This window comes from Balaenoptera physalus, assembly GCF_965194825.1.
Source record: "Balaenoptera physalus genome assembly, chromosome: 6".
In the NCBI taxonomy this organism is placed as follows: Eukaryota; Metazoa; Chordata; class Mammalia; order Artiodactyla; family Balaenopteridae; genus Balaenoptera; species Balaenoptera physalus.
The window spans coordinates 15,219,627-15,291,715 of NC_138885.1; the positions used below are offsets into that span (position 1 = coordinate 15,219,627).

The window sequence follows — 72,089 nt, forward strand, 5'->3', positions numbered from 1 at the left end:
GTCATAGAGTGTTCTGCCTATGGTTTCCTCTAAGAGTTTGATGGTGTCTGGCCTTACATTTAGGTCTTTTATCCATTTTGAGTTTATTTTTGTGCATGGTGTTAGGGAGTGTTCTAATTTCGTACTTTTACATGTACCTGTCCAGTTTTCGCAGCACCACTTATTGAAGAGGCTGTCTTTTCTCCACTGTATATTCTTGCCTCTTTTATCAAAGATAAGGTGACCATATGTGCGTGGGTTTATCTCTGGGCTTTCTATCCTGTTCCATTGATCTATATTTCTGTTTTTGTGCCAGTACCATACTGTCTTGATTACTGTAGCTTTGTAGTATAGTCTGAAGTCAAGGAGACTGATTCCTCCAGCTCCATTTTTCGTTCTCAAGATTGCTTTGGCTATTCGGGGTCTTTTGTGTTTCCATACAAATTGTGAAATTTTTTGTTCTAGTTCTGTGAAAAATGCCAGTGGGAGTTTGATAGGGATTGCATTAAATCTGTAGATTGCTTTGGGTAGTAGAGTCATTTTCACAATGTTGATTCTTCCAATCCAAGAACATGGTATATCTCTCCATCTATTTGTATCATCTTTAATTTCTTTCATCAGTGTCATAATTTTCTGCATACAGGTCTTTTGTCTCCTTAGGCAGGTTTATTCCTAGATATTTTATTCTTTTTGTTGCAGTGGTAAATGGGAGTGTTTTCTTAATTTCACTTTCAGATTTTTCATCATTAGTGTATAGGAATGCCAGAGATTTCTGTGCATTAATTTTGTATCCTACTACTTTACCAAATTCATTGATTAGCTCTAGTAGTTTTCTGGTAGCATCTCTAGGATTCTCTATGTATAGTATCATGTCATCTGCAAACAGTGACAGCTTTACTTCTTCTTTTCCAATTTGGATTCCTTTTATGTCTTTTTCTTCTCTAATTACTGTGGCTAAAACTTCCAAAACTATGTTGAATAATAGTGGTGAGAGTGGGCAACCTTTTCTTGTTCCTGATCTTAGTGAAAATGGTTTCAATTTTTCACCATTGAGGACGATGTTGGATGTGGGTTTGTCATATATGGCCTTTATTATGTTGAGGAAAGTTCCCTCTATGCCTACTTTCTGCCGGGTTTTTATCATAAATCGGCGTTGAAATTTGTCGAAAGCTTTCTCTGCATCGATTGAGATGATCATATGGTTTTTCTCCTTCAGTTTGTTAATATGGTATATCACGTTGATTGATTTGCATATATTGAAGAATCCTTGCATTCCTGGAATAAACCCCACTTGATCATGGTGTATGATCCTTTTAATGTTCTGTTGGGTTCTGTTTGCTAGTATTTTGTTGAGGATTTTTGCAGCTATGTTCATCAGTGATATTGGCCTGTGGTTTTCTTTCTTTGTGACATCTTTGTCTGGTTTTGGTATCAGGGTGATGGTGGCCTCATAGAATGAGTTGGGGTGTGTTCCTCTCTCTGCTATATTTTGAGAGAGTTTGAGAAGGATAGGTGTTAGCTCTTCTCTAAATGTTTGATAGAATTCACCTGTGAAGCCATCTGGTCTTCGGCTTTTTTGTTGTTGGAAGATTTTTAATCACAGTCTCAATTTCAGTGCTTGTGATTGGTCAGTTTATATTTTCTATTTCTTCCTGGTTCAGTCACAGAAGTTTGTGCTTTTCTAAGAATTTGTCCATTTCTTCCAGGTTGTCCATTTTATTGGCATATAGTTGCTTGTAGCAATCTCTCAAGATCCTCTGTATTTCTGCAGTGTCAATTGTTACTTCTCCTTTTTCATTTCTAAGTCTGTTGATTTGAGTCTTCTCCCTATTTTTCTTCATAAGTCTGGCTAATGGTTTATCAATTTTGTTTATCTTCTCAAAGAACAAGCTTTTAGTTTTATTGATCTTTGTTATTGTTTCCTTCATTTCTTTTTCATTTATTTCTGACCTGATTTTTATGATATCTTTCCTTCTGCTAACTTGGGGGTTTTTTGTTCGTCTTTCTCTAAATGTATCAGGGTTAAGGTTAGGTTGTTTATTTGAGATGTTTCTTGTTTCTTGAGGTAGGATTGCATTGCTATAAACTTCCCTCTTAGAACTGCTTTTGGTGCATCCCATAGGTTTTGGGTCATTGTGTTTTCATTGTCATTTGTTTCTAGGTATTTTTTAATTTCCTCTTTGATATCTTCAGCGATTTCTTGGTTATTAATAGTGTACTGTTTAGCCTCCATGTGTTTGTATTTTTTACAGTTTTTTTTTTTCTTCCTGTAATTGATATCTAGTCTCATAGCATTGTGGTTGCAAAAGATACTTGATAAGAGTTCAGTTTTCTTAAATTTACCAATGCTTGATCTGTGATCCAAGATGTGATCTATCCTGGAGAATGTTCCATGAGCACTTGAGAAGAAAGTGTATTCAGTTGTTTTTGGATGGAATGTCCTATAAATATCAATTAAGTCCATCTTGTTTCATGTATCATTTAAAGCTTGTGTTTCCTTATTGATTTTCATATTGGATGATCTGTCCATTGGTGAATGTGGGCTGTTAAAGTCCCCTACTATGATTGTGTTACTGTTGATTTCCCCTTTTATGGCTGTTAGCATCTGCCTTATGTATTGAGGTGTTCCTCTGTTGAGTGCATAATTATTTACAATTGTTATATCTTCTTCTTAGATTGGTCCCTTGATCATTATGTAGTGTCCTTCTTTGTCTCTTGTAATAGTCTTTATTTTAAAGTCTATTTTATCTGATATGAGAATTGCTACTCCAGCTTTCTTTTGATTTCCATTTGCATGGAATATTTTTTTCCAGCCCCTCACTTTCAGTCTGTATGTGTCCCTAGGTATCAAGTGGGTCTCTTGTAGACAACATATATATGGGTCTTGTTTTGGTATCCATTCAGCCAGCCTATGTCTTTTGGTTGGAGCATTTAATCCATTTACATTTAAGGTAGTTATTGATATGTATGTTCCTAGTACCATTTTCTTAATTTTTGGGGGGTTTTTTATTGTAGGTCTTTTCCTTCTCTTGTGTTTCCTGCCTAGAGAAGTTCTTTTAGCATTTGTTGTAAAGCTGGTTTGGTGGGGCTGATTTCTCTTAGCTTTTGCTTGTCTGTAAAGCTTTTAAATTCTCCATCGAATCTGAATAAGATCCTTGCTGGGTAGAGTAAACTTGGTTTTAGGTTTTTCCCTTCCTTCACTTTAAATATGTCCTGCCACTCCCTTCTGGCTTAGAGTTTGTGCTGAAAGATCAGCTGTTAACGTTATGGGGATTCTCTTGTATGTTATATGTTGTTTTTCCCTTGCTCCTTTTAATATTTTTTCCTTGTATTTAATTTTTGATATTTGATTAACATGTGTCTTCACGTGTTTCTCCTTGGATTTATCCTGTATGGGACTCTCTGCACTTCCTGAACTTGATTAACTATTTCCTTTCCCATATGAGGGAAGTTTTCAACTATAATCTCTTCAAATATTTTCTCAGTCCCTTTCTTTTTTCTCTTCTTCTTCTGGGACGCCTATAATTCGAATGTTCGTGCATTAATGTTGTCCCAGATGTCTTTGAGACTGTCCTCGAGTTTTTTCATTCTTTTTTCTTTATTCTTCTCTGCTATAGTTATTTGCACTCTTTTATCTTCCAGGTCACTTATCCATTCTTCTGACTCAGTTATTCTGCTATTGTTTCCTTCTAGAGAATTTTAAATTTCATTCATTTGTTGTTCATCATTGTTTGTGTGCTTTTTAGTTCTTCTAGGTCTTTGTTAAACGTTTCTTGTATTTTCTCCATCCTATTTCCAAGATTTTGGATAATCTTTACTCCCATTACTCTGAATTCTTTTTCAGGTAGACTGCCTATTTCTTCTTCATTTATTTGGGATGGTGGGTTTTTACCTTGCTCCTTCATCTGCTGTGTGTTTCTTTGTCATCTCATTTTGTTTAACGTACTGTGCTTGGGGTCTCCTTTTTGCATTCTGCAGGTTTGTAGTTCCCGTTGTTTTTGGTGTCTGCCCCCAGTGGCTATGGTTTGTTCAGTGGATTGTGTAGGCTTCCTGGTGGAGGGGACTGGTGTCTGTGTTCTGGTGGATGAGGCTGGATCTTGTCTTTCTGGTGGCAGGTCCATGTCTGGTGGTGTGTTTTGGGGTATCTATGACTTTATTAAGATTTTAGGCCGCCTATCTGCTCATGGGTGGGGTTATGTTCCTGTGCTGTTAGTTGTTTGGCATAGGGTGTCCAGCACTGTAGCTTGCTGGTTGTTGATTGGAGCTGGGTCTTAGTTTTGAGATGGGAATCTTTGGGAGAGCTTTCACCGTTTGATATTTTGTGGAGCCGGGAGGTCTCTGATGGACTAGTGCCCTGAACTTGACTCTCCCACCTCAGAGGCACAGGCCTGACACCTGGTCTGTCAGCCACACGGCTCAGAGGAAAAGGGAGAAAGAAAGAAGAAAGAAAGAAAGAAAGAAAGAAAGAAAGAAAGAAAGAAAGAAAGAAAGGAAGAAAGGAAGGAAGGAAGGAAGGAAGGAAGGAAGGAAGGAAGGAAGGAAGGAAGGAAGGGAGGAGAGAGAGAGAGAGAAAGAAAGAGAGAGAGAGAGAAAGAAAGAAAGAAAGAAAAAGGAAGAAAGAGGGAGAGAAAGAAAGAAAAGAAAAGTTATTAAAATAAAAAATTTTTAAAAATATTAAAAATTAATTTAAAAAAAGAAAGAAAGAGGAGAGCAACCAGACCCAGAAACAAATCCACCAGTGATAACAACTGCCAAAAACTATACTGAAAACAAAAACAAAAACAAAAACAAAAAACAGACAGAACCCTAGGACAAATTGTGAAAGCAAAGCTATACACAAAATCTCACACAGAAGCATACACATACACACTCATAAAAAGAGGAAAAGGGGAAAAAATAATATATCCTGCTCCCAAAGTCCACCTCCTGAATTTGGGATGATTCGTTGTCTATTCAGGTATCCAACAGATGCAGGCACATCAAGTTGTTTGTGGAGCTTTAATCCGCTGCTCCTGAGGCTGCTGGGAGACATTTCCCTTTCTCTTCTTTGTTCGTACAGCTCCCGGGGTTCAGCTTTGGATTTGGACCCGCCTCTGTGTGTAGGTCGCCTGAGGGTGTCTGTTCTTCGCTCAGACAGGAGGGGGTTAAAGGAGCAGCTGCTTCGGGGGCTCTGGCTCACTCAGGCCGGGGCGGGGGAGGGAGGGGTACAGAGGAGGCGGGGCGAGCCTGCGGCGGCAGAGGCGGCGTCGTGACGTTGCACCAGCCCGAGGCGTGCCGTGCGTTCTCCCGGGGAAGTTGTGTCCAGATCACGGGACCCTGGCCGTGGCGGGCTGCACAGGCTCCCGGGAGGGGCGGTGTGGAGAGTGACCTGTGCTCGCACACAGGCTTCTTGGTGGCGGCAGCAGCAGCCTTAGCGTCTCATGCCCGCCTCTGGGGTCCGCGCTGATCGCCGCGGCTCGCACCCATCTCTGGAGCTCGTTTAGGCGGCGCTCTGAATCCCCTCTCCTCGCGCACCAGGAAACAAAGAGGCAAGAAAAAGTCTCTTGCCTTTTCGGCAGCTGCAGACTTTTTCCTGGACTCCCTCCCGGCTAGCTGTGGCGCACTAACCCCTTCAGGCTGTGTTCACGCCGCCAGCCCCAGTCCTCTCCCCGGGATCCGACGGAAGCCCGAGCCTCAGCTCCCAGGCCCGCCCGCCCCGGCGGGGGAGCAGACAAGCCTCTCGGGCTGGTGAGTGCTGCTCGGCGCCGAGCCTCTGTGCGGGAATCTCTCCGCTTTGCCCTCCGCACCCCTGTGGCTGCGCTCTCCTCCGTGGCTCTGAAGCTCCCCCTCCGCCACCCGCAGTCTCCGCCCGCGAAGGGGCTCCTAGTGTGTGGAGACCTTTCCTCCTTCATGGCTCCCTCCCACTGGTGCAGGTCCCATCCCTATTCTTTTGTCTCTGTTTTTTCTTTTTTCTTTTGCCCTACCCAGGTACGTGGGGGAGTTTCTTGCCTTTCGGGAAGTCTGAGGTCTTCTGCCAGCATTCAGTAGTTGTTCTGTAGGAGTTGTTCCACATGTAGATGTATTTCTGATGTATTTGTGGGTAGGAGATTGATCTCCATGTCTTACTCTTCAACCATCTTGAAGGTCTCTCTCTATCATTAACTTTTCCATGCACTTTCTTATGAGAACGTTTCAGATCCTACAATAATAATATGGTCATATAGGGCAGGTAATATGATCTCTATAGAAAAGATAAGGCTACTATGTGTCAGGGCGATTAAATAAATTTAAGATCATACATAGAATAAGAATTTTGGACTCCTTGAGTCTAGTGTTCTGTCTCAAATCATTGCCATGAATCAGTGTTCCCAGGCTGACTTTACAAAGGAAAGGCCCTCTAACCCACTGGCAGCAAAAACTTCTGCTTAAGGATTAATTTTATATGGGAAGGACACTCCTTCTCATTCTTATAATATGAGATATGTATTATAGGGAAACTGAGAAAGAAAACCAACAATATGGAATTGAGTAGCTAAGAGAGGAGGTTATTTGAGAAAGGTGATTTTATCAATTATAAAATCATCCTGGAGTGTAAAAATCTACTCCATTATAATTCAACTCATTAAAATAATGACATATACCACTGAACACCATTAATTGAATTCATAACATTTTTCCTCACACAAAAGTGCCACACTCCAAAAATTCCATTGTGATAGGACCAACATATGAGATCATTTTTAGGCTTGTTGCATAAGTGTTAGAGCAGGAAGACCATTGTTTAATAAATATTTTGTTCTTTGCCTTTGGAAATATCCAAGTGCCATAGCTTTGATTCTTAGAAGAGGCTGAGATAGATTCTATTTTGCCTGTCAGAGCTGTCCTGTAACAAGAAAAATGGCTGAGACTTTACACCTATTTAGCTCAGTTACCAGATGTGAGTTTTCATGGGAAGTCCATGCCCATGGGTGAGGTAGCTTGGGTCTGCATTTGGGGCAGATCCTAAAGGAGCTAAGAACTGGGGGCTCCTGACTGCACTCTCTGCAACCTCATGGTCCATATTTCCTGGAAGGAGGATCTGGATAAAAAAAAAAATAACATTTTTTTTTTGCCTATCACATCCCATCCCTCTCAATATTTAGATCTCCTTCTCCATATACCTTCAGAAAGCAGCTTTTTTAGGAGACCAGTGAACTTCTGTCCCTTATGGGAAACAAAACATGTAAGAGAGTCTCAGGGCTACAATTAATAGCTATTTTCTCTTTTCTCCACCGTCCATTCTAGGTTCTCCTCACCTTCCACTACCACCTCTGCTGGCTTCTGTGATTTACTAATACTGTGATTTACAGCCTCATATATGAGGAGTCTAAGCCCCTGTTCCCAACAGCCAAGGACCCCCGAACTCCAATATGAGATCAGGGGTACTATACTTGTTCATTTACCGTCCCAACGGAGAAAAGCAGTACTAAGAGCTGCCCAAGTAGATCCTGTGGATTTACCTATTTTCTTCCCTGCTTTTCTAGTGTATCAGCAAACTTCCCTCCTCCTGATAATCCAGGTCTCTTGCTCTTGCTAAGACAGTTATTCCTCTTCTTGCCATTGATTCCTAGATCCAAGGGGTCGTCAGTGCCTGGTCAACAGCTGTAGCTTACAAATCAATGGTGCTCTTGCTTTGTTCCTCCTGAGAGTGTGTCCCCTTTGAGTATGAGAGCTTCGGACTCTGAGGAAACTAGAGTTGCAGGAACAAGAAGTACGTGGCTCACAGTGGAATATTGAGAAGAATGGTGAGTGGGGTCATTCTTGCTCCCACTTTCTGGTTTTTGGACCCCTCTACTCTTCCCATTGTGGACACACTGCCATATGGAGATCTTTGAATCAGCACATATACTGCATTCTGGAGGAGGGCACTGTATTTGCATGTATTGCCTTCAAACTATGGAGTACTTCAGCTATGCCTTCAGCAGGAAACACTCTACCAGGTCAGCAGCTTTCGGGTGCAGTGTATTAATATGACCAGGGAGTCCCATAGTTATGGTTCCATTCTTACACTGCCTTTGCTTTGGAGTAGGTTCCCTGGCCTGTTAAATACCAAGTGAGATTCCATGCTGGTAAGTAAAATATGGCACAGGCCTTTGGAAAATGATGGTGCTGACACCTTGTGGGCAGGAAAAGTGAAATTGTACCCAGAACAGTTATCTATATCCATGAGGAAAAACTGTTGTCCCTTTCAGAATGAAGAGGGCCTGGTGCAGTCAAGGGGGTTGGTGTCAGCAAGAAATAGTGCTTTATGAACCATGGTCAAGAATTCTGTCTCTATGAGGGCAGGGACTGTTTTTTAAAAGGTTTTAAGAGATGTCGTGGTTTTATTTTAGAACACCAAATTTACTGTGATTCTCCCACTGGGGCTTGTCACAAACCTCAGACCACGTCTTTTTCTACCATTGATACATCCCACACCATATAATCTGCTCTGCTGTGTGTCCCATGCCAGAGGACTGCCTACATGTTAGTTTGGACCATTCCCAGAGCTCTTTCCTGCTCCAGGACCTAAATCAAAGTTGGAAGATTTTCATCACCCAATATACGAACTCTAGTCCAGTATCACTAGATGTGGACTTCACAGTCTCCAGAACCCAAAGAGTCCCACCAGGTCTCTGAAACTTCATAGGGTTTATCTCCCACCCTCTGGAGCTCTTGTGCTTTACAAAGCCTTATAACATGCTGGCTTCCTTGTGTTATCTGGCCTGATTAATGTAAAGTTATCAATGTAATAGATTAATGTGATATTTTATGGGATGCCCAGATCTCTAGACTATAATATAGGTAAGATAGTTAATTTAGCCCTAGGGAAAACTGAAAATATACTTTTTTGTCCATTCTATGTAAATAAAAGCTGTTTATGATTCTCTTTTCTGATCAAGAGAAAATAACGCATTCACCAGATAATGGCTGCTGACCACATATCTTAGGCCGTGTTACTCAGCTGTTGCAAAGATATTACACCTGGCACTGTGATTGCAATAATAGGGGACATTACTTGCTTGAGTATGTGATCATTTACTATCACCTGCCAGGATATGTCTGGTTTCTTCAGGAGCCGGCCTTGTGAAATAAATGGGGATATAATAGGTTCCTCCTCATCACTTTTTAGATATTTAGGGTGGCACTAATTTCTTTTTACCAGTGATATACTTATGGTCTTAATAAATGAAGGAACTTGGTCCTTCCCAAGAACCAAGCCTTTCATTGCCTTTCTCCAGTGTCTGCCAGAGCAATTCTGGCATTTCAGCTTCACTTAGAATGAGCCATCACTTTTCCCATGCTGTGAGGAGTCTTACTAAATCACTGTTTAAGGTATGTTTATTGTAAACAGCAAATAAATAGGTTTTCCTTTGTAAGTGAATTTGAAAATAATTTTTCTTTTAATAGGTCGATTAAATGTAATCACATTTCTTGATATGATTGATATGTTTGGTGCCAACTCTGTTATTCTGTTTTATAATTAATGTGTTAATTACAGTTAATTTACTATATTTCTTTTCCTATTTGCTGGATCTTATTATCTAAAACTTTATTTTGGAAGTTTGCATTTTGGTTCTAAAGTATATTGTACTTTTACACCTCATACTGTCATCAATTCCTTTTTTTCTTACTTGATGTTTTACTATATAGCGTGTCAGTTTTAAATGGTAATCCTTGATTCCACCTATTTCCTCCACAACAATCAGTTAACTTATTCTACTTTTCTTTCTTCCTATTCCCCCTATTTTTGACTTGTGGTCTTTCTACTTTTTCAGAATATAGGCTTTAGATATGATCCTTTTCCTCCCATGAGGAAATGTCTGAGAACTGATCCTTTCTGGTCAATGTTGACAGGTACATCGTGGAACATTTCAATATAAAGATTTACATTTTTCTCTTATTTCTGTAACACATCCTTTAATTATTTTTTTTTCCTGTTCTTTTACTACTGCACACTTTTTTGGAAACTGTAATATATGTATGTTGGATATTTTTGGTTTGTCTTCCATTTTAACAACTTTCTCTGTGATCCTCATTCCTTTTTCTTATTTTCATTTTCTCGTGTGTGTGTGTTTTAATTTTCTTTAAAGCACTCTATTAAATTTTAACTCAGATTTATTATTCCTTGTCAATTTGTAATTTATTCTTTATTTCTTAGATGAGTTTGCCTTTTTCTCAGTTTCTCTTCTAAGTTTAATAAATATCATTAAATTTGTTCCTTTTTTGTATGGATCAGTTTTTGTTCTTAATTTTCAAATTTTCGATTCTAGTTTTATCTTTCCTTTTAAATAAATATATATCTCCAAATGTTTGAGGATATTTAGTTCAGTTTGGAGTGCCATTTTACAATGTTCTTCTGCTTCAGAGTTGTTTTTTAGGGTAGAATATTCATTAAATGAGATGGGTTTTTTTTCTTACATTAGATTATGAAACCTAGAAGTAGAGTGTCCATCCATCTTACCTATACTTCCTGGGTGTAGGTGAGAGTTTATTTAATTTTTTAAAATTTATAAATGTCTAACTGTATTGGAAATTATGATTGCCTGAGCAGATGAATTAATCAAATGATGACAGAATGTCTTCAGTCAGAATTCCTCTCTGAATCAGAATTGGAATTTTTCTCCAAAGGAGAAAGCTCTCAAATCAATAAACTACTTTCCACCTTGAGGAAGTAGAAAAACCAGAGCAAAGTAGGCCTAAATCTAGTAGAAGGAAGAACATGATAAAAGATTAGAGTGGAGATAAATAAAATACAGAACAGAAAAACAATAAAAAATCAATAAAACCAAAAGTTCATTCTTTTAAAAGATAAACAAAATTGGCAAACCTTTAGCTAAACTGACAAAGAAAGAAAGAGAGAAGATGCAATTATTAAAGTCAGAAATGTTCATTTTCGTTGTTTGGCTCATCTTTTATTTAGTGATAAGGAAAATATGGCCAATTGTGCTATGTTCTTATGAACAAATTGTTTACACTAAAACAAAACAAACAAAACAATTCTTCCTCTCCGGAGGAACAAGATTTTAATGAGGACCCAGGACATTCAACAGGGACACCAGAAGTTTTACACCTTATTAGTAGTGTTAAACAAGCCACTGAGTGAAGTCTGCTATAGATCTTGCCTACCAAAGCTTAAGAAACAAGATGTAAAAGGATTAAGCTGAAATACAAGTAACTTAATTGTTTACCAAAACAAAATCTGATAATGCATAAAGATATAAAACAAAATGCAGAAAACTCAACATTCTAATATTCTCACTATTCAATATCCAATTAAAAAATTGAGATATGTGAAACAAGTAGAAAAATGTGACTCATAGTCAGGAAAAAAACTTGAACAATGGAAACAAACTCAGAAATGACAGAGATGATGGAACTGGCAGACAAAGGCTTTAAAACAGTTATGAATATGCACAAAGACTTAGAGGAAAGTTGGAAGATAATAAATATTTTCTCTTATTACATGGGTTGTCTTTTCACTTTTTTGATAATATCCTTTGATGCACAAAAGTTTTTAATTTTGATGAAATCAAATTTATCTATTTTTTCTTGTTTTTGTTGTTTTTGTTGCTCCTGCTAAGAATCCATTACCTAATCCAAGGCCATGAAGATTTTATCCTATGCTTTATTCTAAAAGATTTATGGTTTTAGCTCTTATATTTAGGTCATTGATTATTTTCAGTACTTTTTTGTATATGATGTGAGTTAGGGGGCCAAACTTTATTCTGTTGATTGTGAGACTCCAGCTGTCCCAGAAACATCTTTTGAAGAGTCTATTCTTTTCCCATTGAATGGACTTGGAACTCTGGTAAAAAATTAACTGCCCCTATATTTAAGGATTTATTTCTGGACTCTCAAGTCTATTCGGTTAGTGTATGTGCCTACCATTACCACACTGTTTTGATTACTATAGGTTTGGAGTAAGTTTTGAAATCAGAAATTGTGAGTCCTCCAGCTTTGTTCTTTTTCAATGTTGTTTTCGCTATTCAGGGCTCTTTGCAATTCTATATATAAATTTGAAGATTGGCTTTTCTATTTCTGGGAAAAATACCTTTGGAATTTTGATAAAGATCATATGGAATCTGTAGATCTCTAGAAGTTTTTTAATTTACCGCTGTCTAGAAGTTGTTCCATCCTCAGACTTAAAGATTCAAGATAAACCTGATGGAGATTCCTGTACTTTTGTGGGTGTTTGTCCTATATACTTATCTATTTTCCAGTAGTCTGCCTCACAATTATCAGCTGGATCCACTTCCCCGAACACTGACATCTGTTTTTTAATCTCATTGTAACTGCCAGTGTCTGTTTTGTTCTGTATCTTACACTGTGGTCCAGAAAGTAACTCCTGGCAGAAACCTGGAGCCATCGTAGGGCTCAACTTATTTGTCTCCCTTGTCTCAGGGATCACAGCCCTATATCGCGTGTTGTCTAATGTTTAAAAAAAAAAAAAAAAAAGATGCTTTGTACATTCTTTATAGTTTTTTGGGTTTTTTTTTAAACGACCATAGTGAAAATCTGGTACTGATTATTTCATTAAGGCTACAAATGTGTTTAATTTTTAAATATTACTATAAAAATTATTCTGTTTTGTTTTCTAATTTGTGGTTTATTCTGACTTTTATAATAGAAATGACCTGAAGATTCTCGAGAATATAGATTACATTTTATTCATCATTTTATTCCTGATGCCTAGTATAGGAATTGACACATATTATGTTCCCAATTAATATCTGTTGAATTGTTAAACCAGATGTTTTATCTGCCACACGTATGCAATATCTTATTGTCTTTAATAGTATTGCTTCATGTTTGTCTCCTTGAACTCAAGTTTGGTAGCCTATGGGTTTAATCTGATGTGTAAGAGAGAGGTTTTGCTTTTAGTATAAAGCCTTGTGTGTTATTGCTGATTCTTCCACAAGCTTGAAGCAACTTGGGAAAGTCATAATCATCTAGTTTTTTTATGTCTATGAAAAGAGAGAATTCCTGCACTGCTTACCACAAAAGATCCAAAGACCTTTAGGACTAAAGGACCAAAATAGATGATGGATATGGCTTACCTTTGAGTAGTAAAGTACAGAAAATTATAATTTCATTGAAACTTGAACCCTATGCTTTAATTTTGCTATCTTCCACATCATTCTATTCCAGAGTTTCCCTGTGAGATCATTATACATATGAAGTGCTCAATAAATGTTGAGTTAATTTGAATGTATAGACAGACCTCAATGAGAGTCAGATGGGGTTTATTTGTTTCATATTATTAGGGACAATAATGCTGAAACTAATACATAAATTTTCAGGGCTATAGAGAGAGATACTGGAAACTTAGATATCTACTCAGATTCAGTTTCAGAAACAATCTCAACAGCAGCAAATACCAAAAATACCTGGCATGTGTATTTTTGTTTTGTTTGTTTTATTTTGATATAAAGAGTTTGCTAATAAAAACATTGCACAATTGGCCGTATTATCCCCATCTCTAAATGAAGGAAGAGTCAAACAATGAAAATGAACATTGTGAAAATAGATGATACTTTTCATTTAAACTTTGTAGCCAAGTCAGAGGAACTTAGAGTATCCAAAGTGAAGAGTAATTAGATCTAATGTGGGAGGTATATGTTTCAGAGACAAAGCTGAAATGGCAAAGACCATCAGGGTGACTGCTCAGAAATGTCTGATGGAGGATAATTGTTTCTTATTTTACCCAAAAGGGTATTTCCACATTGCTGACTTGACACTTTTCTTTGTTGGAACATTTCAGTGACTCTTTACTCTTCAAACTATGCACTGTTCTCTGGAAACCTGGCACCCTTTTGTCTTTTATCAACCTTCCAGCTGGTACTATGGGGACATTTATCAAATGCCTGCTGTTGCAGAAATTACTTTAAAATCATAGGAGTTCAACACTAGGAGGAGACTTGGAGAAGAAGTAGAGCTGCTTGCTCATTTTCAGTTAAGGAAATAGATACCTAGAAAAGGATACTGACTTACAATGTCTTAGACTTAGTTAGTGGCATAAGGAAGACCTAGTGTTTTCACTGTGTTACACTATCTTTTATTTGATAACGGATGTCATTGGGTCAGCTATGCAAACACAAAGATTATTATTTTATCCCCTTTCCTTTTTTCCCTCTTTTCTTTCTTCCCTCTGTTCTTTCCTTCTTCTTTTTTTCCTCTTCCCTCTAAAATATTTATGAGAATATTTTACGTGTGTGTGTGTGTGTGTGTGTGTGTGTTAAACCCATTGCTGAATTTTTGTGGTGTCATTATAAGTAGCACTGTTTTGGGAATGGGAAAGGTAGAAACTGTCATCCCATTTAGCATCTGCTTTTTCTTTTTTTCATGGAGCAAGCCTCTGAAGCAAAAATTCATAATGGATGTCTAAAGGACCAGTTGACTTGAAAAGTGAAGTACGCTTTTCTATTTTCAAATTCACTTTACTCTGATATCAAATGAAACCCATTCAGTGTAGAAAATTAAAGTAGCTGAATTTTTCCTCAGCACAGAGAAATCTTTTATTTGCCTCTAACCCTTTCCATTTTTCATAACAGTCACTGCATTTTCTTCTCTAAAACACAAACAAATCAGTGTAAGCATGGCTGACAGGCTAAAATGATTATGGGATAATTTGTGTTTGCCAGACCAAACAAAATCAATCACCATTGTTTAGAGACCCACAATATTAAATGGCTATGATATTTCTGGACTTTTACAAAATAGGTTTTTCAAACACAGATAAGGGAGCAGCCCTTCATATACCATCAGGTGTGGTTTGTAATTTTCAAATTTGCACCAAAAACATGAACTACACATATGGTGGCTCAACTCCATTGGATTAATGCAAACTAAAGGCAGCTGTGGAAATGATCATTTCAGTTATAGGTTCCCAATGGGCAAGAATGTTTAATGAATGTTTATGTTAAGCTTGAAATAACAATTCCAGAAATGTGACTTGGAGGCTTATAAGGATGGATGGAAGGTAATTTCACAATGGAATGGGAATCAGAAGAGAATTGATGGAAATGACTATACACTGTATCTCTAGCCATTTGTTTCTGAGTATAATCAGTGGAGATTGTTTCGGGGGTGAGATTTTGTGTTTGTTTCCTTTTGTTTTGGTTTATTTTAGGTTGTTTTTTTCCATCTATCCCAGTTGTGGGCTCTGTTAGGGAGCATGTGGGCCATATTTATCTGCTCTGAGAGGCTCTAGGAATCCACTTTCCCTCAGGGCAGGTGTCAGGTTGTCAAGAACTGCTGCAGAAAACTTGATCATAGTTTTGAGGTAGTAGGGATTAGTTGATTTGAGCATTTAAGGATTAAAATGGATTTTTCAGCTTGCAGAATAAATTGAGTTGTTTTTGAAACCTTTTTTGGAAAAGTGGATGGATCTTTTGTTTTGATCAGCTATCCACATCTCAAACCATTTCCCCTTCTTTCTCAATTACTTATGATCTTCTTATGAAATGTGGTTTTATATATTTCATGGTTTGGGAGATCTTGAAAGCAAAACAAAACAAAACCCTCTTAGTTCAGGTTCTTTTGAAGCAGATACTGAAATGGATATTTTTGTTCTAATGAGTTATTGAACAAGTACTCTCAGGTGGGAAACCTATAAGTGAGGGATGGAGTACAGCAGGAGAAGAAGATGGACACATCTGGGCTTCTCCTGAAGTCAAGCTTCAACCTGTTCCCACAAGAAGTCCTGAGTAGTAATCACATCACTAATTGTTTTACCTTGAGGAAAGGGGGCTGGCTTTTATGCCCTCAAATCAGTCAGATGTTGGCTGTAGACAACCATCCTTAGAGTCTTGGAAGGTGTATAATCTCCCAGGCATATCTGTTTGAAGTGGAAGCTCTCATTGGCTGAAGGTAGTTCTCCAGGAAGGTCACATCCCTGAACAGCTGGCACTCATCATAGTATGAGAATATGTTCACCAACCCAGTGAAGAGGCTCTAGGCAGGATCCCAGCAGTGTCTCCTAAAGAGAAAACAACCGACTAATACCTCTAACACTACATCATTCCTTTTTATAACTACATGATGTTTTGTGTCATGGTATTCCTTTGGATGAATCTATTATATTTTATTGACCTAGCCCCCCAATTGATAAATATTAAATAGTTTCCATTTTTTGAATTATCAACCCAAAATGTTATTACAAATACATTCATCATATTGCCATATGTGTACATGAATAAGCTATAGTCACAGACACTGAGTTAATGGATCAAAAGGTGTGTGGGTTAATAATTTACTTTGATTTTTCCAAATTTCTCTTTATAGGTGTTTTACCAATTTACATGAGCAGTATAGAAGAGAAATTTTTCTCCATGAACTCACTAGAGAGTATCACCAAACTGTGATATTTACCAATCAGATGAAAAATGTACAGGGTATTTTGCAAAGACAGTTCTCTCTGCCTGGAACTCTTTCACACACACCCAGAATTGCCTAATTAGTTCCTTATCCTTCCAATCTAAGATGGAGATTCTTTAAATCTCTAAATCAGATGCCCCCATTAATACTTGTAGAGCATCATGTATTTTCTTTACTATGTCTCATAAATATTTATATTTATATATTTGTGTCTTATTTAAGAACAGCTGTTTTTATCTCCCCCAACTAGATAGTGCGTTCCATTAAGGTAGGGGCTGTGTTTGTCTTATGTAAATCTGTATTTCTCGCAGATCCATGTTAAACTCTAATAAATATCTGTAGCATGAATGAGAAAATAAAAGAATAAGTCACATTACTAAGTGTCAAACTGGATCTGCCAGATATCAGAACTCAGGTTCTTTTTACTGGTTAGTCTGCCAAGATGCAATTATTTAAGCCTTGAGAATTGACATTCTATGCAATAAAACCCTGGAAATACCTGCTTAAAGTTATTGATTACAGTTAATTTCTTCCTTTAATTTCCATAAAATCATATATTAAATATCTTGGCCAGCTTCTTCTATCCCCTAGTGGATCTCACTGTTCCTCTCAGTGACAAAGCCATCTATCTTTAGTGATTTGAATTTTCGATAATGGCTCTGCTTTGGAGACAGCACACCACTTGAAGACAGCCTAGGGGTTTATGCTCCATGGCTTCCTGGAAAGAATCCAGGTACTACACTCTGATTAAGGGAGCAGGCTTCTAAGATGGGATTTCATATTTCCTATACTGAGTTAGGCTAGACTAGAATGCTTGCCCTTGTCAGTATCTGGGGAGAATGATGACTGAGTCTTAACTGAAATTATTTTTATTTGCTTGACTTAATCAACAAAAAAATAATGCCAGAGAATACATGTGCAATCTGCATGGTAGACTGCTAAAATCCCCTGGTTTCTCATGGAGGTACTGCTATAAAGTTAAAGTCCTCAGCTTTGTACAGAGATAGGAATTTGCCTGGTCAGCAGGTCTCGGAGTCAGAGTTCCCTGTTTTTTATTCAAGCCAAACCAGGCCATGAGAAGTGGTAGTTTTAGGCAGAGGAAGCCTTCTAGTATCTTTTAAATAATGATATATTAAGAGCCATTGCCCCTTTCTACACATAGGATCGATCCAGGCAGCAGCTCTTAGTAAAGCTATCTTCTAAATCATCCAGGTTACACAAAGTGACTTGCCTACAGATGGCGCTAAATAAGCTTGTTGAATGTGTGACCAAGTGCTATATCGCACAACCCTGGGCCTCTTGCTCTTATAAGTAGACGTGTGCCTCCAGAAAGAGGTTTGGGAGAAGCTTGTTACACATCCATCATGCACCAGAGTCTTACTTCCTTAGACGAATGTGAGATTTATGAACGTCTGTCCTGCCCTGGTGCCCCGGTGTGTGGAATGCAGCACTTAGACTCACTCTTTCTTTAAACAGAGTGCAGTTGGCTTTGCACCTCTGCAGCTGTAAGTCCTTAAATTACTCTTTCTGAAAAGATTTAGCCAGTATGAGACATAACTAAAAGGGAGACGAAAATGAAGGAGAAGGAAAGCTTTGTGTTATGTGCTTTCCATTCTCATCTTGCTGTGGCTCTTTCAAGAGTTATATGAAAAGATTGTTAGGTCTGACATGCATCATTTTTGATGTGCCAACCAGGTAGAAGTGCTACTAAATCCTTTCAGGTTGTTGTAATTAGTGAAATGTTATGTACTTAGAGAAGTTTTATTGTGATTTCTAGAGAAAAGGTTATGTGGCTTTGCTGGAGATTTCTATTGTTTCATCTGTTTTAAATTATTTAAAAGCACAAACAAGGTTTACAAACTCTAGGATAGAAATTTCACAGACAGGGGTCCAAGATCTTCATATTAATTTGAAAGGAGAGACAGGGTTGATTTTAGATTTTGGTCATGATTCTGAGCATAAAGTTGATCCAGTTTGGGTGTGATCACTAATTGATAAAACCTCTCTGACCTCCTCTTGGGTTCTTAGTGTGAAATTCTGGGTGTTAGATTTTGGGTAGTATAGGAACCACTATGACAAGGGAAAGACAAGGAAATGGCCTGAAGGAACATCAAGTTTAAATGCCACTGCAGAGATAGAATCACTCCTTGTGATTTTTGCCATTTTGTAAAAAGAATTTTTTGATGTTAACCAACTGGAAGTCGTTATTCAGAAATGTCAAACTCCCCGAGTGCTTGCAACAGTGGCTCTTCTATAGAAGGGTACTAGGCAACTGGGGATCCCCAGAAATTGTGCACAAACAGGTATACATGCACAGGTACAGATTTCATTATATTCTGAAATGTTCCTTGTCTCATAAAGTTAATATATGCAGGCCTAAAGGACAAAGCTAGATTTTCAAGGACAGCAATGGCAGTCCTACCATATCCTAGATTTATCCCTTCAACACATGTTTATTGAACATCTATTATGTGCTTGATGATGGAGATATAGTAGTAAACCAGCAACAAGTGAATTCTATACTGGTAAAGGGAACAAACCAGTAATAACAGATTGCATATTGATCTATGCAATCACTGTACATATCTCACCCCCCCACACACAAACACACACACACTCATTGTACCAGGCAACTAGAACCCAAAGTGAACTTTTCTTTTTCCTTTATTGTTCACCCTATATGTTCTAAATCCTTTTTTTTTTCATGTATCTTGGACCTCATTTTCCAAACTTATTCTGATTTTCCTGAATCCTAAACTGTTAGTGTCTTGATTCCAGTAGTGGGATTCACACAACCACTTTGGATCTGATGCTCAGTGCCACTTCTACATACTGCTCTGGACACCCAGCAGTTTTAACTAGGATTTTATTTTACTCACTTCTGAGACAACAACTACTTCTGTCCTTTTGAGATAATGAACCGGCCCAATAACTTTTGAATTAAAGTTTTTGATCTTACTCTTTTCTTGACCCTGTTTTCATACTAGAGTTGCTCTGGTCAGTGCAGTTGAGAAGTGGGCGTGGATTCGATTGGAACTCACTTCCTCTTCTGCATTTTGCTTTTCTCAGTGCTACTCATTTTTTAAAGGGCTCGGATCAGTGTTCTTTTCATCTACAAAGGCTTTCATGCTTCCCTTATCCTTGTTGATCAACCCCCATGTTTCTCAACTTTTTTTTCTTAGGCTCTCATAAGAGAAATTTTTGGACATTTGCTCTTCTCCCATGAAATTAAATACTAAGGAATAAGATCTTGTTTAGTAGGGGAGAGCTTTGGTGTAAGCCCTGTAATATTGAAGGTATTTTTCTCTCCCAAGTAATAATTTTCACACCCTTCTAGACAATACCCTTCTGTGGAGAATGTATTGATATAATCTACCCTAGTGTCTCGGAATCACCTGGGGGTGGTTGTTAGAATGCAGAGTGCTAGGGCCCACCTCAGCCACTAGCAAATATATGTTTATACTGAAAAAAAATCTAGGTTTGTACTTGGATATAATGTTAAAAAGGTAAAAAAAAAATTAGTCAAAATCTGAAAAACTTGTTTCTGTGAATAGTTTCTAATTTATTACTTATATAATATTTTGTCTACATACCAGGCTTCTTTCCAGAGATCTCCTAACTGTAGGCTGAAACTTGTTGTTTTTAATTTTTCCAAGTAACTAGTACTGTATTAAAATACTACTAACAGAGAGTATCATGTGGACTAATATACTGTAAAACTAAATTCAATATTTTTGGTCCAAAAAGAAATAGGTGCAGAGTTTTCACACAATCACATTGCGAGTTTTATCTATTTAATCTTTTATGTGTACATTTGTTCTCCCTAAAGCCCCAAATAAAGTGACTTGTATTGTATGGGTCAACTATTATGAGCATTATTTTAGAACTCGTTTAAATATGATTTGGTTACACTTTTAGTTTTTTAAAGCTTTAAAAATATAACATTTAAATAGGTAGTTTGGTTTGAAATAAATAAAATGGTATATTAAGTTAATATGAGTAAACTGTAAATAATAGTTAAGATAAATTTAGATCAGAAAAGAGACAGAAATAAATTTAAATAAAACTTTCATGCTAGAGGAAGCGGGAGCTAAAGGAAAAGAACAGCTAAGGAGCATTGAAAATATCTGAGTATAGAAGCTAGAGTAAGACAATTGTGAGGATTAGAATGCAGAACAGAATAAAAGTGTAATTTGATCTGACAATAAAGAAATGATGCAATAATACAAGTTGATTGCAGAAGGGCAAAAGAAATGGCTTGGAGCTATTGTAAGCATAAAACCCAATAAAATAGGAAAATATAGTGTACGAAGAAATAGAGGGCTTATGCAGTGTTTTCATCTTTGATGTCTTTTTTTTGTGTGTGTGTGATGAAGAGGGTAGTTTTGATCTATCAATTACTGAGAGAAGTGTAGATTTATCAACTTCTCTTTGTAACTCAGTTCATTGTTGCTTTATATATTTGACCTGATACTTTGGTGACCAATCTAATTAAATTCATATGTTTTATAATTTGTAAATGCGAACACTTAAAAAAATACTTTGTCTGTCTCTCTCTTTCTCTTTTCTGCTTCAAATAGCTTGTTGGGTTTAAGGTGCTGGTATAGTTTGTTTGGAACAATTTAGGCTGAGGAACAGAAGACTTATTGAAGCACACAAATCCATATTTGAGATAAAAATCCACAAAATATAAATATTATTTAATTCATATACAACAAACTATTTTTGATAAATATACTATAGTTGAAACAGTAGATGATAGAGCCCTGTTTAATAAGTATTTTTATTGTTTTCAAATATTCTTTTGTAAAATGTTTTTAATTTTTTTTCTTAACATTTTTATTGGAGTATAATTGCTTTACAATGGTGTGTTAGTTTCTGCTTTATAACAAAGTGAATCAGTTATACATATACATATATCCCCATATCTCTTCCTTCTTGCGTCTCCCTCCCTCCCACCCTCCCTATCCCACCCTTCTAGCTGGTCTTAAAGCACTGAGCTGATCTCCCTGTGCTATGTGACTGCTTCCCAATAGCTATCTATTTTAAAATGTTTTCAATTTTTAAAAGCAAACAATAACAGTGCTCCTTGGTGCTTACCCAAATGAAATGAAAACACATTCACACGAAAACCTGCACATGGATGTTTGTAGTAGTTTTATTCATAATTGCCAAAACTTGGAAGCAGCCAAGATGTCCTTCAGTAGCTGAATGTATGTATAAAACTGTAGTATATCCAGAAAATGGAATATTATTCAGCACTAAAAAGCAATGATCTAGCAAGCCATAAAAAGACATGGAGGAAACTTAAATGCATATTACTAAGTGAAAGAAGCCAGTCTGAAAAGGCTACATATTGCATGATTCCAATGATATGCCATTCTGGAAAAGGCAAAACTATGGTGACAGTAAAAAGATAGGTGGTTTCTAGGGGTTAGGGAGAAAGGAGGGACATACAGGCAGAGCACAGAGGATTTTCAGTCAGTGAAACTCTTCTGTATGATGCTGTAATGGTGGATACGTGTCATTATACATTTGTTAAAACCCATAGAATGTACAAAACCAAAAGTGAACTTTAATGTAAACTATGGACTTTGGGTGATAATGATGTGTCAATGTAAGTTCATTGATTACAACAAATGGACCACTGGTATGGGATGTTGATAGCAAGGAGGTTGTGTATGTGTGAGGGGATGGTTCAGGGGGTATATGGGAGCTCTCTGTATTTTCTGCTGAGTTTTTCTGTGAATCTGAAAGTACTCTAAAAAATAAACAAGCAAAGAATAATTCATTAGAAATTTCATAGAATCAGATTCCTTCCTACTTTAGCTATTCACCATATCAAAGCCAATAAACAAGAAAACAAAACCAAATAAATTAGGAAGTAAAAATAAGTATAACTTATATTCTACTTTGGAACTTCTAATAGCAGATAACAAAATTAACAATGCCAGACTCTAGGTCCATCCACCTCACTACGAATAACTCAACTTCGTTTCTTTTTATGGCTGAGTAATATTCTATTGTATATATGTGCCACATCTTCTTTATCCGTTCATCTGTCGATGGACACTTAGGTTGCTTCCATGTCCTAGTTATTGTAAATAGAGCTGCAATGAACATTGTGGTACATGTCTCTTTTTGAATTATGGTTTTCTCAGGGTATATGCCCAGTAGTGGAATTGCTGGGTCATATGTTAGTTCTATTTTTAGTTTTTTAAGGAACCTCCATACTGTTCTCCATAGTAGCTGTATCAATTAAAAAAAAAAAAAAAAGGTTCTGAAGAACCTAGGGGCAGGATAGGAATAAAGATGCAGACGTAGAAAATGGACTTGAGGACACGGGCAGGGGGAAGGGGAAGCTGGGATGAAGTGAGAGAGTGTCATGGACATATATACACTACCAAATGTAAAATAGATAGCTAGTGGGAAGCAGCCGCATAGCACAGGGAGATCAGCTCGGTGCTTTGTGACCACCTAGAGAGGTGGGATAGGGAAGGTGGGAGGGAGACGCAAGAGGGAGGAGATATGGGGATATATGTATATGTATAGCTGATTCACTTTGTTATAAAGCAGAAATTAACACACCATTGTAAAGCAATTATACCCTAATAAAGCTGTTAAAAAAAATAAAAAATAAAGAAAAAATGCTTGAGAAAAAAAATTAACAATGCCAGTAACAATAAGGACTTAGTTTCCAATCATACATACTGTGCATATTAGGAAGAACGTAAAAGCTAAAGGCAAATGAAATTTAAAGATTCTTATTTTGGATATTAATGTATACATGCAAACACAGTACAAAGAAGTTAACTGAATATTTAAAAAATTAGATCTAAACTGGCAAATGGACTAGTTGGGGTGATTAAGCCAGAGGTCAAGAGCAGGTGTTATGTGGTGTAGATAGTGCAGAGCACTCTTTAGTGCAGAGGTATAAATGTGATCAAGGTGACAAAATAAAATAAGAGTGTTTGTTTGAATTTAGATAATTTACAAAGGAAGTCATACTAATAATGTCCAAATATAATTTTAGCCATTGTAAAGTTTTAAGTTATTGCAAACATTGCTTTAAAATTTTATCATGATATACATTCATCAGTATTGCATGGTACAACAATGAGTCACCAGGGTACCCCAATGTTCTGGGTCCATTGGCTGGAAATTCTGGCATACAGCTTTAGAATTACTTTTTCTCCTCAACTAGTTTTATCCTTATGTACTGGCCCTACTAATCTGTAGTAATGCTTTTCCCCTCAAAGTCTATTTTGCCTAATAATATAACTTCACTAACTTTTCTGGTTAGAATTTGACAAATATATGTATTTTTTTCTTTTTTTTAACATTCAACATTTCTATGGACTTATGTTTTTGGAGTAATTACTTAATGTTTGAATCCAGTATGATAAACTTTCTTTAAGTTAGTGCTTTTAATAATTTACATTTATTGCATTTATTACTGTTATTTGTTTTGTATATGGATTTGTTTTGTCACCATATTTTGTGCTTTTTTATTTTCCAGTTTTTGTAGGCTTCTCTCTCTTTATTTCTCTCTTTCTCTCTTGTTTTCTTTGGTTAATTTTAAAACATTGTATCCCCTTTCTCCCACTCTGTCTCTATTTTTAATATATTGTTACATAAATACTTGGCAAATTATAAAGTGAGTCTCTTCCTTCCTGAACAATAGAAAATTAGTTTTCTTCAACTGTCCTTAGCCGTACATGTAATTTTTCCAGTATTCTATTTCAATAATTTTTGATTTTGTAAGACATTGTGTTTTCTACATTATATATATTTTAGTTACCAAATATGTACCTATTTGTTTACTCATCATTTCTTCTTCCATCTCACTTTCTTTCTTCCTAAAGTTTATCTTTTAGGATAAACTTTAGGAAGTTTAGGTTTACAGGTGAATCACTGTTTTTTTGGTCAGAAAATTTATTTGTTCATTTCTTGTTCTTGCAAGATGCTAGTATATAAACATTATTTTATCTCAATGCTTTTATTCTAATATCTCTGTCTTCTGGCCTTCATTTTTATGTCAAAAATTTGCTGTAGTGTAGCTTTCTTTTGTAGCTATTCTGACCTTTTTCTTTGACTTCCTTGAAGATCTTATTCTTGTCTTTGATGTTCTCTGGTTTCACCATAATCTTTTAAAGTGTATGCGATCTCATTTTATTTATGCTATTTGAGATTCATTACATTCTTTAATTCTGAAGATTCATGCCTTACATAAATTCTGTAAAGTTATCAGCCATTTATTCCAAATATTGCCTCTGCTTCATTCTACAAATTCTCTTTTTTTAGAGCCCCTATTAGACAAATATTAGACCTATTCATTTTGTTTTCCATATCTCTTAACCAATCTTTGAGATTTTTCATCTGTCTATCTGACCTGCAACCTGGGTAATTTCATTTATTTAGCAAATATTTATTGACCAACAATAGTATGCCAGGAACCATTTAAGGTGTGGGAATAGAGCAGTGAATGATGTAGACAAAGTCCCTGATGTTATGTACTTACGTTCTTGTTATCTATTTTTCTGTAGAGAGAAATATACAATGTACAATTAATTGCATAGTGTGTAAGTTTGCAAAAAGTGTTACGGAAAAAAATAAAGCATAGCAAAAGGGACAAGGAGTCTTGGAAGCCCATGATCTTGTACAGGGTAGACATGGAGAGCCTATTAAAACAACTTTTGAATAAAGTCCTGAAGGATTAAAGGAATGGGAGAAGAATGTTTTAGGCAGATAGAGAAGCAAGTGCCTGTCAATGGAGGAGCAAGTTGAATAACTTTAAAGAACTACAAAGAGGGAGGATTTGGGTGGGAGGAAAGAGGTTGTTAGGAGCTTGTGTCAGTGAGCGACAGGGCAAGAGGAGAGGAGCTTTTAACAGTTGAAAAGATGTTGACTTTGGTAAGATTTAGACTACAATGTGATGTGATCCCATTTACAATTTAAGAGAGTTTTCTCTCTGCTAGATGGAAAAAAGCAAGAAGTGAAGCTGGGAGACCAATAAAAGCAGAATGCAATACAGGGAAGAACAACTAAATCCAACTTTTTTTCCCTGAAAAACTAGAAATACTTTGAATTGCTTCTCTTTGGGATAGGGAATCCTGTGGAACACGCAGTTTATGGGGAGAGGAATACAAAGTCATTTAACTTTTATAAATCTATTAGACATCTAAATGAAAATGTCTAGGGAGAAAAATGAATATATGAGTTGGGAATTCACTGGAGAGGTCTAACTGGAGGTATACATTTATGAGTTTTAGCATAAGATGCTGTTTGACTACTTTAGCACTTAAAGCTTGGAAGATGTGGAGGAACAGGGAAAGGAGACTGAGGAGTCAAGGCCAGTGAAGTTAGAAAAAGAAATCAAGAGAGTTAGTGTTGTAGAACACAACTTGAGAAAATATTTCAAAAAGAGAAAACACTCATATGTGGCAAAGGCTACTGATAGCTCATGTAAGGTGAGGGATAGAATTGATCCTTGGAGTTTCATTTTTTTTAAACATAGAGGCCATGATAACCTTGACAAGACTGTGTTGGGGGAGTCATGTGTATGAAATCCTTGCTGGCATCTGCTCTACCTCTTAGTTCCCCATTTCTCACTTCACTGATTCTCAGTGGGTCTTCTCTGGACCAGCAGCATCTGTGTCACCAGGGAACTTGTTAGAAATGCATATTCCTGGGCCCCAGTCCAGACCTGTTGAGTCAGATACCTTGAGAGTGAGCCCCAGCCATGTGTGTTTTAACACTCTCCAGGTGACTCTGATACACACTGATGCTTGAGAACTACTGCTCTTGGGGATAGAGATCATCAAATTCTCTCAGAAAAGCTGGCATATCAGGACACTTCATGCTTACCATTCTGGTTTTCAACTTCTTCTTTGAGAATATGCTGTTGTATTTTACCTTGATTTTCTGTGTAATTTGCAGCAGAATTGTTTTTAGGATGGCAAGTGCATGCATGTGTGTGTGTGTTTGTGTGTGTGTGTTGGAGAGAGAGTGAATTTACTATATATGTACATATTTAATATATATTATATATTCTCTTGTATCAATATTACCTATTTTATTTTTATTTTAAATTAATTTTAGACTTAATTTTAGACTTTAGAAATGATGCAAATTAACACAAAGAGTTTTTATATATATGTTACCCCTCTTCCCCTAATCTCAACACCTTACATAACAATAAGTGCAATGGTCAAAGTTAAGAAATTGATATTTGTACAATACTGTTAACTATACTACATTCCGTGCTCAAATCTTACCACTTTTCCACTAACATCCTTTTTCAGTTCTAGGATTCAACCCAAGATCACACACTACATTTAATTGTTGTCTCCTTAGCCACACCAACTCTAAGAGATTTCCCAAGTCTTCGTTTGTGTTTCTTAGTGAGAAGGAAAGAAAGCATAAATTTCTACTGGCTTGCTCTAGGGCCCTACTACTTGCCTACCAAGCACTCCAAAATCTATTAGTGCTATCACATTGCACAGTACAGTTTCCCAAATTCTGGGTGTTTTTCATAGCATTATATTAGTAATAAATATAGAGTAAAACATAATACAGTATTCTAGAGAAAAAGCACTGAGTTTTGAAGCCATTTAAACTATTTCCAATATCAAATTTTAATGTCTGCAAAATGGGCTAAATTTGCATAACAGTTCACTTGGTTTAAGTTTTTTTGTTATAAAACAAAGTAATTTATCATTTCATCATTCTTGATTCATCTCCTACCAGGTCAATGTGAAGTCTGCCTGATCAGATCTATCTCTTGGTGACATTTGAGGCTGCAGAGCTGTCAGCCTGTCAGCCAGTGTGAATTCAGCCATCCCAGGACAGCGTATCCAACAGAGTAAAGAGAAAGCATTAGCCCTTCAGGTAGGTATCTCTTACATCGCTGTTTCTTTAGAAAATGGTAACTTTTCAAGAGCCAGCTCTTAGGAGTTGCAAATGTAGTAGAATTTTACTCACTGAAGAGGGAGTTGACTATCTCAGAGCTGCCTCTTCCTTTGACAATGCAAGTTACAGACAACTTGAAACTTTAATATTAAAGTAGTGAGAATGGTTCCTTGTGAGACAGAGCCAATGCCTTTACTTGGATAAAGATTTTCATTGCTTTTTTTCTTGAAGCCTTTCATGGCTTCTCAAATCTACATCATTCCTTGTTTCTTTGAATAATTTTTAGTGTATATTCCCATAGTTTGCATTTTTGTTGAATTAAATAAAATAGGAGTTGTAAATTTTGTTGCGACGTTTTTTCTTTATTCATCCAACAAACTTGTGCTCAGTGCTAGGTACACAGTATTGAGCGGTGACTAAGATGATTCTTCTATTCAAGGAGCTTTCAAACTAAGAGGCGGATGGGCAAGGGAACCAGCACTGTGATTCTGTGGGGAAAGTTCCATGAGAGGGTCATGGGTAGACTGATGTGTGAGTGCAGAGGAAGGATGCCAACCTCAGACCTGGGGTCCAGAAGAAACTTCTACAGGAGATGATGCAGATCTGAGAGTCTTACCTCTACCTTTCATTTGGTCCCAATAAGATGCAATATTCTTGAGCATTTAGAACAACGTCTGATACGCAGTGAAAACTTTTTGAATGAATAGAATAAATGCATGAAGTATTTTTTCTTGATACATAGTTTGCTAAGCACCAAAAACATAATGAAATTATCCATGATAAATATGTAACTGAAAAGTAATTCAGCCTCAAGTTTTAGTTGTTGAAAACAATGTAAATTATTCTGAGAATTCCCTAAATGTATCCTTTCAGTGCATGATCAGACGTGTAAACAAAAAGTCCACATGGGTTGTGATTGACCAGCAAACTTCTTTAATAACCATCTGTCATGCAATATATTTCCTACCCCATCTGCTATGAAATGAGCATGAGATTAAAAAATTAATAATATATTGTGTTCCTACATCTTTGAAGGGAAACCAGCTTAGAAGTAAAGGCTGTAAGCACAGCGGATATGATGAATTAGTGTCAGAAAGCAGCAGAATACAACTCTAGAATTAAAAAAATAATAATAACGATGTTTCACATGAAAGGGCTATCAGAAAGAGAATGAGATGAAACCCTTAGTTCTCTGTTTGAATAAAAATACCAGGAAAGTTGCATTTAATTTCATATATATATATATATATATATATATATATATATATATATATATATATATATATATATATATATATTTATTTATTTATTTATACAGCAGGTTCTTATTAGTCATCCATTTTATACACGTCAGTGTATACATGTCAATCCCAATCTCCCAATTCATCACACCACCACCTCCACCCCCCCACCGCTTTCCCCCCTTGGTGTCCAGACGTTTGTTCTCTACATCTGTGTCTCAATTTCTGCCCTGCAAACCGGTTCATCTGTACCATTTTTCTAGGTTCCACATATATGCGTTAATATATGATATTTGTTTTTCACTTTCTGACTTACTTCACTCTGTATGACAGTCTCTATATCCATCCATGTCTCAACAAATGACCCAATTTCGTTCCTTTTATGGCTGAGTAATATTCCATTGTATATATGTACCACTTCTTCTTTATCCATTCGTCTGTCGATGGGCACTTAGGTTGCTTCCATGACCTGGCTATTGTAAATAGTGCTGCAATGAACATTGGGTGCATGTGTCTTTTTGGATTATGGTTTTCTCTGGGTATATGCCCAGTAGTGGGATTACTGGGTCATATGGTAATTCTACTTTTAGTTTTTTAAGGAATCTCCATACTGTTCTCCATAGTGACTGTATCAATTTACATTCCCACTAACAGTGCAAGAGGGTTCCCTTTTCTCCACACCCTCTCCAGCATTTGTTGTTTGTAGCTTTTCTGATGATGCCCATTCTAACTGGTGTGAGGTGATACCTCATTGTAGTTTCAATTTGCATTTCTCTAATAATTAGTGATGTTGAGCAGCTTTGCATGTGCTTCTTGGCCATCTGTATTTCTTTGGAGAAATGCCTATTTAGGTCTTCTGCCCATTTTTGGATTGGGTTGTTTTTTTTTTTTAATATTGAGCTGCATGAGCTGTTTATATATTTTGGAGATTAATCCTTTGTCCATTGATTCGTTTGCAGATATTTTCTCCCATTCTGATGGTTGTCTTTTCATCTTGTTTATGCTTTCCTTTGCTGTGCAAAAGCTTGGAAGTTTCATTAGGTCCTATTTGTTTATTTCTATTTTTATTTCCATTACTCTAGGAGGTGGATCAAAAAAGATCTTTCAGTGATTTATGTCAAAGAGTGTTCTTCCTATGTTTTCCTCTAAGAGTTTTATAGTGTCTGGTCTTACATTTAGGTCTCTAATCCATTTTGAGTTTATTTTTGTGTATGGTGTTAGGGAGTGTTCTAATTTCATTCTTTTAAATGTAGCTCTCCACTTTTCCCGGCATCACTTATTGAAGAGACTGTCTTTTCTTCATTGTGTATCCTTGTCTCCTTTGTCATAGATTAGTTGACCATAGGTGCGTGGGTTTATCTCTAGGCTTGCTATCTTGTTCCATTGATCTATGTTTCTGTTTTTGTGCCAGTACCATATTGTCTTGATTACTGTAGCTTTATAGTATAGTCTGAAGTCAGGGAGTCTGATTCCTCCAGCTTGGTTTTTTTCCCTCAAGACTGCTTTGGCTATTTGGGGTCTTTTGTGTCTCCATACAAATTTTAAGATGATTTGGTCTAGTTCCGTAAAAAATGCCATTGGTAATTTAATAGGGATTGCATTGAATCTGTAGATTGCTTTGTGCCGCAGACCAGCTGCAGAAAGCTAGAAGTTCCTGGCAGTGAGGGGTAAGGAACTGAAAAGCACCAGTATGGGGTCAGAAGGGCCAAGACAACTGATGGTTGCAAGGCAAGTTTATTCAAAGAGCATGAATGTATATATAGGTTTAGTACGGAATGAATACTAAACAACAAATCAGTAAACCTTGTATTTCCACATAATTCTGTCGCCACTATCTATGCGCCACTATCTATGCGCCACTATCTATGCGTCAGCATGCCTTATGGGCCATTCTTTGGAGATACAGACTTCCCCCTCAGGGCAGCACGTCCTTCTTCTGGGGAACAACCAGGGGCTCTTAGATTCAGAGCAGGCACCTGGAACGAAACTGGCCGCAAGCCATTTTCCTTTTTTACGCTCAATACCGCAGCGTCAGGAGTGCATAACAAGAAAGAGACAAGCAGTTCTCCGGAAAGCAGAAAGCTGAATAAGCTTACAGCTTGGGGGCCACCACAGCTTTGGGTAGTATAGTCACTTTCACAATATTGATCCTTCCAATCCAAGAACATGGTGTATCTCTCCATCTGTTGGTATCATCTTTAATTTCTTTCATCAGTGTCTTATAGTTTTCTACATACAGGTCTTTTGTCTCCCTAGGTAGGTTTATTCCTAGGTATTTTATTCTTTTTGTTGCAATGGTAAATGGGAGTGTTTCCATAATTTCTCTTTCAGATTTTTCATCATTAGTGTATAGGAATGCAAGAGATTTCTGTGCATTAATTTTGTATCCTGCAACTTTACCAAATTCATTAATTAGCTCTAGTAGTTTTCTGGTAGCATCTTTAGGATTCTCTATGTATAGTATCATGTCATCTGCAAACAGTGACAGCTTTACTTCTTCTTTTCCACTTTGGATTCCTTTTATTTCTTTTTCTTCTTTGATTGCCATGGCTAGGACTTCCAAAACTATGCTGAATAATAGTGGTGAGAGTGGACATCCTTGTCTCGTTCCTGATCTTAGAGGAAATGCTTTCAGTTTTTCACCATTGAGAATGATGTTTGCTGTGGGTTTGTCGTATATGACCTTTATTATGTTGAGGTAGGTTCCCTCTATGCCCACTTTCTGGAGAGTTTTTATCAGAAATGGGTGTTGAATTTTGTCAAAAGCTTTTTCTGCATCTGTTGAGATGATCATATGGTTTTTATTCTTCAGTTTGTTAATATGGTGTATCACATTGATTGATTTGTGTATATTGAAGAATCCTTGCATGTCTGGGATAAATCCCACTTGATCATGGTGTATGATCCTTTTAATGTGTTGTTGGATTCTGTTTGCTAGTATTTTGTTGAGGATTTTTGCATCTATATTCATCAGTGATATCGGTCTGTAATTTTCTTTTTTTGTAGTGTCTTTGTCTGGTTTTGGTATCAGGGTGATGGTGGCCTCATAGAATGAGTTTGGGAGTGTTCCTTCCTCTGCAATTTTTTGCAAGAGTTTGAGAAGGCTGAGTGTTAGCTCTTCTGTAAATGTTTGATAGAATTCACCTGTGAAGCCATCTGGTCCTGGACTTTTGTTTGTTGGAAGATTTTAAATCACAGTTTCAATTTCATTACTTGTGATTGGTCTGTTCATATTTTCTGTTTCTTCCTGGTTCAGTCTTGGAAGGTTATACCTTTCTAAGAATTTGTCCATTTCTTCCAGGTTGTCCATTTTATTGGCATAGAGTTGCTTGTAGTAGTCTCTTAGGATACTTTGTATTTCTGCGATGTCTGTTGTAACTTCTTCTTTTTCATTTCTGATTTTATTGACTTGAGTCCTCTCCCTCTTTTTCTTGATGAGTCTGGCTAACGGCTTATCAATTTTGTTTATTTTCTCAAAGAACCAGCTTTTAGTTTTATTGATCTTTGCTATTGTTTTCTTTGTTTCTATTTCATTTATTTCCGCTCTGATCTTTATGATTTCTTTCCTTCTGCTAACTTTGGGTTTTGTTTGTTCTTCTTTCTCTAGTTGCTTTAGGTGTAAGGTTAGATTGTTTACTTGAGATTTTTCTTGTTTCTTTAGGTAGGCTTGTATAGCTATAAACTTCCCTCTTAGAACTGCTTTTGCTGCATCCCATAGGTTTTGGATCGTCGTGTTTTCATTGGCATTTGTCTCTAGGTATTTTTTGATTTCTTCTTTGATTTCTGCAGTGATCTCTTGGTTATTTAGTAACATAATGTTTAGCCTCCATGTGTTTGTGTTTTTTACATTTTTTTCCCTGTAATTGATTTCTAATCTCATAGCGTTGTGATCAGAAAAGATTCTTGATATAATTTCAATTTTCTTAAATTTACTGAGACTTGATTTGTGACCCAAGATGTGATCTATCTGGGAGAATGTTCCGTGCGCACTTGAGAAGAAAGTGTAATCTGCTGTTTTCAGATGGAATGTCCTATAAATATCAATTAAATCTATCTGGTCTATTGTGTCATTTAAAGCTTTTGTTTCCTTATTTATTTTCATTTTGGATGATCTGTCCATTGGTGTAAGTGAGGTGTTAAAGTCTCCCACTATTACTGTGTTACTGTCAATTTTCTCTTTTATAGCTGTTAGCAGTTGCCTTATGTATTGAGGTGCTCCTATGTTGGGTGCATATATATTCATAATTGTTATATCTTCTTCTTGGATTGATCCCTTGATCATTATGTAGTGTCCTTCCTTGTCTCTTGTAACATTCTTTATTTTAAAGTCTATTTTATCTGATATGAGTATAGCTACTCCAGCTTTCTTTTGATTTCCATTTGCACGGAATATCTTTTTCCAACCCCTCACTTTCAGTCTGTATGTGTCCCTAGGTCTAAAGTGGGTCTCTTGTAGACAGCATATATATGGGTCTTGTTTTTGTATCCATTCAGCAAGCCTATGTCTTTTGGCTGGAGCATTTAATCCATTCACGTTTAAGGTAATTATCGATATGTATGTTCCTATGACCATTTTCTTAATTGTTTTGGGTTTGTTTTTGTAGGTCCTTTTCTTCTCTTGTGTTTCCCACTTAGAGAAGTTCCTTTAGCATTTGTTGTAGAGCTGGTTTGGTGGTGCTGAATTCTCTTAGCTTTTGCTTGTCTGTAAAGCTTTTGATTTCTTCATTGAATCTGAATGAGATCCTTGCTGGGTAGAGTAATCTTGGTTGTAGGTTCTTCCCTTTCATCACTTTAAGTATATCATGCCACTCCCTTCTGGCTTGTAGAGTTTCTGCTGAGAAATCAGCTGTTAACCTTATGGGAGTTCCCTTGTATGTTATTTGTCATTTTTCCCTTGCTGCTTTCAATAATTTTTTTTGTCTTTAATTTTTGCCAATTTGATTACTACGTGCCTCGGCATGTTTCTCCTTGGGTTTATCCTGTATGGGGCTCTCTGCGCTTCCTGGACTTGTGTGGGTATTTCCTTTCCCATGTTAGGGAAGTTTTTGACTATAATCTCTTCAAATGTTTTCTCGGGTCCTTTCTCTCTCTCCTCTCCTTCTGGGACCCCTATAATGAGAATGTTGTTGCGTTTAATGTTGTCCCAGAGGTCTCTTAGGCTGTCTTCATTTCTTTTCATTCTTTTTTCTTTATTCTGTGCCGCAGCAGTGAATTCCACCATTCTGTCTTCCAGGTCACTTACCCTTTCTTCTGCCTCAGTATTCTGCTACTGATTCCTTCTAGTGTAGTTTTCATTTCAGTTATTGTATTGTTCATCTCTGTTTGTTTATTCTTTAATTCTTCTAGGTGTTTGTTAAACATTTCTTGCATCTTCTCGATCTTTGCCTCCATTCTTTTTCCGAGGTCCTGGATCATCTTCACTATCATTATTCTGAATTCTTTTTCTGGAAGGTTGCCTATCTCCACTTCATTTAGTTGTTTTTCTGGGGTTTTATCTTGTTCCTTCATCTGGTACATAGCCTTCTGCCTTTTCATCTTGTCTATCTTTCTGTGAATGTGGTTTTTCTTCCACAGGCTGCAGTTTTGTAGTTCTTCTTGCTTCTGCTGTCTGCCCTCTGGTCTGCATTTAATTTAAATTTAGTTTAGGATTTGCATTTAGGTTTTGCTATTAGTTTTAAATAATTGGCCACTTCCTCTTATAATCAGAACAGCTAGTGATAGTACTTAATCAACTCCAAAGGAGGATTGGAAGAAGAAAGATAACTCATCTTTATTGAGGATCTACTAGGTTCTAGGCGGTTTACATTAATATTCTTCTTTTTCCTCCCCCCTTCTGTTTTCTTTTGTTCTGTCTTCCTATCTTTCTCATTCTTCCTGTAGCTCAGACACTCATTGTCCCTCAAAATCATCTCTCCCTTTATTCTTCAGTGGTAGAACAATTAATGCAAGCTGGAGACAGCTACCCCAAATAAAGATGACTGTCTCTGGCTTTCCTTGCAGTGGGGTTCTACGCCATGGGAGGGAATGGAAATGGTGAGGGAAATGTGAGACAGCATTGGAAGTGGGATGCTGTGACCACTTCCTGCCTCCTTTCCTCCTTCTTCCCATGGCTCAAATGAGGATATGATGGCCAGCACTAGAGAAAGTATCTTGGACTTTGAAGCAGAAGCTGTGTATTTAGCTTAGTAAAACAAGGAGACAGAAGAAACCAGGGCCCTGGTAAGATTCTTCCTACTAAGCCCAGGTTTATGTGAGGAAAAAAAATCTTGTTTGAAACACTTATTTTGACTTTTGGTCATGAAGCGTAAACCTAATACTAATGCATCTCCATCATTTCATTCACATACTGTTGCTTGATTCATTAATCCATTAAACATAGTGGCCTACAGATGAAAGAGGAGTAGCCACACAATGTGCATTTGTTGAAAATTGGTATACATGGATTTCTATTCCCTCTATTACTTTTATTCTATTCCCTCTATTACTTTTTTTGATCTTGAGAAAGTTTCTTGAAGAAAGAAACTTCATCCTCTGAATCTAAGTTTACTTATCTACAGAATGATAGGTTTTGACCAGTGGTTCTCAACTGGCTTCAAATATTCGTGCCAGAGGACTTTTGGCAATTTCTGGAGACATTTTGGTTGTCACACTTGAGTGGTGGGCAGCTACTGGCATCTAGTGGGTAGAGGCCAGGATGCTCGTAAACATCGTACAGTGCCTCCTACCACCTCCATGACAAAGGATTTTCTGGCTCAAAATGTTATTAGTGCTGCAATTGAGAAACCCTGGCTTAAACAAAGTATCTTGATTCCTTTCTACACTCCAGTGACTTTTGCAGGATTGAAATTATTCATTAGTAAAATATATTTTTTGTGGTGATTTTGACAGTAAGTAAGATAAAAACCCTAGACAATGAAACAAGAAAGGAAAATTTATATTGTAAATCCTGCGGTGGGGCAGTTGTCAAGTTTGGTTAAATCAGCAAGGCTTATTCTATTTTTCTGCTCTGCTTTTCTCAACATGTTGGTTCTGTCTTCAAGCTGGATCTACTTAGGGTTGTAAAATTATAGTCATAGTTCCAAATGTCACATATGAAGAACACAAATATGTAGAAGAGGAGAGTGGCCTTTTCTTTCTGTGTCTATTTTAATTGGCAAGAAAAATCTTTAACATAATGCCAAAGGACTTTTCTTAGTAACTCATTAGCTAAAATTTCTGATCTGCATTTTCCTGTTTGTACGTGACATCAGAGAACTGGGAGCTGTCATCTTACAAAGAGGCAGATCCAGTCTGAGAATAAAGCCAACCTGCTGAGGATAGTAGAAGGAAAAATATAGAAAGAACCTGGGTCCTCGATGACCTCATTTCATTGCTCAGTTAACTGACCTTAGAAATACCATACCATGGAAATTTTTATTGTGTGAGATAAAATGTTCTTTCCAATTACCACCTAACCTCAATCACTGGCAAAATGCATTGTTCCTTTTAGAATGTGATTTACTCACTGGGACTGGGGTGATGACTCATCTCTTTAAGCACATGGTAATGTAGAAAAGAGTGGGTGCTTAAATGAACTCTAAGCTCTGTTAGAAATGCCAAAGGGGGAAGAATCATTCTTATGTAGGAAACCGATAGTATCTGCTGTTAATATTTATTAAATGGAAAACACTGTACAGGAACTGGGGTTTAAAGATGAATATGACAGAGTCCTTGTGTTCATGGAGGTCCTAGTTTACTGGCAGGGCCCATGAATAAAGAATGTATCATGCAGAGTGATTTGGTGTGTTATGGACTATAATAGATTTCTTTAGTAGCAAGCATGAGAAACAGTTGAAAAAAGGCAGGTCAAACATACAAATAGATCTAGGAGTTGAAAATAGGAAATTATCATGTTTTGGTCATCATGATTTGGTAAAAGATAAAAAAAGTTTGATGGGGAAATTTTGGAAGAGAAATAAATTCAAAAGGCAAAGAACACATCCTCAGATTCTTTCTGGAAAACACAGGATGAACGGTTTAACAGTATTTAAAAACCCTACAAGAAGAAAACTTATAAAAATAGCCTCTGTGAAAAGAGGCATCATCAATACAGTTTGTGTCTCTACTGCTTTTCTTGTACTTTTGTGATCTTTCACACTATATAAGTGTCCAAATTATTTAAATACAGTATACATGGTTTGTTTTAAGATATAAAAAATATTTAATGAAATTTCCAAGCAGTTGATGATATAAACCACAGTGATTTTTCATTTCCTAGACTAGCCAGATTTTGATATGCTAGTATTTACTTTCACGTATTTTTTCCACTCTATTTTGTTTCTCTAATTGTGTCATGTGTTTCAATTCTGCTTCATTAACTATACTGAAAGTTTTCTGAGGGCAAGCATTTGAAGATAATGATGATCTATATTCTACCTGTAATAGCAGGACATAAAGTGGGAATTGAAAAAAATAAGGAATGGCATCATTCTTGAAGAATGAAAATCTCTCTTCAGGTGGCCGTGACCATGCTGTGATTGAGTCAAACTTTTGTCACTAAAGTCTGTTCGTTCACCTTTGGTGTAGAGAATTTTAGGAGAATTAAAGAATGTTAAACTGGGTAATACTTTCGCACTTCAGTTTGAGCTTTTACTTTTATCATAATGAAAGTAGCAACTCAAGAAGTAAAGTGAGGTGCTCCAAATCCCACACATAATTCGATTGTGAGAGGAGACAAGAGACCAGAATGCAAACATCTGGCTCTTGCTCAACTAAAATGCCAAACATGAGAGCAAGCAAAACTGAAGGTAGGATTCAGAACTGTTAATAGAACTATTTCTATATACTTCTATATTTTTTCTTATTTGCTTGTGAATGTTGAGAGATTATCTTTTTGGCCAGCCCTTCTGCCTTGAAATTCTGCCATATAGATTATTTTTCAATATTTATGTTGAGAATCACTGAAACAGAAATGAAACACTTCCAACTGAGTTGGACTCTTCTACTAAATATCTCTCTAGTGTTTCAGCCAGCAGTGAAATTACAGAACATTTAATTTGGCCAACTTAATAGTTCTTAGTTGTCTTCTTTTTCTTTTCTTTCCTTTTTTTTTTTTTTTTTCTCTCAGTTTTGCAGCGGGAGTCTTGAGATCTATTTTAACCTAATTATTTTTGACAGGCCAACTGTACGCAACAGGATGAAATTATAACCTTTTCAGTTAATTGTTGTGATTATCTACTTAGCATAATGTGCTTGCCTGTCACATTAAGGAGATGCCTGCTGTGGGGATGCACCTGGTAGTTTAGGTATGAAGGGTATGTCTTAAGATTTCATTACAAAATATCAAAACATGGATGCTTTAGGGAATAAAATAGAAGATCAGCACCTGGGTAACTGGTCAATAAATTAAGGTTTTCTGCAGATGAAAGACTAGACACTCTCTCAGTCTGAATTTTTTGTATCTTAAGGACCAGAAAGAGAACAGTAAACTAGGGATTTGGTGGCATATTAAAAGTCATTTTCCAAGAGAATACCACAAGGACCCAGCTGACTAGGTTAGGTTAGGGTTGGGGATGAGGAGCACAGGAGAAGCTCATGAAGGTATTTGATAGAGCATAGTAGAAAAAGGAACCAAAGTTATAGTTAAGGATGTATCCTCAGTAACTTCTTACTAATGGCAGGGCTAAAGTGGTCTTGCAGTGAATGAGAGTAAGAGCACAAAGGGGGAATGGGAGCTGCAGAAAAGAAGAATGACAAGAAGAAAAAACCTAACTTGAAGAGGGGACACTTTGGGACATTGTTTCTATCTTACCAATTTTATCAGAGGACTCCTTTGTCTTTTATTGTGGTCCAGATACACTTCTAGGATGAAGGACAATGAGTATATTCATTAATAATTATTTTTTTTTCATGGAGGATTAATAAGGTCCATGTTACAATTTCAACTTTTATTAGCTAAGGACAAGGAGATGCTGGGCTCCTGATTACATATAAGTCCTGGACCAGGAAATCTGACATCTAAAGACTCTCTTGGTATTTGCTGTAAGAATGAGAGGCTTCTTTTTATGGGTCCACCCTTGAAACTATAACCTTATTCTAATTGGCTTCAATATTATTCATAACTCAAAGGTAATTAAAGTGTGTTCAGGATTTTAGAGAGGGCACCAAAAGTCAAACCCTTACTCAGGGCTCCCTGATATATTGCTTCCATGGTGTCGGACCTCAGAAAATGCCAGTATAATATCTCTTGGGCTTTGTAACCCAATAACCTTGTCTAGCTTCCTTAAGAGAGATGGTAAGTTTTGCCTTTCTCCCTTCTAAAACATAGACATTGGACTCTGGTAGCTCTTCTTCCTTTGGTACAGAACAGAAGAGGAAGTTGCTGAATACCTCATATTTGAAGTTTCTTATATACTGTACAGATAAGAGTGGGCTTATTTTGTATCAAACATGGTGGGTACGTTGTACACCTTTGCGGGGAGAAATAATTAATCCACTCATATAATATGTACTTATTGTTTGCTATTCCTTTCACTTTACCTGTGTTTTAGGCCCAAGTTCATATAGCAAGAAATCAGGCTGAGGTTGTGAGTTTCAGGTAAAAATTTAATAAAAAGAAACCTCAATTAAATAGGTCGGGAGACCAGAAGGCAGAGCACCCTGAGACAATAGCAGAGTCCAACAGGAAGAAGAAAGACTCCTCTTCTTCCCTGGCAAGGACTCAGCCAAAAAAAACCACGGACTCTGTTGACTAGAGCCCTTCCACTTCCCTTTCGCCTCCGTAAAAGAGTTCTCACTCCCTTGCCCTTTGGGGACTTGCACATGGCTCACCATGGTTTTAGACCCCAAATTGTAATTCTTTGCTGATGCCAAATAGACCCATCTTTGCTGGCGAAACATCTGACAGTTTATTTGTTTCAGGTCAACACTAGTATATGTTCATTTAATTCATTAGTCCATTTGGGTATGTTGATAATAAAGCTCAATAAGACAATTAAGCTAAATTGAGTCCTAGCAAACTGCTTCAAAAAAAAAATGTCAGCTTGGTTATAAGGGGTCCTGCATGTTAAAGTGAGATGAGATCAGAGGGGTAGTTGTAGTCATTGAGCATATGGACTTTGGAGCCAGGTAGGCTGAGTTTGTATCCGAACCATTTGCTACCTGGGTGACTATAGTGTAAGACCTGGTGGGTTTGTTTGTTTGTATTGTAAGTGCCTGACTTGAGCTTTGATTGTAGAAGCATCCCCTTCAAAGAGGCATCTGCTTCAGAGACAGATGGTTATCTGGAATAAACACACTGCCAGCCACATGACTAGATAAAGAGCCAGGCTAACCTCCCCCTCTCCCCTACCCCCCAACGCACAGACACTTTGTTTTACAGATCTTGGCTGATTTTGATAACTGCCCATTCGGGCCACTTTCCTTTTTTTTTTTTTTTTTTTTTCTTCCTGTGCTGTAAATTCCTGTTCTTTTTTTAAAAATTATTTATTTATTTATTTTTGGGTGTGTTGGGTCTTCGTTTCTGTGCGAGGGCTTTCTCTAGTTGCGGCAAGCGGGAGCCACTCTTCATCGCGGTGCGCGGGCCTCTCACTATCATGGCCTCTCTTGTTGCGGAGCACAGGCTCCAGACGCGCAGGCTCAGTAGTTGTGGCTCACGGGCCTAGTTGCTCCGCGGCATGTGGGATCTTCCCAGACTAGGGCTCGAACCTGTGTCCCCTGCATTGGCAGGCAGATTCTCAACCACTGCGCCACCAGGGAAACCCTAAATTCCTGTTCTTATGTTTTAAATTCACCAGTGAAGAGTGAGCCTTTGAATCCCTTGGGCCCCATCCTCAACTCTAATAAAAGCAGAACCCCAGGCCTGTGCATTCTCTTTTTTTCTGTGTATCCCTGACCTTGCTTGATGGCCCCAGGTGTGCCGTGTGCTTTCCAGGACCTATGACTAATAAACCTTTTTTATTTTTTTCAAAGTTTCCTGATGGTTATTGATGAAGGGTCCCTTGCAATCATAATAAGAACCACAAGGGCTGGTCCAGCCACAACACAGGTTATTGATAGAGTGAAACCAACACAAAGCAGTGACCTTGGGCAAATTATAATATTTAACCTCTTTGCAACTCGGTTTCCTCATCATTGAGATTAGGGCCATCATAGTGCTTAAGCACAGGAGTGTTTGAGAGTTCAGTGAGGCAATAGAAGTAAAATGCTTAGAAAAGTGCCTGGTCCGTATTAAGGGTTCAGTAATCCTTAGATTACTGATATAGTAGCCTCATTTTTTTTTTTAATTAATTAATTAATTTATTTATTTATTTTTGGCTGTGTTGGGACTTCGTTTCTGTGCGAGGGCTTTCTCTAATTGCGGCGAGCGGGGGCCACTCTTCATCGTGGTGCGCGGGCCCCTCACTATCGTGGCCTCTCTTGTTGCGGAGCACAGGCTCCAGATGCGCAGGCTCAGTAGCTGTGGCTCACGGGCCTAGTTGCTCCGCGGCATGTGGGATCCTCCCAGACCAGGGCTTGAACCCGTGTCCCCTGCATTAGCAGGCAGACTCCCAACCACTGTGCCACCAGGGAAGCCCAGTAGCCTCATTTTTTATTTTATAAAACTCTGTTTTGTCCTTGAAAAGAAAAATTAGACATTTCCTTCTTCTTAGGCTTTAGATCAAGAAAGAATTGGATTAAATAGTTAATAGTAATTTTGAGATTGGGAGAAGGAATGAATGATTATGAATTTGTCACCTTGATATTCTTTGAAGACTGTGCCTGTGTCAGATGGTTTTTGTTGTTCCTCAGCTCCATACTTGTCCTTTTATAGACTCTTCTCTGTCAATGGAGCCAGAAGACTGCTTATTACATTTCGGATTCTTTTTCCTGACAGATTGCTGCTAGGTTCTGCCAATGGGCAGTACTGGAAGGAGATTGGAAGGTAGGGCAAGGAGAAAAGAAGGTGTGTCCAATCAGTGATGGCAGTTGGTATGGCAGTAGCATCAGTATCTTAGCTTCAAACCACAGTGCTCTATGTGAGGTTGGTCTCTTCAGATTTTTAACACAGAAATAAATTGCAGGAGAAAGTGAGTCAGGCTCTCCGGCAATCCTACTTTGTGGAAGCCGCTGTTACAACGTTTATCACAACATTCGGAAGCAGCTGGCATTAAAGAACGAGAGGCCACCTTTGACGCGTGTTGGAAGACAACACCTTGTATGGTTAGGCTGTTTTCCAACAGGGTGTGATATATGTTTTGACCCTGTGATGAATATATCATGCTGTTTTCTTCTCAACAGGAATACAAAAGTCTAGGAGTTAAGAGTGGAAGCAAGAATGACTCATGCTACTAATACACCTAACAAAACACTCACACATGTTTGCTTCCCTTTCCCACAACTTTGGACTTTTTGGATTAAGAGTTTTAGTTCACAGGAGAATAACTTATAAGAATCACAGTATTGAGGGAGGAGCTTCAAGATGGCGGAAGAGTAAGATGCAGAGATCACCTTCCTCCCCACAGATACATCAGAAATACATCTACATGTGGAACAACTCCTACAGAACACCTAATGAACGCTGGCAGAAGACGTCAGACCTCCCAAAAGGCAAGAAACTCCCCACGTACCTGGGTAGGGCAAACGAAAAAAGAAAAAACAGAGACAAAGAATAGGGATGGGACCTGCACCAGTGGGAGGGAGCCATGAAGGAGGAAAGGTTTCCACACACTAGGAAGCCCCTTCGCGGGCAGAGACTGTGGGGGGCGGAGGGGGGAAGCTTCGGACCCACAGGGGAGAGCGCAGCCACGGGTGCGGAGGGCAAAGTGGAGAGATTCCCGCACAGAGGCTCGGCGCCGAGCAGCACTCACCAGCCCGAGAGGCTTGTCTGCTCCCCTGCTGGGGCGGGCGGGGCTGGGAGCTGAGGCTCGGGCTTTGGAGGTCGGATCGCAGGGAGAGGACTGGGGTTGGCGGCGTGAACACAGCCTGAAGGGGTTAGTGCGCCACAGCTAGCCGGGAGGGAGTCCGGGAAAAAGTCTGCAGCTGCCGAACAGGCAAGAGACTTTTTCTTACCTCTTTGTTTCCTGGTGCGCGAGGAGAGGGGATTCAGAGCGCCGCCTAAACGAGCTCCAGAGACGGACGCAAGCTGCGGCGATCAGCGCGGACCCCAGGGACGGGCATGAGACGCTAAGGCTGCTGCTGCCGCCACCAAGAAGCCTGTGTGCGAGCACAGGTCACTCTCCACACCGCCCCTCCCGGGAGCCTGTGCAGCCCGCCACCGACAGGCTCCCGTGATCCGGGGACAACTTCCCCGGGAGAATGCACGGTGCACCTCAGGCTGGTGTGACGTCACCCCGCCTCCTCCGTACCACTCCCTCCCCATGGCCTGAGTGAGCCAGAGCCCCCGAAGCACCTGCTACTTTAACCCTGTCCTGTCTGAGCGAAGAACAGACGCCCTCAGGCGACCTACACGCAGAGGTGGGTCCAAATCCAAAGCTGAACTCCAGGAGCTGTGCGAACAGAGAAGAGGAAGGGAAATCTCTCCCAGCAGCCTCAGAAGCAGTGGATTAAAACTCCACAAACAACTTGATGTGCCTGCATCTGTTGAAAACCTGAATAGACAACGATCATCCCAAATTGAGAAGGTGGACTTTGGGAGCAACAGTATATATATATTTTTTCCCTTTTTCTCTTTTTGTGAGTGTGTATGTGTATGCTTCTGAGTGAGATTTTGTCTGTATAGCTTTGCTTTCACAATTTGTCCTACGGTTCTGTTTTTTGTGTTTGTTTGTTTTATTACTTAAAAAAAACTTTTTTCTTAATGATTATTTTTATTTTTTATTTTAATAACTTTATTTTATTTTACTTTACTTTATTTTATTTTATTTCATTTAATCTTCTTCTACCTTTATTTCTTTTTTTCCTCCGTTTTATTCCGAGCCATGTGGAGGACAGGCTCTTGGTGCTCCAGCCAGGCATCAGGGCTGTGCCACTAGGTAGGAGGGCCAAGCTCAGGACACTGGTCCACAAGAGACCTCCCAGCTCCACATAATATCAAATGGCAAAAATCTCCCAGAAATCTCCATCTCAACACCAAGACCCAGCTCCACTCAACGACCAGCAAGTTATAGTGCAGGACACCGTATGCCAAACAACTAGAAAGACAGGAACACAACTCCATCCATTAGCAGAGAGGCTGCCTAAAATCATAATAAGGTCACAGACACCCCAAAACACACCACCACACATGGAACTGCCCACCAGAAAGACAAGATCCAGCCTCATCCACCAGAACACAGGCACCAGTACCCTCCACCAGGAAGCCTACACAATCCACTGAACCAACCTTAGCCACTGGGGGCAGACACCAACAACAACGGAAACTATGAACCTTCAGCCTGCAAAGGAGATCCCAAACACAGTAAGTTAAGCAAAACGAGAAGACAGAGAAAAACACAGCAGATGAAGGGGCAAGGCAAAAACCCACCAGATCTAACAAATGAAGAGGAAATAGGCAGTCTACCGGAAAACAATTCAGAATAATGATAGTAAACGTGATCCAAAATCTTAGAAATAGAATGGAGAAAATACAAGAAACGTTTAACAAGGACTTAGAAGAACTAAAGAGCAAACAAACAGTGAAAAACAACACAATTAATGAAATTAAAAATCCTCTGGAAGGGCTCAATAGCAGAATAACTGAGGCAGAAGAACGGATAAGTGACCTGGAAGATAAAATAGTGGAAATAACTACTGCAGAACAGAATAAAGAAAAAAAGAATGAAAAGAATTGAGGACACTCTCAGAGACCTCTGGGACAACATTAAATGTACCAACATTCGAATTATAGGGGTCCCAGAAGAAGAAGAGAAAAAGAAAGGGACTGAGAAAATATTTGAAGAGATTATAGTTGAAAACTTCCCTAATACAGGAAAGGAAATAGTTAATCAAGTCCAGGAAGCACAGAGAGTCCCATACAGGAAAAATCCAAGGAGAAACATGCCAAGACACATATTAATCAACCTGTCAAAAATTAAATGCAAGGAAAAAATATTAAAAGCAGCAAGGGAAAAACAACAAAAAACACATTAGGGAATCCCTATAAGATTAACAGCTGATCTTTCAGCAGAAACTCTGCAAACCAGAAGGGAGTGGCAGGACATATTTAAAGTGATGAAGGAGAAAAACCTACAATCAAGATTACTCTACCCAGCAAGGATCTCTTTCAGATTTGACGGAGAAATTAAAACCTTTACAGACAAGCAAAAGCTAAGAGAATTCAGCACCACCAAACCAGCTTTACAACAAATGCTAAAGGAACTTCTCTAGGCAGGAAACACAAGAGAAAGAAAAGGCCTACAATAATAAACCTAAAACAATTAAGAAAATGGTAATACAAACATACATATTGATAATTACCTTAATTGTAAATGGATTAAATGCTCCAACCAAAAGACACAGACTGGCTGAATGGATACAAAAACAAGACCCATATATATGCTGTCTACAAGAGACCCACTTCAGACCTAGGGACACATACAGACTGAAAGTGAGGGGATGGAAAATGATATTCCATGCAAATGGAAATCAAAAGAAAGCTGGAGTAGCAATTCTAATATCAGACAAAATAGACTTTAAAACAAAGACTATTACAAGAGACAAAGAAGGAAACCACATAATGATCAAGGGATAAATCCAAGAAGAAGATGTAACAATTGTAAATATTTATGCACCCAACATAGGAGCACCTCAATACATTAGGCAAATGCTAACAGCCATAAAAGATGACATTGACAGTAACACAATCATAGTAGGGGACTTTAACACCCCACTTTCACCAATGGACCAAACATCCAAAATGAAAATAAATAAGGAAACACAAGCTTTAAATGATACATTAAACATGATGGACTTAATTTATATTTATAGAACATTCCATCCAAAAATGACAGAATACACTTTCTTCTCAAGTGCTCATGGAACATTCTCCAGGATAAATCATATCTTGGGTCACAAATCAAGCCTTGGTAAATTTAAGAAAATTAAAATTGTATGAAGTATCTTTTCCAACCACAACGCTATGAGACTACATATCAATTACACGACAAAATCTGTAAGAAATACAAACACATGGAGGCTAAACAACACACTACTCAATAACCAAGAGATCACTGAAGAAATCAAAGAAGAAATCAAAACATACCTAGAAACAAATGACAATGAAAACACGATGATCCAAAACCTATGGATGCAGCGAAAGCAGTTCTAAGAGGGAAGTTGATAGCAATACAATCCTACCTTAAGAAACAAGAAACATCTCAAATAAACAACCTAACCTTACACCTAAAGCATTTAGAGACAGAAGAACAACAAAAACAACAACAAAAAAATCCCCAAAGTTAGCAGAAGGAAAGAAATCATAAAGATCAGATCAGAAATAAATAGAAATGAAGGAAATGATAGCAAAGATCAATAAAACTAAAAGCTGGTTATTTGAGAAGATAAACAAAATTGATAAACCATTAGCCAGACTCATCAAGAAAAAAAGGGAGAAGACTCAAATTAATAGAATTAGAAACGAAAAAGGAGAATTAACACCTGACACTGCACAAATACAAAGGATCATGAGAGACTACTACAAGCAACTCTATGCCAATTAAATGGACAACCTGGAAGAAATGGAAAAATTCTTAGAAATGCACAACCTTCTGAGACTGAACCAGGAAGAAATAGAAAATATGAACAGACCAATCACAAGCACTAAAATTGAAACTGTGATTAAAAATCATCCAACAAACAAAAGCCTAGGACCAGATGGCTTCACAGGCAAATTCTATCAAACATTTAGAGAAGAGCTAACACCTATCCTTCTCAAAATCTTCCAAAATATAGCAGAGGGAGGAACACTCCCAAACTCATTCTACGAGGCCACCATCACTCTGATACCAAAACCAGACAAAGATGTCACAAAGAAAGAAAACTACAGGCCAATATCACTGATGAACATAGATGCAAAAATCCTCAACAAAATACTAGCAAACAGAACCCAACAGCACATTGAAAGGATCATACACTATGATCAAATGGGGTTTATGCCACGAATGCAAGGATTCTTCAATATATGCAAATCAATTAACGTGATACACCATATTAACAAATTGAAGGAGAAAATCCATATGATCATCTCAATAGATGCAGAGAAGGCTTTTGACAAAATTCAACACCCATTTATGATAAAAACCCTCCAGAAAGTGGGCATAGAGGGAACTTTCCTCAACATAATAAAGGCCATATATAACAAACCCAAGGACCACATCGTCCCCAATGGTGAAAAAGTGAAACCATTTCCACTAAGATCAGGAACAAGAAAAGTTTGCCCACTCTCACCACTATTATTCAACATAGTTTTGGAAGTTTTAGCCACAGCAATCAGAGAAGAAAAAGAAATAAAAGGAATCCAAATTGGAAAAGAAGAAGTAAAGCTGTCACTGTTTGCAGATGACATGATACTATACATAGAGAATCCTAAAGATGCTACCAGAAAACTACTAGAGCTAATCAATGAAGTTGGTAAAGTAGCAGGATACAAAATTAATGCACAGAAATCTCTTGCATTCCTATACACTAATGATGAAAAATCTAAAAGTGAAATTAAGAAAACACTCCCATTTACCTTTACAACAAAAAGAATAAATATCTAGGAATAAACCCACCTAAGGAGACATAAGACCTGTATACAGAAAATTATAAGACACTGATGAAAGAAATTAAAGATGATACAAATAGATGGAGAGATATACCATGTTCTCGGATTGGAAGAATCAACATTGTGAAAATGACTCTACTACCCAAAGCAATCTACAGATTCAATGCAATCCCTATCAAACTACCACTGGCATTTTTCACAGAACTAGAACAAAAAATTTCACAATTTGTATGGAGACACAAAAACCCTTAATAGCCAAAGCAATCTTGAGAAAGAAAAACGGAGCTGGAGGAATCAGGTTCCCTGACTTCAGACTATACTACAAAGCTACAGTAATCAAGACAGTATGGTACTGGCACAGAAACAGATATAGATCAATGGAACAGGATAGAAAGTCCAAAGATAAAGCCACGTACATATGGTAACCTTATCTTTGATAAAGGAGGCAGGAATATACAGTGGAGAAAAGACAGCCTCTTCAGTAAGTGGTGCTGGGAAAACTGGACAGCTACATGTAAAAGAATGAAATTAGAACACTCCTTAACACCATACACAAAAATAAACTCAAAATGGATTAAAGACCTAAATGTAAGGCCAGACACCATCAAACTCTTAGAGGAAAACATAGGCAGAACACTCTATGACATAAATCACAGCCAGATCCTTTTTGACCCACCTCCTAGAGAAATGGAAATAAAAACAAAAATAAACAAATGGGATCTAATGAAACTTAAAAGCTTTTGCACAGCAATGGAAACCATAAACAAGACGAAAAGACAACCCTCAGAATGGAAGAAAATATTTGCAAATGAAGTAACTGACAAGGGATTAATCTCCAAAATTTACAAGCAGCTCATGCAGCTCAATATTAAAAAAAAAACAACCCAATCCAAAAATGGGCAGAAGACCTAAGTAGACATTTCTCCAAAGAAGATATACCGATTGCCAACAAACACATGAAAGAATGCTCAACATCATTAATCATTACAGAAATGCAAATCAAAGCTACAATGAGATATCATCTCATGATGATCTCATGATGATGGCCATTCTGAATGTTGTGAATTAAAAGAACCTCATGTGTTAATGCTGGTTCTTGGTACCATAAATTTACACTTGAAAGCATTGAAATTCATTAGCCAATGGGTCTCTATAATGGTAAAATTTAAGTCATTGTAGAAGGTAAGTTAAATAAATTATTTTGGTTAGGAAAGATTTAACAGTGGCCTGCAAATCACATTGAAACAAGTAACAGTTTATCATGTCTATGCAGAAATCGTACTTTTGGTCTGTTGCCTTGGGAAAATCTGAGACATAAAACACTTGTGGCAAATCCATTTGGGTTGATTTGGAGATTCTGATAGACACTGTTTGAATTCACTGAGAAGGAATCTCATTTTCCCATAGGTAAACAATTCTTGAAATAAAGTCATTATAAATTAAAGTGTGGCTATTTACCATCAATACTCACCTCCTTAATTAGGTGTTGACTAGATCAATTACATGACAGCATTGGGTCAGGTCAACATTAGAAAAAGAATGATGAAGGGTTGCTTGGCTAGAGACCAGTTCTAATGAATAAAATTAAAGTGATTTCTCTTACTGCAGAAGCAGAATTCATGTTTCCAGGACAGATGCCTTGCCCAAGAGTCAGGAATGCTGGGCAAAGCATGGACTTAAGAATTGGTCTCAAAACATGTGGACAACTGATCAACCTCATTATTAATAAAAATATTCTCATTAAAACAATAATGAGATAGCATTTTTATCTATATTATTTGCAATTTTTAAAAAAATAAATGAAGGAGTTTGGACCATCAAAGATGTAATGAAATCTAAATTCTCAGATTCTTCTTAAATTAATGTTAATTACCACAAATTTTATAAAGGTTAATTTGATTATATACATCAAAAGTCTTTCAAATGTTCCCTTTGACTCAGTAATTCAATCTACTGTAATTTGTCTTAAATAAATAACTAGAGTGTTAGGTACAAGGAGTTTGTTTAGACATTTTAAAATAGTGAAGATTTAGGAATAGCTATCTTGAATGTCTAACAGTAAGAGAATAGTAAAATAAATTATGATGCTTATAAGTCAGAATTATTATATAGCTGTTAAATAATTTTTGTAAGATTCTTATGATATAATGGGAGATACACACATATATTTATAATAAAATAAAGGAGAATAAAACATATCAAAATGCTGATAATCACTTTCTTCAAACAAAAGACTTAGTATCACGTTCCTAAATATATATTCCCTCTGTAGTTTCTAATATTTATAAATTAGTAATTTATTACATTTAAAGTCAGAAACAAAGCCATATACTATTTTATTAAAAATATATTGAAATTTCCCTCAGGAACCTCTTGATTAGGCCCAATAATTTATTTGTTCATTATTTTATAAAACTATATATGTTGAGTGCCCACAATGTGCAAAGCACAAAAATACACGTGCACCACAAATTATCTCAGGTAGTGATAAGTAAAATATTATGAGAAGTAAATGATGGGTATAGGAAATAAAGTAATAGAGAGTGATGGGGTCGGGATGCTATGTTTTTTTTGGTGAGGGAAAGCCTTTATTAGGAGACTTGAAGGAAATGAGGAGTCAGCTTTACAGCTATCTGGGGGAAGAACATTCTAAGCAGACAGAAGAACAAGTACAAAGGTCCCTGGGTTGAGAGTGGCCTTGGCATGTTCAAGGTGTACAAATAGGTCAACATGACTAGAAAGAACTGAACAAGGTAAAAATTAGGAAAAAGGCAAAAAGTAAAGCTGAAGCCGGAATATATAGGACCTTGTAGACCATGAAAACATTGTATTCTCCTCTGAGTGACAATGGGACACCCTTAGAAAATTCTGAGTAGAGGAGTGACATTATCTGACTGGTTTCAAAAGGATTAACTAACTACAGAGTGAATAAATCGGCTGTAGAAGAGGCCAAGGTAGAAGAAAGAAGACCAGTTAGGAGGCTTTTGATATAATTCATGTAAAGGATAATGATAATTTTAACTAGGGTAGCAATGGAGGAAGTGAGACATGGTCAGATTCTGGATGTAGTTGAAAATACAGCCAACTGGATTTTCTGATGGACTGGATATAAAGAACAAAAGAGAGGAGTCAGGATCATGCCAGTATTTTGGTCTGACCCACTTGAAGAACGAAGCTGCCTTTACTGATAGAGAATACTCTTGGAGGAACAGATTGGTAGATGGGGAGGGGTGGACAGAGAATCAAGAACCTTGTTTTTAATGTGTTTAGTTTAAGATTCCTATTAGACATCCAAGTAGGGATATACAGTAGAAGACAACTGAATGCAAACATCTGAGGCATAAGGAAGAGGCTGTGACTGGTGGTATATGTTTGACCACTGTGATTTTACAACGTATTTAAAGGGATGAGACTGGATAATCTAAACTAAGGTGTTGAGTAAAGATGTAGGACATGTCTGAAGAGTGAGCCCTATGGCTTTCTAATGTTAGAAGTTAGGCAGGTAAATAGGACTCCTCAAAGAAGACAGATGTGAAGCAGTTATCTAGAGTAGAGATTTTTAGATTTTAATGTACATATGAACCACCTGATTCCTCTTGTTAGAATGCAAATTCTGACATTTTGAGTATGGGAGCATCTTGTGATTCTGCATTTATAACATCAAGTTCCCAGGCATTGCCTATTCTGGTACTCATACATTGAGTAGCAAAGACCTAGGAGAGATGGCAGAGTAAATTGACTAGGGGAATAGTCTTGTATCTCTGGGAAGTTCTAAAGATCCACTTAAAATTTGTGATCATGAATTTAAAGTGAGATTAGTCAGCAAGGTTTTGTGTTTTTCTAAGGCCACTTAGCTATTTGGATCTAGGTGTGGAGTAGGTAGAGATCAGGATTGAACCTGGGTTGCATTTTCCTAAATGAATGTAGGAAGGAGGGGGAAAGGGACTAAAGAGCTGACAGAGTATGCAAGGGAATGATTATAATGATAGACTATGAAATATAAGAACAAAAGAGAAAGAAATGAAGACATAGGGGCTGAGTGATCAACAGTGAAAATTTGGTAGGGTCAGTGGATTGGAGGTTCCAGTGGTTGGGAGAGTGTTAGGGTTGGGAGACAAGAGGGGCTGAAATGGAAGATTGGAAGTGTTCATGGGAATATGACATGCTTGCGGTTAAGGAGGGATTGGAGTTATAGTAATTTCACAGTCTAGGCTATAACCATAGGGATAAATAATAGAGGTGGAATAATAACGAAGTCAGCTAACTGAGTAGTAAGTATTAGAATGCTAAGTATTGGGAAAAATGAAGACAAGACAGAGATGGGCCATGTGCTAAAACTTCAGGGAATTAGGGGCAATGATCTTGAGATCTGCAGCTGAGTGCCATAAGGAGGGACAGAGGATGGTGAAGTATGAGAGTTCTAGTGAAGTTCAGAAACAATTTCCATTCCCTCTTTCAAGTTGCTTGGTAGAAATGCCCTCATGAAGTTACACCTGTTCATATGAGTCATTTTGGTCCACTAATGTGAGCATGAAATGTCACCTCTGGAAGGCAATCTTCAAGAGCTAGTAAATGAGTCTCCGTGTCTCCTTAACTCTGTCACCATGTGTGACCAGATATAGGTTCTACCCACCTGGCCTCTAAATGACAGTGACATAAAGTTTTCCAGTAACCAGAGATGGATGCATTTGGTGAATGAGAAATAAACCTTTGTGGATTTAAGCCAGTAAGATACTGAGTTGGTTGTTAGTGAATCATAATTAAGACCATCTTAATTAATATACTTAATTAGTTAGTATGAACTTCAAAGAAACTTGAAATTTTCAGAGAGAAGGAGGATAGCCTAGAATGGTCATGAAGAGCAAGGAGGATAGCATTTCCCTTTCTAGGCTTAAAGTTACCAGCTGTGTGGAAGAGAAAAGGGAGGAATCTATGATTTAAGAAGGTGGGGAAACAGATTTTGAGAATTTAGGGGACTTTGCTAAGGTATGGGTATTTGAAGGTGGTTGTTAAAGTGGGTCAGATTAGGGGATATGAGGAACGTTTGGACAAAGGATAAGGGACGTCCTGGGAGTTTTACAGTAATCAACAATATAGGGTGGAGATCAGTAAACTTTTCCTCTTAAGAGCCAGCTGGTAAATATTTTTGACTTTGTAGATCAAGAGGCAAAGTTAAGGATATTATGTAGTTGCTTAAATAATCATTTAAAATGCAACCATTAAGATATGTAAGACATATTTTTAGCTCCCAGGATGTACTAAACCAGGAGGCAGGTTATAACTTGCTGATTCCTGGTATAGATCATTATGGAATTAGGTCCTTCATTGGTTTTCAGGAATGGGAACATAATCAGTATATGATTATTGCTAAAGCTACTCCCACTGTGGCTGTTTCTGCTGCTGTACCTATAATCTCCACTCCTACCTCTATTAACTCTCAGCAGCATGACCGAAATAAACAGCACTAGAATTACAAGATTCCTTTAACATCATCATTCCAAGAACTGCCACCATTACCTACCATTTGAGAGCTTGCTCTTTTCTTGTACTTGCTAAGTACTGTAGAGTCATTAGCTCATTTATGGTTTACCATAATCCTATGAAGCTGGCAGTATTATTTCTATTGAAGAGGTGAGGAAAGTTTGACTTAGAAAAATTAAAGTCGGCTGGTATTTAAGCATCATGGGTACCAATGCAAATGCCATTCCCTTTTTCACATAATGTCGTACCTAAAAGTCATGTGGTCTTATTTTTAATGCTTTCCCCCCTTTTCTAGAAGTTACTTATGCTTTAATTTCCCCTGTTCAGAAATGTTGGTGGTGAGAAAGGCAAGCTACATAATTGGCTTTAAATGTCATGAGTCCTTGTGACTATTGGTACATTGAAGTGTTCTGCCCTTTTTCTGACCTATGTTATGGTCTCTCCCAAATTGGTTGGCACTGGGCCTGAAATGACTGCCTTTATGTTAGTTTGATCTTTTGAAGTGAGTACTTGAGGTTTTAAATATTCAAAATCAATGGACAGTTTGAGAAACAGAGGACTGATCAAATGAGAGGTATGCGACCTCAATTTCTTCAATGTATTTGAAGTCGACTTTGTTTTCCTATAGGAAGATTAAAAAATATTGAAACTAAAATAGGAAGGTATACTTTCGCTGTAGCCAGATAATGTGTTTGAGCTGCTTGACCTGTTTTGGAGAAAAGAAAGGCCTGAATAATATGATGAGATCTACGGAAGAGGAATATTCAAGCAAATAAGACACAATAGGACAACCTCTGTTAACAGTGTGCTATGTATTTATTTCATATGCAGTTAAAAAAAACCAAAACAAAACAGTGGAATAATACAGTTCATATTCTTACAATTTACTTATCCCCTTAAACACTATTTTCTAGGCATTTTTTGATTTGTGAGCATCTCTATTAAAAGTCTGAGACTTTTTTTTTTTTTTTACACAATGTTACATGATACGAATGTAATTATACCTATTTCTATAGATATATATATATTCTTTTTTGATATGTAGTTACTTAAAATTTTTTAGTTATGCATATGATAAGATGTATTTGCAGCCATCTATGATTATTTCTTTAGAACAATTTCCTACAGATTGAATTTCTGATTAGATCTTCAAAGTCAATAATTTCTTCAAGACCCATGTAGGAACTTTCCTTGAAGTTTAAAGGAAGTAATGCAAAAACATCATTTATCTGGCTTACTTGGGTGGGGGCCTGGGGGGGATTAGGGTACGGTCAGAATGAGGCGTGGTAATAGGTAAATTTCCCAGGTACCAGAAAATTAATTTTCTAAGTTCTGACATTTTGTAAAACACTCACTGGTTTAGAGTCATCAGTACAATAAACATTCAGCTTCTTTCAATTATTCTAATTGTTCTTTACATTCTGTGTATAAAACATTGTATACACGCACATCTGATACCTCAATAAATTATAGGGTGATGGTTAGCGTGTATGGCAAGAGGTGAATTTACCTCTGTGGATGCTTGGATTTGCTATATTTTGCACTGAAATAATTCCATAAAATGATAACAAAGCTAATTAATGACATATATTTCTAGACTCTCTCCACTCTTACTGCTGCATTTTCTTATATCCATTAGAGCTTTAGACCCATAAACAAATCATCATCTTTTAAAATTAAGTGGCTATACGTGACAGGTATAAGTAATTTTGGTGAAATATGTGAGTGGAAAGTGTAGGTTTTTTTTAAAGTAACTGATGAAATAGAAAAGTTACATGTAAACTGAGTTTTTAAAAAATGTTTTTAAAAACTGTTTTAGTCTATGAAATGTAATATATTTTAAATGTGTTAAAGAAAGTGGCTCTTTACAAAAGATTATTTGATAATCCTTTGTGAAGTGGTCCTTAGATGTTTCCTCAGATCATTCCAATTCCAACATTCTTTGGAATTAAGAAGTTCCAGATGCAGAGGACTCTGGCATTTCACAGATACTGCTCTAGTAAGTGACAGTTCTGTACACCTTGTTATCCTATCCTAGAGAGACACAAGGGAGAATCATTACATTTTCATTATGGGTATTTCCAGGCTGATGGGATTTAATAAATCATGAGACTTGAAAGATGGACAAGTTAGTAAGTAAAAGACTGCTTTCCAGGAGTAAAAGTGAAGAGAAATCAAAAACATTGATCAAGAAATCTGACATTGATTAGTTTGTCCTTCTACCATTTTTGGCTCAAATTCCTGACATTTAACGGAAGATATTGTATAGGTCATTAAATACTAGAGCCAGAAGTGGTCTTAGAAACCATTTAGTTCGATTCTCCCATTTTATAGACGATGATGCTGAGGTCCAGGGATTTCCTGAAGGACATTGGTGAGCTGTGACAGACCTGGAATTAGATTCTAGAGCTCCTGTTTGTCAATCCAGAGCTCTTCCTACATGTTGGCTTTATTGTGGACACACAGTCAGCTGTGCAAACACTGGGTTTTGCTTTCACTGAAGGGCCATGTTGGATTGATCTCTCTTGATGCTGTTTGTGTGGATAAGCTTTATTAATGGCCTCTTCTCTCTAAAGCCAGGTTTTACTCTGTGAAGGAAAAGACTGCATTACTTATCCCCTCCCATCTGCAATCCCCATTTTCTTTTTATTTTTCTGCAAGCCAATTTTTGTTGGGGGCATTTAATTTTCAGGGCCTGTCTGTGATTGAATCTATATGTCTTCCCTTCCACCACCTTTGCTTTTTGTCTGCTCCTACACATTCTCTTTATCTTCATTGTCATTAGATGTTTCATTTGCTGGACTCTTTCTCATTTGTAACCTATCACTTGATTTTATTATTTTCTTTCAGTCTCAGGCTTATTTTGAGTAATGTGTTTTCCTCGTACTATTTCTCCCAGGGAAATAAAGAGGAAATACAGGAGAGAGGAAGAAAACATCCTTTTTGTAAAGAGTGAAAAGCCAATCTCAGTTTGGCTGGCACTGTGTCTTCCTTTTTTTTAATCTTCTTTATTTTGTAAATCATTTTAGGGTAAGTGAAGAGTAATCTCCTAAATTGGAGATTAAACTTGAAATCTCAGACATTTCCCAGTTACTAAAGGCCTCCCTAATATACCATCTACCCACTTAAAAATACTACACAAGAGACTCATCAAAATAAATCAAGAAATAAAATAAGAGGAATTTGTACTAATTAATTTACCACCTTTTATTGCCAATACCTCATTAAACATGACTATAATGTCAAGCTTATTAAATAACACATTATTTGATATATTCAGAGTAGAGCTATTTTTAAAAGAAATCATATTGAGAGACTGGCTGATTGTCTTGATATTTTGTTGTTCAAGATGTGCGTGGAAATAATTTCTGAGCCACACAAGGAAAGTAGTTCCATTGCTTTATGATGGCATCTCGTTTTCTGACTCTCAGCCCCCATCATGATCTGATTGACCTTGACATGAGGGTGACCTCCAAATCATCTTGGAATATTTGTAAAAATCAAACATATATGCACCAATGAGAACAAAGCTTTGCAATCAGTGATATCAGTGATGGTCTGTAATGAAATTTGTTGTAGGTAATTATTAATAATCTCTAAAGACACATATGTACCTGTGCACATGCTTCACCATGGCAAACATCTGTGGGACCATGTCTTCAGGAAGCAAATGTAAACCATCAGCTTAAGTGCATTTCTGAGAATGGCATAAAATAGATGAAAATCTTCACTTATACTTTATTCATCTTTTGAATGGAATAATGCCATCTTATTTATTTCTATTTCTAAAGTTGCTCTTTGTAATGATTTTCAAAGTTCCAAACACATAGAATTTATTCAGAATTTTTGTGTTGCCTCAAAAAATATTACCACCTTATTTTCAAACTCAATGTCAAGATAAATAGGTGGTTTCAGAATCTGTCTCTCCTTTTTTCTCTTCATTCCATCCATCATCTCCTTATCCCTTCATCCATTCCTTCCACCTCTTGGGCTGTCTAGGTGTTTCTATATTAAGTCCATGTCTTAACCCTACAGACATACTACTCCAGATTTAATTTACTCAATTCAGTTGCTTAAACCATACAACTTAGAATAATCCTTGAATCCTCTCCCTGTCTCGTATCTCATGTCCAACCATCAGTAAATTGTGCGGTTCTACCTTCTGCAGGTTTTCCCACTGCAATCACAGTGATACATGCTATCATTATTTCTCACCTGGATTATCGCAGTAGTCTCCTAAATCGTTTCCCTGCCTCTACACTTACCCACTATTGTTAGTATAGAGCCCAAAGTGAACCTTTTAGGATGTGAGTCAGATCATACCATGGCTTTTCTCCAGACCTGCCAGTGACACATCACTCAGAGGAAAAGTCCTTGCAATGGCGTACAGGTCCTTACGTGATGCATTCCCACTATTTCTCTAATCTTATCTTCCCACCACTCTTGCCCTCTCTGGTTTCTCTGCTTTTTCTTGGACACATCAAACACGGCCCTGTCTTAGATCCTTTCCACATGTTATTTCTCTGCCCGGGATGATCTTATTCCAAATATATGCATGGCTGGAGGGAACATTTTCCTTAGGAGCTGCTCAATAATCACGTTATCAGTGAAGCCTGCACTGAGGTGACCACCTCCTTAAAATAGTATCAATCTCTGCTACACTGCCTGTTCCTGCCTACTGTGCTTTACTCCTCCACCACATAACATGTATTATCTGAATCTATTTATTCATTTACTGTCTGTCTCTCTCATGCCTCCTAGACTGTAAATTCCACTAGAGCAAGGATTTTTGTTCGGCACATAGACGGGGTGTAATAAATATTTATTGAAAGAATAAATAAATGCATAAAAGGAAAGATGTTAGTAAAGTGTTTAAAAACTTATTTTGGTGTAAATATAGGTAGGATCAAGTGGCTGTGTAATCATGAGAAAAGCACTCCTCAGCAAGAGGATACAATAATATCGATTTCATAGGCCAGTTGTATGAATTAAATCATTCATTAGGTAAAGAGTTTATCAAAGTATCTACCAGTAGCAAATGCTCACATAGAGTGATGCTACTCTTGCATCTCTTACTGCCCTTTGAATTTGCATCTTTACTTCAAGAATATCAGAGCACTGAACTCTCCTCTCAGGGGAGATAAGCACACCGCCACCCACCCTCTTCCCTTCTCCAAGGACATCTTAATGGCATAACCACCTGTCATCTGGGCTCCCAAGTAGTATTTTGTTATTGCAAAACTGTTGTCAGATATTTTATCTCTGTAATGCACATCTCACTTTACTAAGCCATTGATTATAATCAATGAAGATACAACCTCTGACCTTGTTGGCTTCTTTCGTCATTGAAATCAAATCAGGGAATCAGTAAAACTAAAAGAAAATAAATCTTTAAAATCCATTTGAAGTCAGCATCTTCAAGGAGAAACTTGAGTTTCTGGAATGAAGATATTTACTATCACTGCCAGATGAATAACTGCTTCTATTTTGCATCTTTCTTTCTGAAGGAAACACGCAGAACCATCTTCAGTTCATATACCCCTGCAATTAAAGAGTTAAAGTTCTGTTAGCTAAAATTAAAAATTTTCAACTCTCTCTCAACCTTTGCGGTCATGTTATGTTTGTAGAGAGCAGTGGAAATTGGGCTTGGTAATTAGGAGTGGTGCCGACATCTAAAGAGAAGAGTAAAGAAAAGGCAGAAACATAATTTTTACCTAATAACCAAATCTTTGAATTGATTTACATTTGCCAAGTATATTTTCCAGCTCAGATACACTTTACGACCCTGGTGGACCCCCATGTCAAAATAGGTCAGTATGATTGTTTGGGAAGGAGATTGACAAACAATATTGACAGACATAACTACCCTAGAAAGAGCCAGTGCTTGTTAAGTGCTAGCTCTGGATTAGGCAGAGTTTGATAAATGTTACTTCAATAAAGCCTCACAGCAACCCAATGAGTTAGATGTTCTGTTATTTGTCATATTCTGCGGGTGCAAAAAAAAAAAAAAAAAAAGGCATGACAGGATAGTCTAACTAAGAAGGGGCAGAGTCTGGATTTCATACTGAACTTGCTTGGATAATAAGGCCTGGGCTTTTGTTCTAATGCCTTCCAACAGGAACCTGCATCACTTTGGAAAACACATCTGATAGTAGATGGAGTCACAATTTATTGGTGGCACAAAGAGGGTCAGTCGTTCAGACCCATTTCGTCTCAGCCATGTGCAAAGACTTTCTTGATCCCATCTGTCAGTCAACTCTGGTTATGCCTTTGGATTAGTGGCTACCTCCTTAAGACACTTCCTGGTGTGAACAGGTATGTGCTTCAATATCAATGTCTTTTTTATTTCTGTGATAAAAATAATCTTAACCTCTTAGTGGATTCCAACAGTAAACATTTATTTTATTCTTAGGATGTGCATGTGATTTGGTTGACTGAGGCAGGACTTGGTTGAGCCCAGCTGGACTTTAGACTTCTGGTTGAGTTCAGGTCTGTGTCTTCACTACCTGGAACATATCCTTCTCATGGTGGATCTCAGGAGTGTAAGAGAGAGAGCAGTGACATGGAATGCTTATACATCCTCAGTCCAGATCTGGCCCACTGTCACTTCTACTCACATGGCCAAAGCAAATTGCCATCAGTGGCATGGGAATATATTCTCCACCATAGTGGAGGCACTGCAAATCTCCATGTCGAAGGCATGATATATTATTCTAACACAAGGAGGGAATAAAGAAGTGAGAATAATGTGGAAACAGTTTCTGAAAACCAAGCATTAATTCCAAAGCCCACACTCTTATGGCATGGCTTTATCTATCTAAAATGTAGGTGACAGCATTTATTTCATGGAGATCTAGTGAATATAAAATGAGACAATGTAGATGTAAACTGCAGGGAATAATATCTGGCATAATAGACAATCAATGCTAGCTTTTATTATTGTTTTTCATGTTGCACTTTTATTATTTTTACATTATTAGCTCTTTCATGTCCTTTTGATTCGTGTGACTAAACAGATTCTTGATCACTTGTTTTACTCTTAATAAATATCATTAAATAAATATTTGTTAAACTGCTACTCTGGGTTTGCCTTGCCCATTAGCAACTAAATCTATCTGATTTTCATCTGCTTGCTTGCTTAGTTTTTGAGCATCTGCATATTCGGATTCCTGGTAGCATATGATTTCTTCTCTAACTTTCTATGGTTAGTTTAATTTCTTACCGTGGCTTTGCCTGAATGTATGTGAGTGGCTTTTGATGGCATGTGATTAATTCTGATTTCTATTAAATCTGGGAATATTGATTATTCATAACTTTCTGATTCTCATAATCAAATTTTCTATTTCTCTATCGTTTAAACCTCTTTCCATTGCAAGCCAAAGAAAACCCAATGCAAACTGGCTTAAGCAAAAGGTGAGCTTACCTGAAAATTCCTGGGGTAAAACAGGTCTCAGGAACAGTTTACTGCAGAATTCAGTTTCTCTCTCTTCCTCTTCCTGACATTTATCTCGCTGACCCGGCTCTATTCTCATTTGGATTAAATTTCTACCCTTTGAAGCAAGACAGCCTCAGCAGCACTGTATTAATACTAGCAGTTAAGTTGCTCTTCCCTAGAATTTTCTGCTCAAGTTTCATTGCATATTTTTAGTTCTACTGGGAAACAAGTCTATCTCTGAACTGATAACCATGGATTGGAAAAATATTCCTATTGGCTTAAGTCTAAGTCACATGCTCCACTCCAGGAATTGAGGACTGATTCAGTCTTACCTGTGCTCATGGGCTAAAAGTGGAGGAAGGGTGGTTCTCAAAAATTAGCATTGGGAGACAACAACAACAAATAAAAAAAGTTTACTATAGCTCTGTTTTTAGTTCCTCTATCATTTCTAAAGCATTCAATTTAAACAGTGCTCACTAAAGTAAAAATTCAGCAAATACCAAGTAAATTCATCTGTTTAGACAGAGGTGGGTTTTATGGCCCATCTACTCCAATCCCCAACAAGAAATCTTGTTGGATGACTGAGATTGCCTACAATCATTTATTCCACTGCACAGAAAATTTAGATTTTGTCTTTGGGGGTTTATGGACCCTAGTGCTAAATGAACAGTCTTTAATTTCTGCAGAGGTTTAAAATCTGGCAAATAACTTATTTTTGACTGACTGTGCTAACAACAGGACAGGTTGTAGAACATTGTAATTATTCCATGTCTGTTTCTCAGAGAGTTACTTGACCTTCAGCTTTTAGTAGTTTATGGAAAATAATCATCTTCCTCATTCCCTTGATCCCTTACACTCCAATGAGCTATTTATATATTATGATTGACTTTTCAGTATCTATTGTTGACCATGATGATACTGATGTTAAAATATGTATGTCATATTACATGTTACTGAGCACTTTATCAGCTATTTTTAATTTAAACCTTGTAAAAATTCTGGGAGGCAAGTGTTATCAATTAGAAATTGAGGTCATGTTAAACTTGTAAAAAGCCATATAAGGACTAAAAGGTTTAGGTTATCTGACCTCATTTCAATATTCTTTCCACTGGCACGACTCTATAGCTTTAAAAAACTCATCCCTTCCAGGGGCCTTAAGGAGAAGAAATAGAGGCTTATAGACATTTTGCAGAATCACGATTAGTGGAATAGGAAACATCCTTCCAAAAAATCCCCAACAAAACAAGTTTTGTCTTTGAGGTGGGTTTTATTTGAACCAGTTCTATCTTCAAATGAGAGAGAATTAATAAAACTGCCTATTTCACAAAAGGAAGGACACAGATGTACTTATAATTCAGAAGTTTGAAAGGGTTATGTAGATGTTCTAAATCAGTTATTTCACATTCTCTGCTTTTTATATTCACCGTTAATGTACTGTGAGATTGTACCTTAGGAATTTTGTCATACATTAAAAATCATAGGCTCTGTAATTATTATATAACTCATCTTGAAAAATTACAATGCTAGATAATATATTATTATAACCATATATTATCTAGTCTTGCTTAACTAGACCAGAACCAGTAAATTATTTTCAATACCATTAAAAGGTACATACTTCCAGTTAAATAAGTGCTAGGAATGTAATGTACAACATGATGACTCTAGTTAACACTGAAGATAATATGGTATATTTGAAAGTTGCAAAGAGAGTAAATCCCCAATGTTCTGAATGCAAGGAAAAACATTTTATTGTAACTATAAGAGAAGATGAATATTAACTAAACTGATGTGGTAATCTTTCCTCAATATATGTTTGTTAAGTCATTATGCCGTACACCTTAAACTTATAAAAAACTGTAAGTCAATTATATCTCAATGAAAGTGAAAAAATATGTAAGTGATAAGTAAGTAAGTAAGGGAGATGAAGAGGTCTTGTATCAGAACACAGAGAGATGCAAATGGTGTGCAGAGACACACCTTTCCTTTCCACCCTACATAGAAGCACCTCTTATAACCGGTCTGTCTTCTATTCACCACTCTGCTGGTCTGTGGGCCAGCCTCCATCCCTCAGGCTGTAGTCAGGCAGCCAGCCAGGGCTTTCTGTGTGTGCCCACTCTTGAATGGCTATCTTTACCTGAGGCCAGAGAAAGGTGAGGTTAGCATTCTGTTGTGGCATCAGGAACCCCAGAAGAACTCCAGTAACCTCCCTCTTTGTCCTAAATCCCCCTCAGGTCTCTGGCTAATGCCTGCTTTCAGAACTTCATCACACAAGACCTCCAATGCTTGAGGGCTGTGTCTAAAATCCAAACCAAACAAGTCACTTCTCTGTTAGACCCTTCAGTGGCCCCTGCTCACATACAAGATCAATGTCAAACTCCTGGCCTGGGCTACTAGGACCTTTTCATCAGCCTGTGTTTTAGTCTCACCTACTGTTGCTATCCAGACCCGAGTATCTTCTAACCACAACCACTAGTCTTGTCTGGAGGCGCTCTTCTCTCTGGTGAGCTGCTTTTTTCTCAGCTCAAGAATAATTTCCCATGCTACTCCCTGCCCTCAATGTCTGCTGGTAAGCAGCAACTCATTCTTTGTGACTTGACTCACCCATCATCTTTGTGCGGCAGTTTTTTTGACTCACTCATTCTTTTGTATGTAGATATTCTTCCTCTTTCCTTCATACTTCCAGTTGTTTCATGACCCACCACTTGTCTATACAGGACAGAGTTTCATGAGACTCAGAGCAAGGACTGTGTTTTCCTTGTTTGCCATCATATCGCTAGTGTTTTGCACAGGGCCTAGTATGAAGTAAGCTCTTAATAAATCCATGGTTGAATAAATCCATGGTGAGCAAACAATAAATGCTAACATGAGGTACTATTTGAATTTGTATAAACTCATAGTTTTAGTTAATTCAAGTAAAAAATAACAATATGTGATATTTTGCCTAAAATATAACGAATCCCAAATTCACTACAATCTAATAAAATTTGAGAAACGCTGGTCTAGGCAGGAGAGGAAGGACCTGAGTTTGGAGGCATTAGCACTGTTTGGAAGTGAGGAATGAGTACATGTGAAGATGAGGAGTGTCAGCCTGGAACCCACCTCCCTGTCTACTGGCTTGTGATGTCTTTGAAGACAGTGACTACATCTGACCTGGTTCTTTGGACTTCAGTGCCTGTTACAGTACCTAGTACCAATACTGCAACCCATACTAGATTTGCCTCCTGATGTAGGGTTAATGTTCAGAAATATTGATATTAATCAGTCTTCAGATTTTCTTTTTTTCAGCCATTCTATTCTCCCTCTGACCTGAGATTCTTTATGCTTCCAACCTCAACCTCTATCAAGTGCATTTTCTTACCTGTTCTCACTTCCTGCCTATGAAAATCCTGAATGTGAACAAGTTTCCTGCTCCCAAAGGAAATTTATGAAACATATGTGATTGGGCCAGAGACAAGGATCTTCATACCTACTACTGAATTTTGTAGGTCCCCTTGGATTCTAGAATGTTTATGCTAGCTTGTCCAGACTTTGAGACCTTGCCTTGTCATACTTTACACATGTACGTCCTCCTAATTTCAGGCTATCCAACTATTTTCAACCATTATTTACCATGATTCTAATACAACCTCCAGGTCTACCTAATGCCACACTCTCCCTCTCTTCCAACTCTCAGTGCAGAGGTTTCCTCGCTATGGATTTGTGATCCACAGATGCTCATGGCCTCAGACGTGACAGAAGAAAAAAAGAAGAGTAGGCTCATTGCCATACCCTCAAGCTCCGTCGAGGCCTTTGACTAGGATGGATTCCCTTTGAATCTAAAATCGTCATTCTCCTGCTGCATTTGTGGCTGGGCAAATAGGCTTGCCTGGCTTTGGAACCAACCTTTCCAAACACACTGACTCATTATTTATTTTCTTATAAGAAAGTTTTCCTAAGATGACTCATCACTTCTCGAGAGAGAGGCTCTCAGATGGAGTCCTTGGTAGTAAGATGGATGTGAGCCCCAGGGTCCTGAGGAGCTGGTGTATCTTCTTTGTGTCTCTGACTGCCATCTTGAAAACTTTTTAGTTCTTACAGTTTAGTTAACATTTCCTAAGTGTCTCCCATGAACCAGGTGCTGTGGATACCAAGGTGAATAAGACACAGTCTGTACCTCTGGATCTCATGCAAAGAGTCAGACAGGCAAATGTAGAGTTTTAACATAATATGGTGAGTGTTCAGTGACACAGGTGAGTAGAAGCTGGTATAGAAACACAGTGAAGAGTCATTTCGTCTAACCCAACGATTCTCAAATCTTAATGTGCATCAGAATCATTCAGAGGGCTGGCTAAAGCACTATGGAACCCACCCTCAGAGTGTCTGATTTAGCTGGTCTGGGGCTGGGTCCAAGAGTTTGCATTTCTGATGAACTCCCAGGTAATATTGCTGCTGCTGCTGCAGGGACCCTGCTTTGAGGGCCAGTGGCCTATCCTTAGGGGCACTGACAATGCTTTATGGAAGAAGTGGTGCCAAGCATGTTGAAAAGGATAAGTGAAACACCAAGGGAGAAATTCCAAGAAAGGAAAGAGCAGGTACAAAGGCACAGAGTAATGCACAGGGCACAAATGCTTCTGGACAATACAAAGAACAGGAGATGAGGCAGGGGCCTTTGGAAGTAAGATAAATTAAATAAATCAATGAGCTGTGGGATTTTTTTCCCTGGCATCCAGGGCTGGAGTTGTTACTGTAACATTTCAAATCTGTACAACCTGTAAAGAATCACACAAATGCCAAAAATTATGGGTAATTCTTCCCTCTTGGGCCACATTCAGAGACTGGTCTTATTTAATGTATTTCTGAAAGGTGAGAGTTTGTAAGACTATTTTAAGCAGGCTGGAAAAATTTGGACGTACAATGATTACAGGCTACATGAAAATGATGTCGAAATTCAACAATATTCTGTACAGTACCTGTCAGAAACAGAGTTTTGAAAATGCTGTTTGGTAGAATTCAAGAAGTCTGCTCTATTGAGTGTCAATGTGAGCCTTAAGCATACTTTTGTTTGCCATTTCTAATTATACCATCAATTTCTTTTAATTTTTTTGGCTTAAATTTGTGCAATTAATTAACATATAAATAAAATCCGAGCTTCCATTTATATAAAGAGAGAAGAATCCTGGTAATACCAATGGAGTAAGAGTTTTTGTCCCATATACTTTGAGCTTTCATTTGTGTTAATATTTTTAATAATAAAATATATCACACAAAAGGCATGCACAGAGAATAGGCATAATTTAAAGAATATTAATAGCATGAATCCCATTATCCATTTTACCGGTATCTTTGAGACTTCCAATATATCTCTCCCCAGTCATATCTCCTTCATCCCTCCCAAAGGTAACAACAAGACTTATTTTTACTTAATAATCTCCTTTATTTTTATTAAAGCTTTGCCACATGTGTATTTATAAACTATATATTTTCTAGTTCTGCCTTTTGAAATGTAAACAAATGGAACTTTACTATGTGTGTTCTTAGGTCCTTCTCACTTTTTGCTTAACATATTGCTGTTGAGAATTGGCTGTGTAGACATGTAGCCACAGGTCATTCAATTTCATGGCTGTAGGATATTCCATTGTATGTATAATCACAATGTATTTGTTCAACTACCTTTAATAAACATTAGGTGTTTTCCAGCTGTGTGGGTGTTTCATCACAAGCAAGGCTGTTATGAACATTGGGTGTGTCTGGCTGAGTTGTAGGGAATGTGTATGTTTAGCTTTATTAGATAATATTACTTTCTTTTTGAAATCATTTGTTACAAATTTTTCATTTTCTTCAGAAGTGTCCTTTGGTAGACTTATTATTTTTTTGTCAAACAAGAAAGGTGTTTCCCTGATTAATAATGAAGTAGATCATTTACATTTATATCTTTATTCATGCTTTATCTTTAAAAATCTTTGTCCACATCTTGTGTCCTTTTTTATTTAGGTTGACTGTATTTTGATTCATAGGATTTTAAAAAGCCTAGACAGTCATCCTTTGTCAGTTATATCTGTTCCAAATAGCTTTTCTCAGTTGTGGCTTCTTTATATATTTCCTTTTGATGAACAGAATTTCTCATATTTTATATAGTTGAAAGCATCAAACTCTGCCTTTATGGTTTATGCTTTTTAAGCACAAGATCCAAAACTGTTTTAGATTTTCTTCTAAAATTTTTTTTTGATATCATGTTTTTCCCTTCACTTTTAAGTGTTCATTACATTTGGAATTTGTGTGTGCATGTGTGTGTGTAGATATATGATACAAATGACCTATTAATATATTTATGGGTAATCAATTGTTTCTATGCTATACCCAATGATCTCTAATTTTGGCTTAATTTACATATACCTGTTTTTCTGTTTCTGGAGTCTTTTCAGTCTCCTTGATGGATTAGTCTATCTGTGTGCCACCACCACATGTCTTCAGTTATTACAGTTTTAAAGCAAAGTGATATCATTCAAGGCAATTCCCATGCATGGTTATTCTTTTCCAGGAATGTATTTGGTATTTTAGACACTTTTGTCTTCCATGTACATTTTAGAGGGGCTTTTCAAATCTTACTAAAATCAGGTTGCAATTTTGTTGAGGATTTCTTTGAACCTGTAGATAATTTGGGAAAAATTGGCATTTTGCAATATTGAGTTTTCACAACTATGAACATAGTATATTTTTCTATTTATTTCACTTTTAAAACTACTTTTAAATTAAGTTTTATAAATTTTGCAATGTGTGTATCTTTTGTTTTTTTGCATTTATTGTTAGGTTCCTTATATTTTGTTGCAATAATATATGGTATCTCTTTTTAATTCAATTTTGAGGAGTTTATTGTTAGTGTGTATAAATGCAATAGGCTTTTCTACATTGATCTTATATCTGGAAATTTTCTTTTTTTTTTTAAAGCTCTCTTTTTTAAAAAATTAATTAATTTTTTAGTTTTGGCTGCATTGGGTCTTCGTTGCCATGCACGGGCTTTCTCTAGTTGCAGTGAGTGGGGGCTACACTTCGTTGCAGTGTGCGGGCTTCTCATTGCGGTGGCTTCTCTTGTTGTGGAGCACGGGCTGTAGGCACGCGGGCTTCAGTAGTTGTGGTGCATGGGCTTAGTTTCTCCGTGGCATGTGGGATCCTCCTGGACCAGGGATTGAACCCGTGTGCCCTGCATTGGCAGGTGGATTCTTAACCACTTAAGCCACCGGAGAAGTCCTGGAAAATTTCTTAAATGATTTTTATTTATTCTTGTTATTTGTTGTTGAAATTGATTCGATTTACTACGCAGAGAGTCATGCATTCTGTGACTAAAAACAAACACCGTTTGTTTCTAATCCCTGTTTCTAATCCTTGTTTCTTTTACCTGTCTTATTGTGCTGACTGTGACCTCTATATTTACATATAGTAGAATTCTCACTTTGAACTTAGATATCATTTATCAAGTGTATCAGTTAGGATAACCTTAGCTGTTAAAACAACTTCAAAATTTAATCTGTTTAAAGATAGGAGTTTATTTCTTGTTTTGCGACAGCCAGTTCTGTTTGCTAGTTGTGGTGGTGGGTGTTTTGCTACACATTCAATAACTCCTATCTTGTGGGTCTTGATCCTCATGGCCAGCCAGTTCAGTAAACAGGTAGAGAACAACAGTGCATAAATCACGAGAGAGGTTTTTGTGGTCCAAGCCTGGAAATATGCACATTTCTTCCTCTCTTAATCTAACGGACAGAATTCTGTCACATGATCACATCCAGCAGCAAGAGAGGCTACAGAGATAATCTCATTCTCTGCTGGGATAAGCAGAGACCAAGGATGCTGAAAAGTCAGATTGATGTTTGTAGTAGCCATTTAAGGAAGTTATTTTCTATTCTGAGTTTGCTTTTTGTGTTTATTTAGAAAATCATATGATTTTTCTCTTTTAATATGCTAATTTGAAAAATTACTCTAATGCACTTTCTAATATTGGAAGTGATTTTATATTTATGGAATAAACCCACTTAGATATATTGTATTTAATTTAAAAAAATAGAAAGGCACCTCTGCGTTTTATTTGCTAATGTTTTATTTGGAATTTTTGTTGTCTATAATCAGGAGTGAGATTGACCAATAAGATTACTTTCTCATTAATATCTTTGTTTGATTATATTACCAATGATAAATTAGACTCACAAAATTATCTGAGGATTGTTTCATCTCATTATTTTCACAATGGAGCTTATCCAATTTTTGGATTATCGATTCCCTGATTATGAGACAGAATTCATAAGATTTTTGAATGTGTGGTAGAACTTTTCAAGAAAATTCTCTAGGCCTATTTCTTCTTGTGCAACAATTTGTGATTCATAATTTTCAAGGGATTAATTCATTTCATCTAAGCCTTTGCATTTGTTGGCAAAAATGTTTCTTATGATGAATTCTCATTGCCTTTTTAACTCTGCTGTGTTTGTACTTATAGTTTTCTTGCATTTCTTATATTCTTTTGAGGATGATTCTCTTTCTGTCTGTATATCTCTTATCTATTTTTAAGAGTATTTCTTCTGGAAGTTTATTTTATTTGGTTTTTAAAAGAATAAACTTTTATACTTGTTCTCTCTTGCTTGTTTGTTTTTTTAATTCATTAATTTTGGCTGATGCTTTTTCTTCCTTTTGTTATTTTGGGATTTGTTCTTGCTGTCTTCAGTTTGCTCTTGTTTCTCAATTTGGATTTTTTTAGTTCATTACTTTTTTACAGTCTTTTCTAATAGAGAAATCTTTGCCAAACATGGGGTTATAGATATTATTTTATATTATCTTTTGAAGATTTTGTTATTTTACTTTTCACAGTATTTAATTCTACAATCCAGCAGAAATGCATTTTTTATTATGATGTGAAGTGGGATTTGAGTCATTCTTTCTCATATGGCTATCCACTTAAACAAAAATAATTTATGTTTAAGCTTGCCTTTTCGTTATTCTGCTACAGTGCCACTTTTTCACAGCTCAAATATCCATAAAAGTGTTGGTCTCCATCCTATTTCTGTTTGTATTTCTTTGCACCAAATCACTTTAATTTATATATCTTTACAAGAAGACTTTCTATCCAGTGGGGTAAGTTCTCCAAATCAATTCTTCCTCAAGATATTTGGGCTCTATTTGACCCATTGAGGTTCCATAAAAAATGTTAAAAGCAGAGAGACCTTCAAGATCACAGAGGAGTAAGAGATAACCTTCCTCCCCACAAATACATCAGAAATACAACTACATGTGGAACAACTCCTATAGAACACCCACTGAATGCTGACAGAAGACCTCACACTTCCCAAAAGGCAAGAAACTCCCCACGTACTTGGGTAGGGCAAAAGAAAAAAGAAAAAAACAGACAAAAGAATAGGGACAGGACCTGCACCTCTGAGAGGGAGCTGTGAAGGAGGAAAAGTTTCCACACACTAGGAAAGCCCTTCACTGGTGGAGATGGGGATGGCGGGGGGGAAGCTTCGGAGCCACGGAGGAGAGCGCAGCCACAGGGGTGCGCAGGGCAAAGTGGAGAGATTCCCGCACAGAGGATCAGTGCCGACCAGGACTCACCAGCCCGAGAGGCTTGTCTGCTCACCTGCCGGGGCGGGTGGGGCCTGGGAGCTGAGGCTTGGGCTTCAGAGTTCAGACCCCAGGGAGAGCACAGGGGTTGGCTGCGTGAACACAGCCTGAAGGGCGCTAGTGCGCCACAGCTAGCCAGGAGGGAGTTCGGGAAAAAGTCTGGACCTGCCTAAGAGACAAGAGGCCATTTTTTTGGGGTGCGTGAGGAGAGGGGATTCAAAGCACCCCCTAAATGAGCTCCAGAGACAGGCACGAGCCGCGGCCATCAGCACGGACACCAGAGATGTGCATGAAAGGCTAAGGTTGCTGCTGCAGCCACGAAGAGTCCTGTGTGCAAGCACAGGTCACTATCCACACCTCCCCTCCTGGGAGCCTGTGCAGCCCGCCACTGGCCAGGGTCCTGTGATCCGGGGACAGCTTCCCTGGAAGAATGCACGTAGTGCCTCAGGCTGGTGCAATGTCAAGCTGGCCTCTGCCACCACAGGTTTCCCCCGCATTCTGTAACCCTCCCTCCCCCGCTCCTGAATGAGCCAGAGCTCCCTAATCAGCTGCTATTTTAACCCCGTACTGTCTGAGCAAAGAACAATTGCCCTCAGGCAACCTACAAACAGAGGTGGGACCAGATACAAAGCTGAAACCCAGGAGCTGTGTGAACAAATAAGAGAAAGGGAAATTTCTCCCAACAGCCTCAGGAGCAGTGGATTAAATCTCCACAATCAACTTGATGTACGCTGCATCTGTGGAATACCTGAATAGACAACGAATAATCTGAAAATTGAGGTGGTGGACATTGAGAGCAACTGTAGACTTGGGGTTTGCTTTCTGCATCTAATTTGTTCCTAGTTTTATGTTTATCTTAGTTTAGTATTTAGAGTTTATTATCATTGCTAGATTTGTTTATTGATTTGGTTGCTCTCTTCCACCTTATTTTAAATATATATAGATATATATATGTTTTTTCCTTTTTCTCTTTTTGTGACTGTGTGTGTGCATGCTTCTTTGTATGATTATGTCTGTAGAGATTCGCTTTTACCATTTGTCTTAGGGTTCTGTCTGTTCTTTTTTTATTATTTTTTTATGGCTTTTAGTGCTTGTTATCACTGGTGGATTTGTTTTTTTGGTTGGCTGCTCTCTTCTTTCTTTCTTTCTTTTTTTTTTTCTCTTTTTTTTTACACTATTTTTAATTTTTTTAATTTTTAATAAGTATTTTTAATTTTAATAACTTTAGTTTATTTTCTTTCTTTCTTTCGTTCTTTCTTTTTTTCTCTCATGTCTTCTGAGGCATGTGACTGACACGGTCTTGCTGCTCCAGCCAGGTGTCAGGCCTGTGCCTCTAAGGTGGGAGAATTGAGTTCAGGACATTGGTCCACTAGAGACTTCCCAGATTCACGTAATATCAAATGGCAAAAACTCTCCCAGAGATCTCCATCTCAAGGCTAAGACCCAGCTCCATTCAGCGAACAGCAAGCTACAGTGCTGGACACTCTATGCCAAACAACTAGCAAGACAAGAACACAACTTCACCCATTAGCAGAGAGGCTGCCTAAAATCAAAATATGGTCACAGACAACCCAAAACACACCAACGGACATGGTCTTGCCCACCAAAAAGATAAGATCCAGCCTCATCGACCAGAACACAGGCACTAGTACCCTCCACCAGGAAGCCTACACAACCCACTGAACCAACCTTAGCCACTGGGGGCAGACACCAAAACAACGGGAGCTACAAACCTGCGGCCTCTGAAAAGGAAACCCCAAACACAGTAAGATAAGCAAAATGAGAAGACAGAGAAACACACAGCAGATGAAAGAGCAAGGTAAAAACCCACCAGACCAAACAAATGAAGAGCAAATAGGCAGTCTACCTGAAAAAGAATTCAGAGTAATGACAGTAAAGATGATCCAAAATCTTGTAAGTAGAATGGAGAAAATACAAGAAACGTTTAACAAGGACCTAGAAGAACTAAAGAGCAAACAAACAATGATGAACAACACAATAAATGAAATTTAAAATTCTCTAGAAGGGATCAATAGCAGAATAACTGAGGTAGAAGAACGGATAAGTGACCTGGAAGATAAAATAGTGGAAATAACTACTGCAGAGCAGAATAAAGAAAAAAGAATGAAAACAATTGAGGACAGTCTTAGAGACCTCTGGGACAACATTAAACGCACCAACAATCAAATTGTAGGGGTTCCAGAAGAAGAAGAGAAAAAGAAAGGGACTGAGAAAATATTTGAAGAGATTAAAGTTGAAAACTTCCCTAATATGGGAAAGGAAATAATCAATCAAGTCCAGGAAGAAATAGAAAATATAAACAGACCAATCACCAGCTTTGAAATTGAGACTGTGATTAAAAATCTTCCAACAAACGAAAGCCCAGGACCAGATGGCTTCACAGGCAAATTCTATCAAACAT

General features: G+C 37.5%; 2 long non-coding RNA genes across 2 annotated transcripts; one reads left to right on the top strand and one right to left on the bottom strand.

The window, feature by feature from the left end:
* The first annotated feature begins 1,394 nt into the window (after nt 1-1,394).
* Nucleotides 1,395-26,685, top strand: LOC309662789. The gene is made up of 2 exons (XR_014264964.1): nt 1,395-2,658; nt 7,980-26,685. It is a non-coding gene; the product is annotated as an uncharacterized lncRNA (long non-coding RNA).
* A 2,975-nt stretch (nt 26,686-29,660) lies between these two features.
* On the bottom strand, nt 29,661-42,216 carry LOC309662801. Its single transcript, XR_014264976.1, has 2 exons — nt 41,069-42,216; nt 29,661-40,754 (listed from the first exon to the last, which is right to left on the bottom strand). It is a non-coding gene; the product is annotated as an uncharacterized lncRNA (long non-coding RNA).
* Between the last annotated feature and the right edge of the window lie 29,873 nt (nt 42,217-72,089).